A 72,089-nucleotide genomic window follows, 5' to 3' on the forward strand; every position below is an offset into this window, starting at 1 on the left:
AAGGCAAATACCCTTTAAAGTACGCAACTTTAAAATATCAAAATGTTTTTCCTCATGGATCAACAAAGACTACATCTATGGAAAATACCCTTTAGAGTACCCAACTTTAATCAGTGAGTAACTACCTTAATTTCTAACTGCTGCATGTGCAATGACCTTGCTTCCACTTGACCATCAGCCTCAACTAAAATGCTATGAAGACTAGTTCTGATGTATAGTCTTTTATTAAACTAGCTTTGAAATCCTTGCTTTCTAAACATATCCTCCATGATTTGAATTTTAGATTAACATGAGCTTTTAGCCTTTTAAAAAATAAAAAAGAAAAAAGAAAAAAGAAAAAAGAGCTTTCAAAAGAAACACAGATGGCAGCTTAGAAAACTTATTTTTAAGTCCATATGTAAGAAAATTTATTTTTGAGCCTCCATAAGTCATGCCTATCCATATCTTGGAACTAAAAAGACATGGGAAAATTAAGGGGAGAAATAGGGGAAATTTACTAACAAATATCTATTGTTCTCTGGAGTCTAGACCAGTTCAAGAAAGTGAGTGAACATATTGCCCTTTTCTAGTAAACAACATTACTGTTAGAATCTAATTTATATAGCTTCAAGTCAGAGAATATATTGGCTATAATATTTGGATGAACTAACTCCATAGGAAAACTGTATTATGTTTCCCCAACTGTCAGTGTGATAACCAAAATCCTTCTTCCGATTAAGCATATAAATCTTTCTTCTGCTCATCACTTTTCAAGGAATCATAGTTGAGCATCTCCATTCTTATGCCACAGGCCCAAGAATTTTGGTTAAGAGAGTTGAAGGTAAGTATTGAAAGTAAACATTTCTCATGAATCCATTTCTGATACTAGAAAGAATGGAAGAAAAGATTCAGATTCAATGCCAGCCAAGGCAAGGTTACAAAGTTCGACAACATCCCCAAAACTTCAGGATTAGTACAGATTTTCTAGGAATGGTACAGCCCACATGAATCCACCAGATCCAATCTTAAATATTTTTTTATTGGGTGTAGCAGCTGAGTAAAATAATGAAGCAAAGGATGCCTGGTCAACAACTAGACATTTTTAATTCTTATTATTTGGGCACACATAGTTTCTGGTCACTCTGCTCTATCTTGGGACACACCTTTTATTAAATTATAGATCAGTAAGCATCCCCATTTCACAATGTGAACCCATGTTATTGTTCTCCATCCTCCTGTCCAGACCCTCAATTTCAAGCATAACAATATTACAGGTATGAGCATTGGCCTTGCGTGTAATCAAACCATATATTTTCTCTTATCCTATCCTATCCTCAATTTGTGCTATCTCTAATTTATTATTACTTAATTGTAACCTTTCTTCTGAGCTCATTTCAACATCTTCATCTCAATTGCACTTGGACATATTTGTTAGCTGCCAATATTTCCTGGGTTTAAGCTAATGGTGCCTTACAGATGTCTTCTAAAATTTCTCCTTAACTCGAGAAGTAAGTTCTGGCAAAACAATAAAACAAATGCACTTGATCAGTGCATTCATCATGCCCTAGTTCCATGGGCAAGCATCCTCTTCAAACTTCAATCTCCTAGTCCTTATAGTTGATATAGATGAAGAAATCAAACATGGTTTACCTCCTGGCTATCAATCTTCCTTGTTCTTTTGATCCTAATCATATTTGTCCTCGCTACATATATCCATTGATTTCTTAGGATTTACAATCTCATTAAATATCTCAGTCAACCGAATTTCAGTATTTTCCTTGATTTTGTATCCAATTTGCCCATTCCATTTTTAGTCAAAGACTAGCCCACAAACGAACACTAGATGAACCAGAAAATTTCCAAGTTTAACTTTCTTTCTTTTAAGTGTTTTTCCCCTTCCTGGTGGGAAGTGAAGCAGCAAAGAAGGCTCCAATTTGATGCCTGCTTGCTGCAACACATGCAAATAAAACAGAATAGCAAAATACTGTGAAGAGAAAAAAAATCACCGGATTACTAGTTCTAGCCCTATATCAATATATTAATAAGAAATAAAATTCTCAAGATACTAATTATTGAAGCTATGTGAAAAGTAGACATAATCTTATGGGATTTGTCAAATGTCCAAATACTAGGTCTCTTGTATCAAAGTGGTGAGCAAACTTGTATCAAAACTCACCCCCTTGTCAGAAGTCATCAAAAAGTTATCTGATATCTAAGAAATTTTGGAGCACCTAAAATCGGTTCATATCATTAAAGAGTTTTGGTTTCCCAAATGAACTCAAAGTCCCAGATCATTGGTTGATAATCAAGGAGTAACCAGAGTCTTCAGAATGGCAAGCAGATTACATACAAATAAGAGCACCCTATAGATGGGAATATATTGGAATCTAACAGTTCAAGATATGCACCTTCGTGATGCTTGTCGGGTGCGATGTGCTATGCTTGTTGCATTATACACATGGTTCTGCAAGTGAAAAAAAATAACAAACAAAAGGCAATCATGAAAATGATCAATAATAATAAGTAACGCAACAAACTCTACCAAAATAAATATCATGCATTAATTATTAAAATGTAACAAACTTGAAGAAGATATAGAAAACTCATTTTTAATTATTACTCAGTAACAAAATCGGAGAAAAATACAAAATAATTAATTTCTGTAAAGATCAACATACTAAACATTCTGACATAAGAATTCATAAAAACCACTTGATGGATATACAATCAATGTTGCTTACACTGGATAAAAGGTGTGACTAAATCCTAACCCTGAAAGTAGAAATAAAATAACTAAAAATCACCAAGCATTGCTTGCATATCAAATACTCAATCAAATTTCTTATTCAGTCCAATTGCTAATAAGTGGGCAACTAGCAGGTCTCTAAGAAGAAAATGATGGAAATAAAGGTCTAAACAGGAAAAAAAAGATCCAATTATTTCTTTAGGTAAAAAAAATACCAAGCTTCAAAGTTAAAGGCATTATCTGGAAGTCTTACTAAACTGAAAAGAGTCAGAGGACAAAGTAACCCCATGTATGATCCTAATGATGATTATAATGGTTTTCATTATGCAAACTAGGCAATTAATGTGTTAATAGATAAAAGTTGCAAGGCTAGGACCATGGCATGGGCCATTTAACAGTCCTTAATCATCTGTGCTTTTTGACATGGCAGAACATATGAGGGAGATGACTGAATTCACTTAAAAAAGAAAAAAAAAAAAAAAAGGAACAAGAATACTGTTTGAGTAGTTAAAAGATACATTAAAGGAAAAAAATGAGGGGTCTGCATCATGGTATCACTGACAAAGGAATGGCCAAGACTGCTTGCCGACCTAGGGAGGCAATAAAACAACTAGCACTCACTTGAAAATGATTGAATGAAATGTATAAAATCTATAAATCATATTTTAGTTCAAGAAAAACTTTGTTTCATGAATCTATAATATTTCCAAATTCTGCAGTATTTTAGTAAATTATATGCCTATGCCAAGCATATTGTCATATTTGAGTTAGGCAGTAAACAAGGACATGTACACTATGACCAGCACATCGTTAGGATGCATTTATTTGGGCACATGAGCAGTTAATATTCTGCATCACAACCAAGAGCTTGTTAATTCTATCTGAGCTTAACTACCATAAAAATCTAGTGTGATGAGAAGGGGAAAAAAAGCAAAGACCAACAATGACGACAAATATCACAAAAACCCCTTTTTTTAAAAAAAAATGAAAAGGAAAAAAGAAAACTACTAGAAAACCAGGTTTATGGAACTCCAGACATTGGAAAAAACACTTGACAACTTTACTATTCAAAATCTCATCATGAATCACACAGCATAAGGGGTAACACAGCTGCTTGCCTCTCCATTTGTGAGCCAGCTTTTGAAGAGTTCCTCACTATCTGTACGAAAGCTCTGACTGAGATTCTTAAATCCCAACATCTCCATGGTTGGAATTGGCATTCCAATTGAGCTCTCCATCAAGGATTTCAGAAACATCTCCTCACTCGTGTTCCTATAGAAGTCCGTGTAGCCCCTTCCCTCCATCTCCATGACACTCTTTTCGCCTTCACTCCTCTGAACCGTCTGAGAATGAAATGAATTCAAATTTTGCTGACTACTTCCCGGTTTTAAAAAAGAATCATCTACTGAACTCTCTTTGTTTCCATCCTTGACCATAGTATCCAATTATCCACCCTTTCCCAAAAGCAGTAAACGAAAGACCACCCTAGCAAACAACTAAGCCACACTGCCTAGCATAACCAACTCTCAAAACCACAAGTTTTATACAAGAATTCTCTAAACTAGCTATGGAAACAATATCAATTACCACAAACTCCAGTCATAAACCGCAATTTCCGGCAAGAACTGCCTCACCAAGAAAGCGAAATTTGCAGGGTCTCACTCTCCAATCAATTAGAAAAGGACTACCAAAATAACTAGAATTTAGATGACAGCTGCACCGAAGAAAAACCCACAACTGCACCAATACAAGCAAAGGCAGAAGAGAATACTTTGCAGATGCCAACCTGAATTCAAACCTAACAAGGAAACTTCCTCTATACTGAGATCATACTTGAAAAGCTTCAAAAAATTATTTTTCTATTGGAATTTTTTACAAACAAATGGTGGGCGACAATTAAAAAATAGCAAAACGTAGGGATCTTCTCATTCGGTCTTCTTAAGATTCCTTCACACCACAAACTGTCTTCTTCTAACTTTTTCTTGTCTCATTCATTCAACTTCAACGGTTAAAAAACGCGGGAAAGTTGAAGTAAATAACAAAATTTTCATAATCCCATTTGGAGGAAAAGAAAGAAAAATCTGTGGAAATATTCAAGGCATGTATGTGTATATATATACAATTGGACAAGAAGATAAGAATTTCTATACCCATTTAAGGAAAAACAAAATTTCCTGCATGCATTCAAGTTATATACAATATGAAGATAAAAATTTACATACCCAATTGAAGGGAAAGGAAGAAAAAGGTGTGGAAGCATTCAAGGAGCGTATGTATATATTATATGTAAAATAAAATATAATATAGAGAAGTTAGGAGGCTTGACCAGAGGAGAGATGGCCTGACGGCAGCCATGAAAATGACCTTTCCTTTTCGCTATTTAAATAAGGTGGCCGCTGGGAGGGCGTTTTCAATGGGGTGGGGTCAAAATTGTGGACAAATTTTTTTTATTCATTTTTCTTCATTTTCACACTTCCCAATTCTATTGATGAAATTCTTAGTAAGTTTCTTTTGATTCTTAGGTTATGTTTGGTTCGGAAAATACTAAGGAAAGAAAAAAAATGCAAAGGAAAATGATTTTTTCATATTTGGTTGTCCTATGAAAAATATAAAAGAAAATCAAATATAATTAAAACTAATTAAAAACTTATGTATTTTAAAATTATTTAATCTTTATATTAATGAGTTAAAATAAATAAAATGAGCTTGAAGTAAAAAATAAAAATAACGTATCAACTTTTAATCAATTTTTTATTTTCCTTCACTTTTTTTTTCCTTCTATTTTTCCTTTATATTTTCTTTCCCTTACATTTTCCCTCAAATTTTCTGAGAACCAAACATAGCCTTAGAGTTTAAGGCTACGATGGATTCCAAGAAATTTGAAAGAAAATGGGAGGGTAGAAGAAAAGAAAAAATAAATAAATAAATAAATTATTTTTTATACGACACTTCAAGATTATTTTATTTTTATTTTTTTATAAAAATTAAATAATTTAAAAAATACATAAATGTTTAATTGATTTGAATTATATTTTATTTTTATTTATATTTTTCATAGTGAAAGTAATAATGATATTTTTTTAATATATTTTAAGAATCAAACATAATCTAAAAGAAAGTTAAAAAAATTAAATTAAATATACAAAAATTTATGGTTACGGTAATGTATTGTGTGTAATTCCCATCGATGTCATTATTTTGTAAATTTTTTGTTTTAAGTTTGTACATTTTGTAATCGTGTTGTTTTGTAATTTAATCCTTCTATTATTTAGTATGTTGTTCTCATTTCATTGTATCCAATATAATATTTTTATACCCTCATTCAAATATTCAAATTTCATTGTACATTTAAATTAGGGATGAGAATAGGCCAAGTTCAAGATAGGGCGGTTTCATCTAAACCCCACTGTTTATTCAAAATAATTTTTATCCTCATTCTATTAAAAAAAAAAGTAAACAGGAAAACAAGGTAGAGCGAGTATGCGAATTTTCCATATCTACCCCTGTCTTGCTCGTTTAACTTTTTTTTTTTGACAATTTTTAAATTTTTTAAAAATTATTTTTAAAATTTTTTTAAAAATATTTTTAAATATTTTAAATTTTATTAAATAAATATATTTTATAAATAATTATAATATTATATTTTATAATTTATTTTATTGAAAAGTATTTATTATTATTATTTATTAAAAATAAGAAAATAAAAATTAATTTAATTTAATTTTTAAATTTAATTATATATATAATTGAGGTGGGACAAGGTGGGATAAGGTGGGATAAGACTATACCCAAACCTGCTCATCCCATTAGGGGCGGGGTACTGAAAGAAAAATTGGTCTCATTGTGATCCCTAATTTGAATGACCAAGATTTAAAATTTGAAATAAGATCCAATTGAGATAATATATTTTTCCAAATTCATCTTTACAATTTTTTTTCTTTATTTCATGCTTTTCCGCACCACTTATTGAATTATTATGAGTTTTGGTTAAAGGAAAATAATAAATAAATTTAAATGACCAAAAATTTACTGATAGAGTAAACTAGAAGCATAAATAATTTTTAATTCTGTTTTTACTTTTTTAACTATTAAACACGTTTGGTAATTTTATTTTCTACTTTTAAAAGATATATAAAAACAAAAATATATTTCATAATTATATAACAATAAGTAGGACAAAAAACTTTTTTGATGATTTATCAAGATATTTTTGTGAATTTTGGCAATTCCTTAATTTCCTTAGCTTTATGTAAATTGCATTTTAGTTATAGATATTTGGTAAAATTTAATACTTCTTATTTAATGACTTAAGTTAATTTTAAGTTAAATTATATTTAAGTTGTTGATTTAAAATTTACTACTTAATTCTTACTTTAAATATTAATATTATTTGATAAAATTAAATTAAAATTTATTCTAAGCCATCAAATTGACATATTTATCATTGTAAATTATAATTAAGGTAAATGAGATCGAATGACAATGAAGATCATGGAGTGACAAAAGAGATCGTAAAGATGATTTACTTATTAGTTAAGATTATTTTTTACTTTAAGTCAAATCATTAAGTTATTCTATCAAATATACGTAATTTATTTAATAACTTAAATTAAGTTATTAAATCACTTTAAGTTATTAAGTTGGTTTGCCAAACATCCACTTATTCTACAAAAAAAATTGAGACAAAGAATGATGAGAACAAATGAGAAGAGAAAAATATGGGGAAGATAGAGTGAAAGAAAAAAAAAAAAGTTTAAACTTAAAAATTTGTTTTTAATATATTTCATCAAAATTAATTTTTTCTGTTGATTTTTAAAATTAATTTTCATTATATTTGATTTTTTTATTTTATCAAATATTTTAGATTCAATTATAATTTTACATGGAGAAGTTTACAAAGCAAAACAATTTACATTTTAATTTTTTTTACTCATCATATAATGAAATTTAAATTAATACTTAAACACTACTATGTAGTTAGACCTTGAACACTTACATTTCAATTTTAAAAAAATTTAATATTAATTTAAATTTATTAAGTATTCCCTTCCACTTGTCTCCACTTTTTCACCATTTTTTAAACCTCAAGATGATGTTTAGCACAAAAAACTTAAGATTGAAATTTTGAAACAAAATTTTTTTAAATGCTTAATTTTTTAAAATGCAAAAATTTATTATGTTTAGTGAAATTTAGATAACAAAATTGTCCTTATGATAATAATAATAATAATAATAATAATAATAATAATAATAATAATAATAATAATAATAATAATAATAATAATAATAATAATAATAATAATAAGACCTCATACCTTGCCTTAATTATATATAAAATTAAATTTAAACTAATTATATTTTTTTCTTTATTAATATATGTAAAAAAAATAAAAAAAAATCAAAGTAAATAAGTTATAAATTATTGGGATACAATCGAGAATAAGTTTATATAAACAATGTGAAATTGAAATAAGGGTGACCTATCTCGCCTTATTATCATTTCTAATTAACAATGTTGATAAGAAATATAATTGTGATATCCTATACGGTGACAGGGATAATGCTTTAAGGTCACATTTATATGCTATAATAAGAAAACGAGAAAGAGAAATCAATTTCATTCCTATTAATTTATTATTTCTATTAATTCATTATTGTATTTGGATTGTTTTGTAGAATGTGAATAAGAATAAAAAATATATCGCTTTCTCATAAAGTTTTTAATTCCTTTCTTCTAGACTGGGTTGTGATTTACATCTATTCTCATTTTATTTTTATTTTATTTTAACATACTAAATACACCATAATTGTGAGGGAGTACACTACTCCCGAATTATCAAAATTTCGAAGATCGACCCAAAATTATTATTGTCTTTCATGGTACTCTATAATTGATGAAAGATTTGCAAACCCATTATTGATCATGGAAGTTGTGAAAATTGATGTCTTAAGTATCTATAAGCTCTAGGACAAGAGAAGCATCCCATCCAAAGCCATACAAATTTGCATGGTAATGAGACAACAATCACACAACATTGTCTTCTTTTTCCTTTGAAAATATATTCCATAATTATGCATGGTGGGTGTAGTTGAAATGGATGCATGCCATGTACTATTTGGGCAACCTTGGCAATTTGATAGAGAATTTGAGGATATTTTCCAAATGTTTTTAGTAAAAGTGTTTTCTCTTAAATTATTTTTTGGAAAATCACTTATCAAGTATTTCTTTAAAAAAATATTACAAGTGGTTTTCCAACACTACAAATGATTTGGTAGATTTTTAAAAATGTTTCCTAAATTTTGTCAAATATCTATTTTTTTTTTCAAAAATATTTTTTAGGCTAAAAGTACTTTCTAGAATCACTACCAAATGAAATCTTAATGCACCATGAAAGAAAGACTTTTAGCCGATTCCCAAAAATTTGAGAAAAAGAAAATGGTGAGGAAAAATAAAAGGAAAAAAAGAGAAAAAAAAAATTAAAGATAGATTTCAAATCAATAAATTATTTTTATTTTCTATTTTACAGTTATTTATTTTATTTTATTTCTTCTATCTAAAAAATGAAATAATTCAAAAATATATAAGTTTTTAACTAATTTTATTTACATTTTATTTTATTTTTTTGTATTTTTCATGATGAAATTAAATATGAGAAAATATATTTTTTTTAACTTACTTCTTTCTCAAGAACCAATGATAACAATACTCTTTTTGAAAAAATAATATGAAAATACTTTGTGAAATAAGATTGGGAAGTTTAAGTTGAAGTCATTTTAAAAGTAACATATCAAACACTTACGAGTGTGTTTGTTAATAATTTCAGGAAGTATATTCTTTCTAACACTTAAAATTTTTATCTTTCAAGTATTAGAAAAACTAGAAACATTTCTTAAAATCACTATCAAACATACCCATATTTTAAGAAAATAATAAAACATTGTTTTAAAAAATAAGCAAGTAAAAAATAAATCTAACTTTTAGTGGCATCTAGGAGAGAGAGAAAATTATACTAATCTTAGTATAAAGATAGTGCATAAAAATAATTAATGAATTAATCATAGGTTTTGCCACTTGATACATATATTTACAGGAGGTGATATCACTAATGACCATGTTAATTAGTGACAAAAATAACATGACAAGCATAAGCAATGACCTAATCACATACCAATTTTTTCATTAACAAATTCAAATATCATATTTAAAATGAAGTATCTTTGACTCGCAATTTGTTAGTAAGTGACGACATGATGTCAAATACTTTATTTTAAGTTTTAGAAATCATCGATACAATGTTTTGTGAAAATTACTATAATTTCAAAAGAAAAAAAGATCGTTATTCTTAGAAAATATTAATGCAATTAAGATGTGCGATTATGAAAAAGAGACGTTACCGAAAAATATAATATTATTTATCATTCTACACTATATTAAATTTAGGATTATCTATGAACTTGAGACACTACAAATTGGGGTTTGTTTGTATAAACCATGGCTTGGGAATTAGAGGTCTCGGGTTTAACTTTATTTAAAATTTACTCGATCGAATTTATTAAACCCTATACTCATAATATAGAAAAAAGGAAACATTATTGTTAAAATACGAGCATTAAACATATATTTGAAGTCTATGTTTCGAAGGATGATGATAAGATGAGACCATACAAAAAATACAAGCAACATGGATTAACTTAATATTATCGATCTCATCAGTGTTTAAGTACTCAAAATTAAGTATCAAGTCAAACCCTAAAATGACATAATTTCGAGGAATATCTAGGGTTTGTAATTGACTAAACAAGTTTAAATGTCGATATTTGTTTAATTAAAGTTTATAATGATGGAGATGTGTGTGGAGCCGGCCCTAGCCTACTTTGGAAATGATGAGAGAATCAAGAGTGTTTATATATTCATAGTGACTTCTCTAATTAACTTAGTTTAATTATTGTTTTACCAAAGCTTGGTTTCTTCCCCTTAATCTATAGATGATAATGGCTTCATTTATGCTTTTTAATATTAAATTTTTATCTTATGGAAAAATACAAAATTCTTCAATAATTCAAGGGGTATGATGACTTCACTATCAATGAATTTGGGGAAGGGCTTGATTGACACATACCATTTGAATAATATTATTTATTCTAACTTTTGTTTAAAAAATAATAATAAAAAAATAAAAAATAAAAATATCCACGGATCATTACTCTTCACAACAACTTTGAAAATAGGATATTTTCTTAGCTGATGTAAACAGAGTTGGCAGAATAATGACCTGGGTTACTCTGCTTGAGTGCCTGGGAAATTGGCGTTGAATGGCTTGCCTTGGAGATGCTTATGGAGTGAGCCATGAAAGATAAAGTGCCCATGGAAACAGAAAGTTACCAGAAAAGGAGAGAGCAAAGTAATCAATAAAAACCCAATCCAATATCTTCAGTCCAGTATGAATGTAGTACTGAATACAAGTTCAAATGTCACATAGAATATAATGGAGCCACATAGTTCTGTTACAAAATCCCAAATGCTCCCTCAATTAACATTTACAAAACAAAGGTACAAGTCGCCTATGAGAAACAAAGAAAGTTCAAGAGCAACAGTGAAAGGCCGAACATGAAATATTCAAAGAGTTTGTTGCAACAAACAAATATGCCCTCAAAGGAAGCTTACAAATCAACTTATAGAAAACGGAGCATTAGATATGCTTTAATGTTCGGACAAAATCCAGTTTTTAGCATTTAAGCTACCATACTGTCACATCTACTACTACTGCAGCACCCATTAATATTAGGTCAGGTTTTGCCCAGCTCAGTTTGGTAATACGTGTGTATGTACTGATCTAACAGCCTCAAGTGTGGAAAAAGGACCAGGACATTTGGGTGTTGAAGGACAAGTTGTACAACATGATGAGCAGTTGCAAACAGACGCAGATACAGATACACTTAAACTGTCCACCTAAGATCTTTGAACATGGAAGAGGTTTTGCAAAGAATATTAGAGGCCCTTTTCAGTTGGATAAAGTAAAACCGCTAGTTTTGATAGTTTGCTTTTGCAAAATGATTATGATTCTTCTCAGCTCTGCTATGTCATTTCCAACTCCTAGAAGGCATTGTCAAGAAATTTGGTTCTATGAAAAATCTGGCTCCTACTATTGATAGAGAATGCGGTGTTCAGATTGGTTTTCCAGTCCCAGATTATAAAGGTAGACTGAATCAGATCACAAAGAAGATTGATATGTACCAAGCTATTGGCGAACTGTTCCACCAAAGACAAGGAAAAAGAATCACTTGAGACTGAAAAGTGAAAACTATCATTAAATATGAAGATTAATAAGCTGCTGAGCCTGCTTGAGATGGGTTCATGGCCTAGATTAATGAGCAGTGCTGCATGGAGCAATAAATCAGAGTATCATAAACTATAGAATCAAAACAGGCGTGACAAGAAGCATAGATCTTCACTTGGGGAGATTAATCTCTTCAGAGGGTTACTGGTCAAGTTGGTGGCCCCTTACCTACCAGCCATACCAGGTCACAGTTTTGGGATCCAGCAATGGAGGAGGCTTCTAGTAATTTTGATGGGTAGAAGGAAGATGACCTATCTGCAGAGGGAAGGATCACATTGATTCGGGTCTATTAAAGCATATATTAGCTTATTATTACTATTACCCTACCAGTGGGATAGATTCCAGAATGGAGAAATTCAAAAGGATTTCCTGTGGCTCATGACAGTGAGGGTCAGAAAGAACACTAGATTGGGTAGAATCAGATTTGTAGGACCAAAGCTCAGGGAATCCAGCCTTAAGTTGACTCTCTAAGAGGAATAAAGCCTTCATCTGCAAGTGGTTATGGAGGTTCACAAGAAAGCAATTCCATATGGCATCAGGTGACTATAAGAATCTATGATTCGCATGGTAACAGATGTGATATCAACTTTGTGATCAGGAATCCACATAGGTGTTCTTGGAAAACCATATTTCTTGTTATCAGGAATAACTAGTTTTGTTTCATGGCTGGTGATGGATGACATATCCAATTTTAGGGGGACCTATGGTAGGGGAACTAGCCATTCTGCAGCCCCTATCTTCATCTCCACATCATGTCTAGATCGAAAGGTTTCTTCATTGCAAGCTTTTATTCCACTTACAAGTACCATACATGGAATTTTGATGACTTATCTTTCCTTTCACTGTCTCTTCATGATTGGGATAGCCGACCCAAAGCCAAGGAACTTGGCTTGGGTGTGGGTCTTTTGTCAAAATGGAATGGGCATTATGCTATACATCTGATGAGAGACTGGGCATTATGTTAAAGAGGTCCATTTTCACTCAAATCTTTCTTCAATCCACTTTCAAGAAACGATTACTCTATTTCCTTCCCTGAAGCCAAGTTCATTCAATCAACTAAGACTCTTCCAGAAATAAGTGCCTTCATTTGGCCAACTTAGAAAGCTCTACCAAGCTATGAACCTGACTGTTGCTTTGTATGCTTGGTAAGCTGGGTGTCTTTTCCTCCTCTGCCCCTTTGTACTGGAGTATGGCAGAGACTATTCTTTAATCTGGTTGGTCCAATACCCATAGAAACTAGTTGGTCATATCATTTTAGGAGTTTAGATGAACTTTATAGGGAAAGCATTATGGGGCAGAGCCGTCACAACCACATTATGAGCTATCTGTCTCGAGAAATTACAAGATTTTTGAGGTCAGAAGGAGATCAGTTTTTGACCTGGGGAAGAACACTTGTTATTAGCAGACACTTTGGAATCTAGGGTTATCCAAGAAGCACCTATGGAAATTAAGCTTGAGGTTTCTTTTTGGTGGGCGAACCCACATAATCTGACAACCTACCCCTCCAGTGACTATGTTATAGCACTCACATTCAACAAGTTAATACTGAAGGGCACCGTGGAAAACTCCTTACTTATTGACATCCAAACTCTAGACAAATGAATACTGGTGAATGATAAGCTCTTAAAAGACGATAGAGAGAGAATGATCAGGTCATTCTCAACTCTAGTTGGGTTTAAGCTGGCCAATGAGGCTGAGATTCTAGCTTACAAAAAGGCCTAAAGAGACAAAACTGATGAGTTCCTTCAACATCAGGTGAAGAGGGATAACCAACAACTTCATCATTGGTGTCCCAGGAGAGAAGAAGGCCATGGAAATATGATCCATGAACAAAAAGGATTTAAACCTTCCTAGTAATATGGGTTGATTTTAAAAGAGGAATTCCCACTTCCATTCTTTTTGTTGGGAATGTTTTTCCCTCAAAAACCAATTGGATCCTCCATTTCCTCTATCTTTGTTTTCATACATTTTCCAAATTTGAAGGACATCTCATCCTTCCCTGTAGTTGAGCCCTTCTATAGATAATACAGTCATAATATCTGATAAAAGAAAAAGGAAAGAAAGAATACTAGAATAACCCCCTATGCATTAAATCAGGCAATTCCTGTCCAAGCAATCTTTATTCAACTGTTTTTCCTTTATATCCTTTTCACATTCTTCTTAGGCTTGTTTCATGATTTGTTTCCTGTTGTAACTATGTGTGGATTCGTATTTTTCATGTGTATCTCCACATGATGGCGAGACTTGCTTTTTTATTTGTGAAAAACTATTTTTTTTTTTAAATTTGGAGTCATCACTTATTTTTGTTTATTTTTAAAGGGAAAACAAAATAAGAAATCAAACCTTAAATGTGATTCCTTAAAAAAAAAAGTAGGTCCGTAAAAAACCGATTCTGGGTCCGAGGCTCAAGTTATGTATCAGGAAAATGGGGTGATGAATCGTAACACCCCTCTAAGCCCTAAGATTAGGTTTATACTAATCAAGCTAAGGCAAGTATGACAATTAATTAAGAAATCAATGAATACCAAGATGATCATAAGATATATCATACAGCTAAACGACATAACAATGGAGAATGAATAAACAAGATGGAGGTAGGAACGTACCTTAGCAACGAACGAAAGCGCTTTCACGAAAACAAGGTTAGTAGATGATAATAAGCATAAAACATCTCATATATCATAATGGAAAGGTAAAGTCAATTAATATCAATAAGTACAAGGCATTTAGGATCACTAATAAGAGAAGAATATCATGTATGTTGGACCCCACCACTGCTTAATTTATTTGGCATGAATTTATTCTATAAATTCCATCTTCCAAATGATCATGGAAGAAGGATCATAGGAATTTGAATGAAATTCCATTATTTTTTTGGAATTATAGAATTTATTCATGTTTATTATAAAATTGAGAAAAATCAAGAAATTATTTAAAAACCAAGAAAAAAAATGCATGCCAGAAGGAAATTTGACAGCAAACAATTTATCTTTCTTAGTACTCTATAATTGATGAAAGATTTGCAAATCCATTATTGATCATGGAAGTTATGAAAATTGATGTCTTAAGTGTCTACAAGCTCTAGAACAAGAGAAGCATCCCATCCAAAGCCATACAAATTAGCATGGTAATGAGATAACAATCACACAATATTGTCTTCTTTTTTCCTTTTGAAAATAAATTCCATAATTATGCATGGTGGGTGTAGTTGAAATGGATGCACGCCATGTACTATTTGGGCAACCTTGGCAATTTGATAGAGAATTTGATGATATTTTCAAAATGTTTTTAGTGAAAGTATTTTATTTGAAAATATGTTTTACAAAGTTACTTATCAAGTATTTCTCTAAAAAATGTTACAAAATGGTTTTTCGAACACTACAAATGATTTTGCATATTTTTAAAAATGTTTCCTAAATTTTGCCAAATAACTATTTTTTTTTCAAAAATATTTTTTAGGCTAAAAACACTTTCTAGAATCACCACCAAATGAAATCTTAATGCACCATGGAAGAAAGACTTTTAGTTGATTCCCAAAAATTTGAGAAAAAGAAAATGGTGATGAAAAATAAAAGGAAAAAAAGAGAAAACAAATTAAAGATAGATTTCAAATCAATAAATTATTTTTATTTGTTATTTTAAACTTGTTTATTTTATTTTATTTCTTCAATATAAAAAATGAAATAATTAAAAATTATATAAATTTTTAACTAATTTTATTTATGTTTTATTTTATTTGTTGTATTTTTCATGATAAAATTAAATATGATAAAATAAATTTTTTTTTAGCTTACGTCTTTCAAGAACCAATGATAACAATACTCTTTTTGAAAAAAAAAATGAAAATACTTTGTGAAATAAGATTGAGAAGTTTAAGTGGAAGTCATTTTAAAAGTAACATATCAAATACTTATGAGTGCGTTTGTTAGTAATTCTAGGAAGTATATTCTTTTTAACACTTAAAAATTTTTATCCTTTAAGCATTAGAAAAACTAGAAACGTTTCTTAAAATCACGGCCAAACATACTCTTATTTTAAGAAAATAATAAAACATTATTTTAAAAAATAAGCAAGTAAAAAATAAATCTAACTTTTAGTGGCATCTAGGAGAGAGAGAAAATTATACTAATCTTAGTATAAAGATAGTGCATAAAAATAATTAGTGAATTAATCATAGGTTTTGCCACTTGATACATATATTTATAGGAGGTGATATCACTAATGACCATGTTAATTAGTGACAAAAATAACATGACAAACTTAAGCAATGACCTAATCACATACCAATTTTTTCATTAACAAATTCAAATATCATATTTAAAATGAGGTGTCTTTGACTCGCAATTTGTTAGTAAGTGAGGACATGATGTCAAATACTTGATTTTAAATTTTAGAATTCATCGATACAACGGTTTGTGAAAATTACTATAATTTCAAAAGAAAAAAAGAAGATTGTTATTCTTAGAAAATATTAATGCAATTAAGATGTGCGATTATGAAAAAGAGACAATCCCAAGAAATATAATATTATTTATCATTCTACACTATACTAAATTTAGGGTTATCTATGAACTTGAGACACTACAAATTGGGGTTTGTTTGTACAAACCATGGCTTGGGAATTAGAGGTCTCGAGTTTAACTTTATTTACAATTTACTCGACCGAATTTATTAAACCCTATACTCATTATATAGAAAAATGGAAACATTATTGTTAAAATACAAGCATTAAACATATATTTGAAGTCTATGTTTCGAAGGATGATGATAAGATGAGACAATGCAAAAAATACAAGCAACATAGATTAACTTAATATTATCGATCTCATCAATGTTAAGTACTCAAAATTATCAAGTCAAACCCTAAAACGGCATAATTTCGAGGAATATCTAGGGTTTGTAATTGACTAAACAAGTTTAAATGTCGATATTTGTTTAATTAAAGTTTATAATGATGGAGATGTGTGTGGAGCCGGCCCTAGCCTACTTTGGAAATGATGAGAGAATCAAGAGTGTTTATATATTCATAGTGACATCTCTAATTAACTTAGTTTAATTATTGTTTTACCAAAGCTTGGTTTCTTCCCCTTAATCTATAGATGCTAATGGCTTCATTTGTGCTTTTTAATATTAAATTTTTATCTTTTGGAAAAATTCAAAATTCTTCAATAATTCAAAGGGTATGATGACTTCACTATCAATGAATTTGGGGGAGGTCTTGATTGACACATACCATTTGAATAATATTCTTTATTCTAACTTTTGTAAAAAATAATAATAATAAAAAATAAAAAATAAAAATAAAAATGTTCACAACCCTTTTTTTGTTTTGGTTTTTAAATTAAGAATTTGGTAAAGAAATTTTAAAAATAATTTTTTAAAAAAATCTAATTACTAAACCTCTATTTGGAGCACAAAAATATTGTATCTAAAAGAAAGTATATTTATATCTTATTTGATAATTATTTTTTAAAATAATTTTCTATTATACAAAACAAAAACATAAGATGATACGAGTGATAATTAGAAAATAGAAACGGTTTTATATTCTTATCAACAAAAAATAAATTACTAACAAAAAATATTTTTTTAAGTTGTTTTCAGTCCTTTTTCATGGACTTTAAAAAAATAATTATATAATATATATATATATATATATATATAATTAAAATTAGTTAAAAATTTCTACATTCTTAAATGATTTAATCTTTATATAAAAGAGGAAAAATAAGAAAAATAGGCTTGAAATAACATATAAAATAATATATTAATTTTAAATTCATTTTTTAGTTTTTTTCACTTTTCTTTTTTCACTTTTTCTCTCTATTTTCCTTTCCTTACACTTTCCTTCACATTTTCCGGAAACCAAATATGACCTAAAAATTAGTTGAAAACTTAAACATTTTTAGATTTGTATTATTTATATGGAAAGAAGAGATTAATAAATTTGAAGAACCATTTCATAAAAATTTATTGAGTTTAATTTTTTTTTTTTTAAATTTCGATTTTTATTTTTTCTTTTTGATTTGAAAATTTAAAAATATAATACAAACTCAGAATCATCTTACACTACAGGCTACGGCAAAAAAAACCCAGAGCCTTTTCACCCACACTGCTACTCCACAAAAAAGATGATGAAATCCTGACATCTAGTTTAATATTTCCAACCTCAGCAGGGTAAGATTAACAACAAAATTCATGTCCAAGACACGTATTCCTCCTGAGAATCACCCATCTACAAGGTCCAGAAGGCACCTCCAGCCTGGAAAACTAAAAAGCTCCAACTCCTCAGCTTCCAAGTACTAGAGATTTTCCCAGAAAATTGGCTGGACCTTCTCAAGAGACGATGGGTAACCATAAAAACCTGTTTGTTTGTTTTCAGATCATTACTCTTCACAACAACTTTGAAAATAGGATATTTTCTTAGCTGATGTAAACAGAGTTGGCAGAATAATGACCTGGGTTACTCTGCTTGAGGGCCTGGGAAATTGGCATTGAACGGCTTGCCTTGGAGATGCTTGTGGAGTGAGCCATGGAATATTTGTCTAGCCCATCAAGCCTGAAAGCTAAAGTGTCCATGGAAACAGAAAGTTACCAGAAAAGGAGAGAGCAAAGTAATCAATAAAAACCCAATCCAATATCTTCAGTCCAGTATGAATGTAGTACTGAATACAAGTTCAAATGTTACATGAAATATAATGGAGCCACATAGTTCTGTTACAAAATCCCAAATGCTCCCTCAATTAACATTTACAAAACAAGCAACAAAACAAAGGTACAAGTCGCCTATGAGAAACAAAGAAAGTTCAAGAGCAACAGTGAAAGGCCGAACATGAAATATTCAAAGAGTTTGTTGCAACAAACAAATATGCCCTCAAAGGAAGCTTATAAATCAACTTATAGAAAACGGAGCATTAGATATGCTTTAATGTTCGGACAAAATCCAGTTTTTAGCATTTAAGCTACCATACTGTCACATCTACTACTGCTGCACCCATTGATATTAAGTCAGGTTTTGCCCAGCTCAGTTTGGTAATACGTGTGTATGTACTGATCTAACAGCATCAAGTGTGGAAAAAGGGCCAGGACATTTGGGTGTTGAAGGACAAGTTGTACAACATGATGAGCAGTTGCAAGCAGATGCAGATACAGATACACTTAAGCAGTCCACCTAAGATCTTTGAACATGGAAGAGGTTATGCAAAAAATATTAGAGGCCCTTTTCAGTTGGATAAAGAAGTAAAACCGCTAGTTTTCATAGTTTGTTTTTGCAAAATGATTATGATTCTTCTCAGCTCTGCTATGTCATTTCCAACTCCTAGAAGGCATTGTCAAGAAATTTGGTTCTATGAAAAATCTGGCTCCTACTATTGAGGGAAGAGAATGCAGTGTTCAGATTGGTTTTCCAGTCCCAGATTATAAAGGTAGACTGAATCAGATCACAAAGAAGATTGATATGTACCAAGCTATTGGCGAACTGGTCCACCAAAGACAAGGAAAAAGAATCACTTGAGACTGAAAAGTGAAAACTATCATTAAATATGAAGATTAATAAGCTGCTGAGCCTGCTTGAGATGGGCTCATGGCCTAGATTAACGAGCAGTGCTGCATGGAGCAATAAATCAGAGTATCATAAACTATAGAATCAAAACAGGCGTGACAAGAAGCATAGATCTTCACTTGGGGAGATTAATCTCTTCAGAGGGTTACTGGTCAAGTTGGTGGCCCCTTACCTACCAGCCATACCAGGTCACAGTTTTGGGATCCAGCAATGGAGGAGGCTTCTAGTAATTTTGATGGGTGGAAGGAAGATGACCTATCTGCAGAGGGAAGGATCACATTGATTCGGGTCTATTAGAGCATATATTAGCTTATTATTACTATTACCCTACCAGTGGGATAGATTCCAGAATGGAGAAATTCAAAAGGATTTCCTGTGGCTCATGACAGTGAGGGTCAGAAAGAACACTAGATTGGGTAGAATCAGATTTGTAGGACCAAAGCTCAGGGAATCCAGCCTTAAGTTGACTCTCTAAGAGGAATAAAGCCTTCATCTGCAAGTGGTTATGGAGGTTCACAAGAAAGCAATTCCATATGGCATCAGGTGACTATGAGCATCTATGATTCGCATGGTAACAGATGTGATATCAACTTTGTGATCAGGAATCCACATAGGTGTTCTTGGAAAACCACATTTCTTGTTATCAGGAATAACTAGTTTTGTTTCATGGCTGGTGATGGATGACATATCCAATTTTAGGGGGACCTATGGTAGGGGAACTAGCCATTCTGCAGCCCCTATCTTCATCTCCACATCATGTCTAGATCGAAAGGTTTCTTCATTGCAAGCTTTTATTCCACTTACAAGTACCATACATGGAATTTTGATGACTTATCTTTCCTTTCACTGTCTCTTCATGATTGGGATAGCCGACCCAAAGCCAAGGAACTTGGCTTGGGTGTGGGTCTTTTGTCAAAATGGAAGGGCATTATGCTATACATCTGATGAGAGACTGGGCATTATGTTAAAGAGGTCCATTTTCACTCAAATCTTTCTTCAATCCACTTTCAAGAAACGATTACTCTATTTCCTTCCCTGAAGCCAAGTTCATTCAATCAACTAAGACTCTTCCAGAAATAATTGCCTTCATTTGGCCAACTTAGAAAGCTCTACCAAGCTATGAACCTGACTGTTGCTTTGTGTGCTTGGTAAGCTGGGTGTCTTTTCCTTCCTCTGCCCCTTTGTACTGGAGTATGGCAGAGACTATTCTTTAATCAGGTTGCTCCAACACCTATAGAAACTAGTTGGTGATATCATTTCAGGAGTTCAGCTGAACTTTATAGGGAAAGCATTATGGGGCAGAGCCGTCACAACCATATTATGAGCTATCTGTCTCGAGAAATTACAAGATTTTGAGGTCAGAAGGAGATCAGTTTTTGACCTGGGGAAGAACAAGTGTTATTACCAGACACTTTGGAATCTAGGGTTATCCAAGAAGCACCTATGGAAGTTAAGCTTGAGGTTTTTTTTGGCAGGCGAACCCACATAATCTGACAACCTACCCCCTCCAGTGACTGTTATAGCACTCACATTCAACAAGTTAATACTGACAGGCACCCTGGAAAACTCCTTACTTATTGAGATCCAAATTCTAGACAAATGAATACTGGTGAATGATAAGCTCTTAAAAGACGATAGAGAGAGAATCATCAGGTCATTCTCAACTCTAGTTGGGTTCAAGCTGGCCAGTGAGGCTGAGATTCTAGCTTACAAAAAAGCCTAAAGAGACAAAGCTGATGAGTTCCTTCAACATCAGGTGAAGAGGGATAACCAACAACTCATCATTGGTGTCCCAGGAGAGAAGAAGGCCATGGAAATATGATCCATGAACAAAAAGGATTTTAAATCTTCCTAGTAATATGGGTTGATTTTAAAAGAGGAATTCCCACTTCCATTCTTTTTATTTGGGAATGTCTTTCCCTTGAAATCCAATTGGATCCTCCATTTCGTCTATCTTTGTTCTCATACATTCTCCAAATTTGAAGGACATCTCATCCTTCCCCGTAGTTGAGTCCTTCTATAGATAATACAATCATAATATCTGATAAAAGAAAAATGAAAAAAAGAATACTAGAATAATCCCCTATGCATTAAATCAGGCATTCCTGTCCAAGCAATCTTTATTAAACTGTTTTTCCTTTATATCCTTTTCACATTTTTCTAGGGCTTGTTTCATGTTTTGTTTCCCATTGTAACTATGTGTGGATCCACATTTTTCACGTGTGTCCTCACTCGATGGCAGGATTTGCTTTTTTATTTGTGTAAAATTGATTTTTGAAAATTTGGAGTTGCCACTTATTTTTGTTTATTTTTAAAGGGAAAACAAAATAAGAAATAAAACCCTAAGTGTGACTCCTTAAAAGGAAAAGTAGGTCAATGAAAAACCAATTATGGGTCCAAGGGTCAAGTTACCTATCGGGAAGATAGAGTGATGAACCGTAACACCCCTCTAAGCCCTAAAATTAGGTCTCTACTAATCAAGATAAGACAAGTATGACAATTAATTAAGAAATCAATGGATACCAAGGTGATCATAAGATATATCATATAGCTAAACAACATAATAATGGAGAATGAATAAACAAGATGGAGGTAGGAATGTACCTTAGCAACGAACAAAAGCGCTTTCATGGAAACAAGGTTAGTGGATGATAATAAGCATAAAACATTTCATATATCATAATGGAAAGGCAAAGTCAATTAATATCAATAAGTACAAGGCATTTAGGATCAACAATAAGAGGAGAATATCATGTATGTTGGGGCCCACCACTGCCCAATTTTTTTGGCATGAATTTATTCTATAAATTCCATCTTCCAAATGATCATGGAAGAAGGATCATAGGAATCTGAATGAAATTCCATTATTTTTTGGAATTATAGAATTTATTCATGTTTATTATAAAATCGAGAAAAATCAAGAAAAAAAAATGCATGCCAGAAGGAAATTTGGTGGCAAACAATTTATCAAAACTGGATTTTGGAGATCTAAAAAATTCTGAGGAATTAAAAGGGTAAGGAAATAAGTTGATTGAAAACAGGATTTAAAATCAAATTTAAAGCATGCAAAAAGGGGCATTATAAAACCAAGAAACTGCATGATTGGCAAAGGGACACATGTGCTTGAAAATGGCACACCAGGGTGGCCTTGCAAAGGTGGGGAAGCGAGGTTCTGGAATAAGATCTGAGAAGAACAAATTTGTCTGTTGAACACGCAGGGATTACATACACCACCTGATTATTTTCTCTTCCCTCCAAACCTTGGCCACTTCAAGACAATCCATCAATTGAATCAACTTTGACACCACTTGCTTCCAATAGTGACTGCAACCTACCCCAAAGTTGTACTTGTATGCAGACTCCAATAAAAAGGTGTACCCTCTCAAAGCAGTTTTCTCAAGATATACAGTCACCAACTTTGGCAGATACAGGAGAATTTTGAAGACATTCTTGAGGATGAGTTTGTTTAGGTTCCACAGCTACTCTGTATGTCGGAGGCAAATTGATGCCTTGGAGAGCCATCCAATCAATTTCCTTGTCCCATCTTTTCCAGTCCCACCGAGCAAAAGTATAGCTAGATGTAACATGCATTCTGGTAATGGTTCCAAGGAATAGGTCTCTGAATCAAGATATCATGAATATGGGGGAAAAAGCCTGAGTCAGGCACTGAAAGTAGTTGTGCATCACCACTTTTATCCCAAGATAAATGTGAACCACACCTAAAGAAAGGGGAGCATGTGCATGAGAGATAGCATTGGAGGGTTGCCATGCATTCCCAAAGTCCTGCTCTTCTTCCTTCTCTCACGCCCCCCAAATCACCATATTTCTGAGTCCCAAATCCACTGGTTCAATCAAACTGGGAAACATGACAAGAACCAGACCAGCAATGGGAAAATTCTGCTTAAGGTTCAAGATGTTCCATATGACTTTTCCAAAATTTCAATGCCATTTTGCCCCTCCTGACACCTGAACCAATCCAATTTAACCAAACCTTTGCAGCCAAAAAAGTCAATCCATCTCCATCCAAATTAGCGTTCAAACTGTCAGTTGCAGTTTCCTTGTCAGGAACATTGATTGCATTAGATTCTGACTCATTTCATGACCACAGGCCAGCACTAGTTATCTTAATTTGCATGAGCTGGGCTTCTGTTGTTTCAACTCTAGAGAACTCACTGGAACAATCAGGCCGTTGGACGTAACTGGTGTGCATAACAACGAGAATACAAAAAGAGTGATGGCCACAAAGGGGTAAATGTACTTGAGAGAAGCTCTGACTATGGGAGTCAGTATTTGGGAGAAGCGCTCTTGAATCCTAATGAAGGTCTGTTCTGGATCCATCCCTGCCTCTCTCTGTCAAATGAAGATAATCTGTCCAGGATTTGGATGCAAGGCCATGTTTAAGAGACTTATGCAGAATATTTATCCATAGCTCCCCACCCGAAACTTCTGCATAAGGCATCTTCCCGGTGTGAACTATCGTCTTGGGTCCATGAAATGATTCCAAACATGTGTGACTTCTCCAAAGCAAAGAGAACTTCTGCCACATGAAACCTGGCAGCATTCTCTGAGAAATATTTCCTTGGTTGTCTCTGTCTAGTGTGTGCAAATCACCTCCATGGGGCTGAACTCCATCACCAAGCAAGAGAATTCTCTGTCTCAAAATATGTATACCAGGTAGGTGGAAATGAATGATGCAAGGATTGCAATATCTCTCTCTCAGCCCATATTTTCATCATTGCAAAACTAACATCTTTCTGCCATCTCCTGTGTACCTTCAAGAACTAATAACCAATCTTTTAATTCTCTGGACACATCTGCATCATCAGGCTTTTCCCAAATTCAAGAAACCATTGGTTTCCCCATCTTCGGAACTTCCATCCTCTTCCAGATCATCCTCAAGAAGAGGTGACCATTACCACGACCTTCTTCTTCAGTTCCATTGAATCCAGATAAACCCGTCTTCAACTTTGCTTTTCTGCAACAATTTCCATGCCCCTTTTCCTTGCAAGAGAGAGTGCAGTTTCCATGGGTTTGTATGGAGTTCTGCAGAGCATCATTTAGTGGGTTCACTGTGGTTCCAAACACACCATCATAATCAAACCCATTGCAGAGCTCCTCATGCATTTTGGTCTTGTCCATCCTCACACCATAGACTACTCCTTGATTCAGATCGATGACTCTTACCTCCCAAGCCTTGCAAGTAAAGGCTGTGTTGTTCAAATCATGGACCCTGCTCTGATGATAGAAATAACTGGCTTGTTTGGGATAAGGCTAAGTATCTGTTCTCCCATTGTGCAAGCTTCACTAGATGACACTGCTCTCTGAACTCTTTGATAGCAAAAGATCATTGAGCGTTCCAATCACAGTATTGTGCTGAGTAAACACAGCTCTTGACCAATCAATCATGGAGTATGGGGCAGACCTCTAGCACTTCCACTTGGCCTACTGCTGATGGAACAACTTTCTGTTGGTTTTCATTTTTCTTTGAATTCAGGAACTGACCCCACATCTTCTAGATCCTCTCAATGCATGCAAACATCAAGATTCATGCAAGTATGGCTTCCAAGGAAGAGTGCTTCAGAGTAAAAGGATCCAGTAGAGTGATACGGTTACTAACTTTCATGCAAATCACAAGAGGATGGAGACTTCCAGCCGCAAATTCTCTAAGGAGAAAGACCAGATCCTCACGAGGCCTACTGTTCGTTTTATGCTTCTCAATAGACCAACCTGCTGCAATAAGCATATGATTGATATGGTCATGAAGAAGAGGACGAGGATCCTTCAGAGATTCTACACTTATTGCAGCAGGAGACTTGGAGATGCATTGGGAAGAGAAGTCGGTTAAACCTTAAGCTTCAACAGGAGACTTTCCTGAACAAGCATTGCAAGCTGAGAACCATCCACCTTGTTAAGAGACACAGTCACACTGTCCATGTTCATGTTTAAATAGAAGATGACACAGCCTTTACCGTAACCCAGCATCACTTTAACAAAGACAAATTCATTTTCTTCTGTCTTGACTTTTTTAAGCGGAGACTCATCATCTGAAGACTTTGTAGCATTTGTACTACTTCCACCAGAATTTCCCGAGCTTAGATCCAACCCAAAACCAATTAAGGCAGCAATAGTTGGTCTGTTGCAAAAGATCTCCAATTTGGACATGCGAATGCTCATCTGTACCTAAGGTTGAACACAGCTGATGCATGGGATTTGGATTCAGCATGCATGTCTCTTCATAGCTGAGAACACAGTCACTCTACTTCCTTCAACAACACAGCATGCATCCCAGCCTTAGTTGATAAATAAGATGTACCCAGGTGAGTAACCAAGGTCCTCTTGAATGCATTCACTCTCTGCATATATGTCTATCAATGCATTCCCCAAGAACAAGCCCAAAGCCATACCTCTCCATCTGATAAATCCATCAATCCACTTCCCCAGATCGAGTTCATCAGAAAACTAGAGCGAAAGAACAGAGACCAGAATAGAGGGGAACTAGAGAAAAACAAAAAAAGAAGCAAACAAACAATATATGAATAAAGAGAAGCCACATTTCCTGTGCCTTCAATGGGCTTCGACTGGTGGGAAAGATACTAGAAGATTCAAACAAGAGAAAGGCAGCCAACATCTTCAGATAACACACATGAAACAGAGCTTCACTGAGTTCAAATAATGTTAAAAAAAAGCAAATGAAACAAAAAACAAGAAGCTTATGAACAAATCAGAAATCAGCATAACTCACATGTGGTCTCTATCATCCATAACCAAACAAACAAACAAAGCCCCAAGCAGCAAAAGGAGAAGATGAAGAACATAGGAAGTGAAGATGAACAAGAAAATACCCAGAAAAAGTACCTCAGAAGTCCTCTAAGCAGCAAAGATTGCTGAACTTCTCAATGCTCTCCCTCTGGAAGACTTTCTTCCTTGCTCTCTTTTCTTTTTCGGTTTTCCTCCCTCGCCTTCTCCTTCCTCTCTGCTTGCTCTTGTTTCCTTTCCTCTTGGTCCTTCCCTAGTTTCTTTTTTTCTGATTGCTACTCAAGACACGCCCTCTTTCTAAAACAGCCCAAGAATGTCCCTGCTACGTGTCCCTCTCTCCCCAAAAACCAGCAAAGAAATCACGAGCTCCTCCCTCTGTTCTTCTCCTCTCTCACTAACTTTTTCTTGCTACTTAAGCCTCCCTCTCTCTCTCAAACAAAACCAGAGAAATCCTCCTCTCTCTCTACGTGTCCCTCTCTCTGTGCCACACTCTCTCTGTAACAAACCAGCAGCAGGTGAAATCCCATACTCCAAGGTGTCTCTTTCTGCCAGCACAAAAAGGTGTCTAGAAGCTTCCTAGGGTGGCCAAAATATGTCTGCCTAAGGACCCAAATTGAGGGGTCTGCGCTATGATACATCAACCCAAGGAGTAATCCCACAAACAAACCAAAGGGCATCAGGAGGCTAACTAGATGTTTCAGTTGGCTGCCTAGGTCCATATGCACTCTATTCCAGATATCAACTTCTACCTCTGTAAATGCTCACCGACTACTTTCTTGTCCTTTCCAAAGAAACCATCTAGGCCGTGAATCAACTTATTGAATAGGAGTGCTTTTTAGGGTATTGATTTCACAACTTGTCAAGCACCATAATTACACAGTTCAAACCATCTGTATAGATAAAAAGGTAAAAAAGTTTAAGAATTTTCTCATCCCAACCTTCCTCCATCTTAGATTTCAGACACTTCATATTCTACAGCTTCCAACAATTAATCAGTACAAGCATTGATTGTATTAGACGATAGATGGTGCGAATGATACAATGTAGGGGAAACAAGTGCTTCAGTAATGTGACTTGTCAGTAAACTACTACTTGTAAGTTGAATTAAGCATCTCTGGAGATGTAAATAGAATTAGAACTATTAGAACTATAAATCAAGCAGTAGAGGGCATTGAAATGTATACCTTTTTCTCTGGAAGCATTTTCTGAATTCCTCCCATTTCCAACTTGCATCCTGGAGCTCTTGCAAATGCCTAGAGTTGACCTGAATTGCTGGGACCATAACACACTGACTGGCTGAGATTAATGATACAGCAGCAGAATATTTGCTTTGTGAAGGTTATTGGGAAACTGTGATCAATTGTGAAGGTTATTGAGAAACTGTGCTCAATTGGATTGGATTCATTGGAGTAGCAAAACCCTCTAAGTTAAGATCCACAGATCCCACATTTATTTGCAAATACCCATGATCCTTGACTTGAACAGGAGATACTTCTTGAAAGGTTCCTGATGAATCATGAATATTATTCCCTTGTCCTTCACCCAAAATATTAAACAGTACAACTTCTGAAGCACCATAGTACCCAATAGAGTTATCTTCAGCAGCTTCTTTCTCAATCTGGTTCCCATATTCCTTGCACCTAGCATTCCCTTTAGCATGCTAACAACAGAAGAAATTTAATCCACATTACCCATATGTGGGGTGTTGAAAGTAGATGAAGATATGAGAAGGAGACATCAATTTTATGAATTGATTCGGAATATCACACTGAAACTATTTGGTTTTGTGAAACATCACTGAGACTATTTGGTTTTGTGAATTCTTGTTTCATTTTGTTCACACCGTGTCCAGATGCATCATTCATGGCTTCCATGCCTAGCTATGTTTGAGTGATTTGCATGGCAGTCTATCACCCCCTACAAAGCAAATAGATGATACAAAAGGTAATAATTGAAATATGAAGTATTCACACAGAAAAGAAAAGCTAAGGAGGAATAACCCATCCAACACTCTCATTCATGAATATCTGCATGCAGAGTCTTTAATTGGTTTAATATTTACAAATCTATTCTCTTTTTGCAACGGCTCTTCATGATGTGTAAGATAAGATTGTAAACAGCAGAATTACAAAGTATTGTTAATTGAAATCCCATGGATATAAGTTTTATGAACATGACAGTACATGAAATCAATTATACCTCAATTCAGAGGATCAGCTTCTTCTCATGGACTGAGAGCTATGAAACCAATGCCTACAGTTCAGATATTATATTGTCTTGAAGATGTCAGTGTACTAATGTTTCTGCAAAGAGCTCACTATACACAAACCAATGCCTACAGCTCAGATATCAGATTGTCTTGAAGATGTCATTGAATAAACGTTTTTGCAAAGAGCTCAATATACAGAAACCTTAGCTAAATATAAATAACTAGCCTGGAATCCTCTGTTGGCAGCATTGCTATTGAAAATAAACCAACACATATCATCAGTCTTTACTCTTTTGACTAAATCCATCGCTTAGTTTTATGTCAGGAAAGGAAATGATCAGTGAAAGAAATAATGGATGGATTATTACAACATTTAGTGGAAAGGTTCAATAGCCAACTGACTGAATGTTGATTGACATCACTTGAGAGATCATCTGCCACCAAAATGTTTGGTGGGAATAAGTCATCATTGCTCCTCTTATTTTGAAGTATATCCCCCATGCTGCTGACTGGACAAACTAGCAAGTTCAGGGGAGATTCTGGAAATACCGTAGAATAAATTGATGCCTAAACAAGAAAATGGGATACTTAATCTAAAAATTTATGAAATAATTTGCTTTTCAAAAGGTCAAGTCAATGCACAGCAAACAGTAAGTGAACTGCACTTATTGGAACTGCAAATCACTTGTAGTTATTCATGCATACAAAAGGTAATATTAATACAAATTCTCTCTAATCCAAGAGTATGTTTCTTTTCTTCATGTAAAACATAATCCCAGGCTATATTATTCACTATTGATTACAATGAAGAATGCATGTGCACAAAGAAATACAAGTACAGATTAGAATATTACACTAATGTCCATTGTAGCAGTAAATTTTTAGGAAGTATGAGCAGGAACTTATTCACCACATTTGCAATTTCCATTCAGACAACCATCAGCAGACTGTAATAGGAAAGATCCTGACTTCCCATCTTTCAGTTGAGTACACAATTTTTTGCCTGACTATCTTGAAAACCATACTCTGCAAGTGCTTTTTGCAAAAGATCATCTGGCATGATGCCATTTACCAACATATGATCATACAACATCATGGCTTCAGCTAATCTTCCAACCTTGCAGTAACCACGTATCAGAATCCCATAGGCTATTACATCAGGCAACAAATGCCTGCCTATAGCACATTGAAAGGCAAGTGATGCTTCCTCCATTAGCCCCTTTTTGCAAAGACCATCAATGAGGATGCTATAACTCACAATGTTTGGAGAGACTCTGTCACCAAGCATCTTTTCATAAAGCTCAAAGGCACTCTCTGTATTTTCAGTTTTAAAATAGCCATCAATTAAACAACTATATGTTAATATGTTAGGTTCAGGACCCCTTTCCAGCATAGAGGAGAATATCAACATTGCATCGTCCATTCTACCATCCTTACAGTAAGCATCAATCAAAATGGTAAAAGTAATAGCATTTGGCTGGGTCCGTCCACATTTCAGAACTTCAAAAAGTTTAATGGCCTTGGAAAATATTTTCAAAGAGCAGTAACCACATATCATTGTGTTGTATGTCACAATATCGGGTTCTAACCCATACTTAATGATTTCCCTCAATAATTCCAGCACATTCTCCACACAGCCTTCCCTGAAAAACATATTAATGAGAACATTATAAATGCAAATATCTGGAAATATTCCATTGCTTTGCATCAGCTTGAAAATCTGTAATCCAGTTGCTGGATCCCTTTTCTTGCAGAATCCATCAATGAGAGTGCAATAGATTATATGATCTGGTGAAAACCCCTTCTTCAGCAATTGGAAGAACAATGCCAATGCCTCATCCAATCTCCCTTGCTCAGCAAGCCCTTTAACAAGCACAGTGTAAGTAACTACATCTGGGATTACTTTATACATGCCCATGAGGATGTACATCTTCAGACCATCCCTTGTTCGTTTCAATCTAAAACAACCATCAATTAAGGCATTAAACAAATAGTTATTGAGTGTTAAACCCCTTTTCACAGCTTGGAAGAAAAACCTGAGAGCCTCATCCATCATCCCTTGTCGGCTAAGACCATTTATAAGCATACTACAGACAACAACATCAGGAACGTGGCCCTTCCTTAGCATAATCCCATACAGACCAAACCCATCTCTCAAATTTTCAGATTTGCAAAAGCCATCAATGAGACTACTATAAGTCAACACTGACGGTTCTAAACCCTGTTTCAAAATCTGACCAAAGACCCCACAAGCCTCTAGGACACGACCATTTCGACATAACCCATTTATAAGAATGCTGTAAGTAACCACATTTGGAGAGATCCCTTCCTTCAACATTCTTGTATATACCTCAATTGCCTTTCCCAAATCTCCAACCCTCACATATGCATCCATAATTGAACTGAAAATCACCACATCCATCTTAACACCTCTAGCTAAAGCCATGGAGAAAAGAGAATTTCCCTCCTCCAACTTTCCTGCCCTGAAAAGACCATTAATTAAAATGCTATAAATAACCAAATCTGGAACTATGCCCTTCTCAATCATAAGATTATAAAGACTAAATGCCTCATCCAATCTCAACTCCTTACAATACACATTAATCAACGTGCTAAATGTCACCAAATTTGGGCTTGGACCACTCCTTACCATCATATCAAAGAAATCCGAAGCAACGCCTATCTGATTTCCCATGCAAAGGCCTTTCAAGATCTTATTACAATCAACTATCTTGGGAACTAAGCCTCTTTCGACCAATGCCCGATGAAAATTCAACCCCTTTTCAACCTCACCCCTCTTGAGAAAACTGTTGAAAACAAACTCATAGACACCTAAGCCTTTACACATCTCTTCATAATTTTCAAGAATAACATCTATGCGATCTGAATCAATCAATAAATCCAACATTTCTGATGCCGCATAATGCGAAATTGAAACTCCCATCTTAGACATCCAAGCAAAAGTATCAACAGCCCTATCAACCATGCCATTCCTACAATAACAATGCAACAAAAAGCTATAAACTGTACTCGGGTTCGAACCATAATTCCGAAAACTGCCATGAAACTCACCCAAAACCTCCAAATTCCCGAATTGCCCGACCATTCGGTCAAAAACCCGCGTTGCCGGATCAAACATTCGGTGCCGGAGCAGCACATGGGCAATGCCACAGAAGGACTGAACCGGGTGGCACAGACCCAGAAAATTCTCAGCCCATTCAAAGAACCGGAGGGCGGAGGTGGGGTTGGAGCGGAGTTGGAAGACGACTGGTTCAAGGTGGGCGGGCTGTAGATTTGGAAGTGAACCAGAGTTGAAGAAACTGAAGTTGTTGTGGTGAAACGCCTTTGCGATTTGGTGAACCACAGTCACAGAGAAAGAAGAGTACGAGCAACGGAAATTGTGGATGGAAAAGACGTGTTTGAGGAGCTTGGGCAGTGAAGAATTCATCCTTCGGATGGTCCATTTCAGTGGTGGAGAAGTGGGTGGTTCATGGTGGCGTAGTGACCACGATGACTACAGTTGAAGAGACCTCGATGAAGGTGGAGAAGCAGGGTCACGGAGGGCAGGGACAACAGAGGAAGGCGATGGTCCAGTGACAAAAATGGCGAAGGATTGGCACTGCTGCTGGACGGGAGGACGTTTTCAGAGCTCGCAGGAGCAAAATTCCCACAAGGTCTTCAATAGTTTGGGGGCTTTGGCTCTTGTACGTTAGATTTTGGATTAGGGTTTTATAATTTGAATGAGCTTTTCGGCTAGGGTTTAAGGTTTAATAGCTTACAGGTAGCTTGGGGGCCATGGGCTTACCGTCTCTAATGGTAGGGCGTTTCTGTCTGCAGGAAGAGACCGGAAGAGGAATAACCAAAATGGTTTTATTAAAATAAAGGAAATTATGATATTTTTAACATTTTTAATAATTAAATAAAACTTACTTGCCACGTGGCAGCATTTGAAGAAGGATTATTTGGTTTAAAAAGTTTCAAAAATACCATTATCCATGAAAATAACCTTAAGTATTTTGAAAAAAACTATAATAACATTTAAAATATGACACTTTAAAAACTATTTCTAAATCTACAACACTTAAATTGTAAAGAGCTAATTACTTTCCATTGTTAGCTATAAATTATGAGTTGAAAAAGGTAAACAAATAACCCAAAAGGAGTTGAGAAACAAATTGTTAGTAGGGAAAGGTTAAATGATGATTAGTAAAGACTCTCATGTTTCAAAAAATATGATGGTTTTGATATTGTTGGTATATTTAGGTTTTGTGTAGAAGTAAATAGTTGCTTTGGTAGGATATTTGACTTATAAGAAGTGGTAGACTCGCATTATTTTTACGTGCGTTACCACTCATTGTCTTTAAAAGATTAAGTAGGGTTAAGTTAGCTGTCAAGAAGATATTAAATGAATTTGGATCTCTATTTTTGGTAATCTAATGGGTGACTAAGGTCAAATTGGGTGGATCTATCAAAATTCTCTTGTAGGCTTAACCTCCTTTTTTCTTAATCACCTCTGGGACTGTTATTGCTCAAGCTATATTTGTTTCTTCCTTCATATAAGTGGTATTTGCTACTTTCACTGAAATTCAGAGTAGCTCACTAGGTTCTATAAAAGCAACCAAAACATTTCCTTTACAATAAAGTTGTTTTTCCCCCTTTTCCATTCATGGGTTCATTGTTCAAAAATATCATTTACAAACACATTAGAAAAAATATGTTCTTGTTAGCTATGACGTATGTATATATTAGTAACAGAAAAAATGGCCTTTTGGTATGTATAAATTAATGGAATGTCTGAACATAACAAGAATATGACAAAGCGTCTTATAAAAATGGGCCTTTGGTTTTTATTGTTTTTACTTTATGGAATAACCAATTTATTGCACAAAGAAAAAAGGAATATGATAAAATCAATAAACATGCACAGCATACAAAAACCAAAGAAACAAAAAGACAACAGGTTTCTCAACAAGAGAAGAGAAAATGAAAAACTACAACTTAGTGAATTGAGAAAGCCTAGAATAATCAACAGCGTCCTAGATTAAGAGTGTCATATCATATAAAATGATGTCTAGAAAGAAAGATTTCAATATCACCAATGCGAAAAACAATTTCATCTTCACCAATGAATAAGCTTTTGGCTTACCACAAGTGGTATCAACCCATAAACTAAAGACTTAGTATAGTAGGCATATCTAATACACACACATGGATCTGTATATATGAGAATTCTAATAAATTGATAAACAAATAATCTCTTAGTGAAATAGAGAATATTAATTACTAACCGAGAAGTCAAGTAAATTACTAGAAAAATTCAAGAAATAAGAGGTTATTTGTCTAGAAAATATAAATGTTTAGGAGCTTATTCTGAATAATTTGCTAAAAGTCTGTTTACTTCATTTTTCTAGTCCTTATAATAGCAATATTGTTTCACTGTATTCAAACGACTGCTAGAGTGGTACCCAACTAAAAGAAGAGCCATAAAACAATATAACATAACTAGTTTTGAGCACACTCCATCAGTCAGTGCTTAGAAACTCTTACCAGTGAAAACAAAATCTTAGGGAGTAGCAATATCTCTCTGCAGTTGGCCCTTAAAATTATACCACAGCTTCCAAATGAAAAATAGCTTGAGGTGCCCTACTTCTAGAGATGAAAAACCTTGAAAGGATGAAGTTCAAAGGATGAACTTACCGAAATCACCATAGGGGCAAATGGCTGACTCTTTTGGTGGCTCAACTGGAACTGGAGAATAACTTACACTCTGAACTTGGAACCTTATCTGTAGCAGAACACCAAAAGTTAAGGCAAACCACAACTGGAAGTTTTAACATAATTATAGAACTGTAAAAAGAATTATGCAACATAAACCTTGTCTATCCCATCTATAGGAAATTTTTGTTCTTGATTATCCGGTATCCATATGACTTGACTCCTGGAATTCCATAAAAGGAAAAAAGTAGAACACTATACATACAGATGTAAGGAGTAGCCGTGAAATGAGTGAAAAAAAACAAAAGCAAAAAAGAAAGCAAATGGTGAAATTAATACTGAACAATCTAATTTTAATTCCATTAAAAAGTTAAATGCAGGTGAGATTTTTTTATGGGTTAGGCTCACAGTGGGATGGATTTGGCATAAGATGGACCAGTCTGTAGACGTCTTCAAAGAATCCAAGAGATACTGTCCATTATAGATTCAATATCAATAGTATGCAGATATTAAACAGGTGTTATTCATGATGATGACACAAAATAGAATTCACCATATCTTACTTAAAAATTCTAGCTTCACCTCTCATATAGTAGAATTAGCTTGGCCAAATAGTAGGCAGAATAGAAAGCAATTTCTTCAACCTAGCTAATAGTTTCTCATATTGCATGGCTCTCTTAGAACTACGCACCTGCAAAGAGGTCATGGATAACCTCTTTAGCTCAACCAAACTTTCATATACCAATGTATTTTTTATAGTCAGTGGTAAATTAATCTAAAAGCACCTAACAGAAGGGGGGGTGACAACCCAAATATATTGGAAGTATGCAATGGGTGCCCAAAGTAAAAATGGTAAACCAAAAAACTAATTATGATGTATCTATATAGTTTTTAGAGGGCTCCGGTATTGGGCATGCCTAAATTTACAAACAAAAATCAAAATAGGAACAGTTATATTATAAAGTCTGAGTCATGATGAGAATGTCTTATGATCACATCCCTTTCTCCAGCAGCCACGATTTCGAATTGTAACATTGCTCATGTCTTTATGGTTGTCAACCATCTTGTTTTCCAATTGTCGCCTGCAATTAAGAAAATAATAATAATAATAATAATACCAATAATGATGAGAATAAAAAATAAAAAATAAAGGAAAAGAAGGTGACATGAAGCTAAGAAGTAGTTTTATCTAAAACACAGAAAATATAGTAGATAATAATAGTGCAACCTAAAACTGATTTGAGCATCACAATAGCATAGAGGGCTCCACGTTCTGATTATGGACTACCGACACCACCAGCCCCACTCTCATGCAAGTAAGGTCCCATCAGTGACCTTCCATGTTGCAGGTGGCCTCTATTAATGACATTTGACATGCCTTCATGACCTTCTCTCTAGCATTGTTTGCGGCACTAGTAACTAAGGTAATGACCAACCTCAATCGATATAGATGCATCTTGTCCTACACAACACACCAAAAGCATGGCCCAGTTTGGTCAAACATGTAGTACTCCGGATGATTTCCAAAATATGTATGAAAATTTTCTACTTTCCTATATAAATTCATGCTCGACCAAATCAATCATAAAGGAGACTTGACCTCTACTATCTGAACCCCAAAATGATTTTCAATTTTTGAGATCAAGATGTTGTCCTTCTCACTGCACAGCCAATTAAAAACAGCTCGTGTAGAATCATCTAAAACAAATCCGTTAGAATCCTCTACTTTTTTCTCTTTTTTTTTTTTGGGGGGGGGGGGGGGGGAATACAACAATTTAGAATCTGAGCTTCAAATGATTGGCAACAGGAGAATCAAACTACATTAGTGATTTCCCATATTTGAAACAACAACGAATCATGGGATCAACAACAAACAAAGAGGCATAATAATTAAATTTCAATGGAGGAAGTATTACGTCAAGCATAAAGTAACAACAACATAAGCATGACATGAAGAACATACCCTTTGCGACCACAACATCATGCCCTCCCATTTCTATGCAAGTACACTTCATAGTCAGGCTCTGCCTATGTCCCATATTTAAGCGGCAAATCATAGTTGACGTCCAAATTCACCTTCACAGACAAATTCAAAGCAGTTACCATCATGGAAATTCATTATCAGTATAGGGAATAAAAAATTACTCAAAAATCCACAAGTGCTTTGTGTAACATTCCTACACTATTCTTCGTACTGATAGAAATAATTGTTTGCCCCAGCTTATGTCCTAACTCAAAAATTTTGTCTTTAATCACAACCATCTTGGAGAGTTCATCAGGACATTTCACCTTACACTGCTTCACAACCTGCAAGGATAGTTCGTCTTTCTTTACAAACATTTGATGGTAGGAAGCTTTTCTTGTAATGCAATTTTTATCTGTATCGTTGAAAGTAGCAGAAAACAGAAGCACCTAATGAAATTCACAACACAACAAAAAAAGGAAGTCAATAGTATGATGGTAGCTCTTTCACATGATACTAACAACTTTAACATAAAGATCCAAACCATCCAAGAAATGAGAACTTACAACTGGCATGTGCAAGTGAGATCGCATTAATGAGGAGAACCTTGGTATTTTCTTGTTCTTCTTTTCTCAGTGCTTTCCCAGGTTACGAACCACCTCTAGATTCTACACCATTAAATTTCCACTGATAAAGCCTACATGCTCAAATATTCAAACAATAAGCCTCTATATGTTTCAGCAGATATAATTCTGGTATAAAGTTTTCAGTAATAAACTATCAAAATCACTTGACAAGGTACTTATCACAGAAAAAAAATAATAAATAAAATACTTCACAGGGTATTCATTCTAGTGTGTGTCTTCTCTTATCAAAACTCGCAAGGACACTAATTTATTGGCTTAGTTCATATGTATTTAATTTTGATTCTAGGAAAAAGTTTACTTTTATGCCTAAGTATTTTTTTTATTGAAAAGGTAATTCCCTCAAATATAAGTTTTCCAGAGAAACAAACAACAGAGAAAAAAATAGAGGGTGTCACCTTCTGATTATGCACTACCAGCACCACCAGCCCCACTCTCATGCAAGTACGGTTCCATCATTGACCTTGCCTGTCCAATGTGGTCTCTATTAATCAAATTCGACATGCCTTCAAGACCTTATCTCTAGCATTGTTTGCCACATTAGTAACCAAAGTAACGACCAACCTCAATCGATATAGATGCATCTTGTCCTGCACAACACACACCAAAATCATAGGTTGGTTTCGTAAAAATTCAAATAAACCAATTTCTAAAGTCTTGGTTGCACTTACCTCCGTGATTGAATGTGCTAGTGTCGCCCCGTTCCAATGTTCCATGTACTTGATTGCGAACATGCCACAATCATATCTACACCACCAATTGCATTACCCCAATCATATGCATACATCAAGCATAAAAGGCAATCAGTACCGTATATTTAATGATACGTAAAATAATAACGGTTAAAGTAATCTACCCATTTAGTTGTTGCACAATTTGGGGTTGCACATATTGGAATTTTGAGACCTCCAATCGCCTAAGCATGCCATGAGCATGGAATGCTTTATCAATTGCATCAGACTAGTGTCTCGATACGACACTTATCCCGTTACCCCTTCTTAAAGGCAACGAAGATAAGATTTCAACCCTTGAAGCTGGAATATTGACCACGTGCACGTGCCAATGGTTGTTGTCGCAGACGGGAAAAAGTAGCTACACACATATTGATGACATTGCCATTAATAGGTTAGTAGGGCACTATAATATGATAATTAAATGAAACAAAAGCTTTGACCATGATGTCATTGTACTAGGTTTGACGTACCATATCACAACTTGAGAAATCATGGCCCATAAATTCAACATGAAGGAACATCCGACACCGCTCTCTGATTTTATGTTTTTTGGCCTTTGCTGTAAGGCTGGCTAGCACCACCTATCCTTTGTTCTTACAACTCACCACATGGTCTCCAATTTAAAATAATAGAGAAACGTATTAAAGAATTATGATTGAGGCCTCACGGAGAATGATGGGTCGAAATAGTGTGCGTGCGGTGGTATAGCTTGTTCTACATTTATCATTCAGCAGACCACTCCGATAATCTAAAAATGTACACATGTAAATGACCATAAAACATAATAATGTGCATCTTATATAACGACCAAGGCAGAATAGAAATCTTTGACACATACCGCACTATTTACCCAACGGCCTCCATTGAGCGAAGAAAGCTCATCCCGTGTTATATATATGCCATGCATATCGCACAAGATCTCGCTGCAATGTCAAAAATGTGTTAAGTCAATAGCCATAAACATTAACAATAATGTTAACTTTAACAATAAATGGTGAATTCATGTCAAGTACCTTGGCTCACCGTCTTTTGACAACGCATAATCCGCAATCAACCTTTCTTGTTGATTGATTTTAGGAAATAGTTGAACACATTGAGAGACGAAAGGGGATTTGCAAATAGCGGCTGGCTTGACAAGCCTTTTCGTTGTGTGTTTAAATCTCCGCCTAGGGGTAGGAGAAGGCTATTTGCTGCCACAGCCTTCTTGAACACCCATTTGCACCCCTTTAAGTGATTGCAATTCAGCACTCTTTTGTGAAGGTGGGCATGTGTCGTGGTCAATACATGGGCCATCATCTACTGTTGCACCGGTGACTCTTTGTTGGCCGGAATGAATGCTTGCGGCATCGGTTCCTTTTCTTATCATTTCATCACTACAAGGATGCACACCGATGCTTTCCTCGTCTTTCTTTTTTTCTACATTCACATCTTCTTCTGGTAGGGTGAGTGCACAGCCACTTTGTCCTCCAATGGACCTTGCACGTAGTGTGGCAATGTCTTGTGCCACAGATGAAGCGAGGCTCATAAGATGTTCAAAATTCCGACTCAGCCGTGTTTCAATGGTCTAGTGTTAGGGAGAATGAATATCAATTAGCACGGTCAACTAGAATGAGGATGGTGCTCAAGTTTGTTTGTGAAGTAATAAAGTCGTAGTGCCATGGCGTACCTCAGTTGGGTCATCAGAGTGTGAGCAACCCGCCTCGTATGGATGTCCATCATTATGTGCAGAAGGTTTGCTTCCCTGTATAACCTGCCCATACATCAAACAAACATTGATGATTACGTTTGAAACATAAATTAATGATAACACCAAACTATGTTTATGGAGTTGCTGAATTTTAGCATACCTGGACATAGCCATAATTGCCATAGGTGTGTATTTCGGCAGCCAAGCGCCTCTTGACTTGCTCATTTGTCCATGCAGCCGAAAGTGGACTGCGGGCTTCAACTTGGAAAGTCGTCATATAGAACTTGGTGATATAGATAAGCTATGAAGTGGGAATCAAATATAAGTTGGTTAGAGAAGCTATTACAATATCAACAAAAGAAGAAATTATTTTGGTAGACGCATATGACATTAATGTGGAGAGTTTGAGAAATGAATACCTGAAGAAACAAGACACAACCTCTAATGTATGTCGGGTGACTTGTACGATAGTCCTTTATCCCATCTCGACATATTGGAGAACAACCTTGGCCCAATTTTTGCGCACTCCCACTTCACTATCCCAAACCGTGTCCCACAAGTCATGCATACCTTCTTGTTTTGAGTTGGGGGCAAGGATAGTGGCACAGGCAAAAATGAGGAAGGATTTCATGAATTCTTTGCCAACTGGTAGATCACACAAATTAGCTTCCAATGTTTTAATGTCGTATGTGCGGTTGGGTGTGCCACGCCTATTGTAGATGAGAATGTCAACGCCATTGTCCGGGATGCCCAACACCTCTCTAACATCTTTGGGCGTGACTGGGACAACAACTTTTGTTTCCATGCATAAGCGGTGGTAACCAATATCGTAATTGGCAACTATCCACGTTATTAGCTCATAACGCAATTCTTTACAACCAAGCTGTAGCAAGCCCCCGAATCCCATATCGTTGATGGCATTTTTCTTATCCATTGAGAGGGTATCCATGATTGATAGGAATTTCTTTCCCGAGCAATGGGATTTTGGTAACTTAACCTACAACATGAAAGAAGGAAAATATATTACAAATATGTCGCAATTCCAAAGTTAAGTCTCAAGGGCAATAGTTTTAAAAGTAGGTTAAAGGGCTGTCGAATATTTTACCGCTTCAGATCTTGATGGAACATGGCTTCTCCACTTCCTTTGTCTGCTATCCATGTGTTTAATAAATGAAGTCCTTATTTTCCTTGAGTATTTTCAGTAACGACGTAGACTAGTAGTTAGGGAAAATTATGAACCAAGAGATTGTGAATAGAGCGTCGTCGCCGTGACAATTGCAATATAAGGGGTAGATTCTGCATCTGCACAATGAAATGAGCAGTTTTATATATGTATTCCTCATTAACAGCATAACAATCTTATAAGGCCACATGTATAGTGTTGTAGTTGTATCAATTGATCAGAATTGATCTCAAATATAATAAAAATGAGTTTAGAGGTCAAAGAAAATTCATAAAGTTTACATAAAACAGTTGTCCCTATGTCTGTGAATGATGGATTTTTATTTACAACCTGTATAAGCTTGTTTAGTACAACAATAACATTTGTTCAAGTATTGTACAACACAGTTCTTAATAAATGAGAGCTTGATATTTACAATATACCTTAAATTGGAATAAAAAAAGTACACTACTATATGGTTTTCAACAAGATTAGCCTACTAAGAAATGAAGCAAAAGGAATTATGATAACAATCTTGATGTAATATTACCCATTACAACACACCAATGATAAGTGTTACATATGTGTTCTTGATTGGTAACAACCTTTAGAAGAATGTTCAAAACATGTAATGGATATACAAAAAACACATAGTTTCATTCATGGAAGAATGTGACAACATTGCACTTAAGACAAAGGGTTCTTGCACGTTTTCTTGTTGTGCCCGGAAGTATGACATCTTGAGCAAGAGACAGTCCGTTTATCTTGAAATTAGGACTCAATGCGCTTCTTTCTTGGTCTGCCGGGAGGCCGCTTGGTATGGGGAGGATTAAGAGAGAGGAAAACTTCACCGGTGATAGATCGAACCAAACCATCATTAGCGACCATTGGCATGTCATGGGTCTCTATACCAGAGAAGGAGCCCGAGTAAATCAGCTCTTGCATTGGGAATTTGTACCAATCTTGAACAAAATCAACAACATTCTGACTGATGGAAAGAATAACGGCTGCCGCATGTTCACAAGGGATGCCCAACATTTCCCAACCCCTACATGTGCAAGTACGCTTCATAATGTCCACATTCAAGAAGGTGGTTCCGATAGAAACCCCAAATATTCCTTTCATGAAAGGAGTGATCGGATACACCTCACCCTTGGCAATTTCTACTGCACTTTTTCTTCAATTTTTGGCCCTATGCATCCCTTCCAATTGTTTGATTCCTCTTTATGTTTGACAAGCATAGAACCTAACTTAGCCATATGCTCCATTAGAAATGTACAAATGGAGTGATGTCTTTCATTCCTTAGCTAAGCATTAAACGACTCGGCAAGGTTTGTGGTCATTTTATCCCATCTTTGTTTTGGGAATTTGGACATAGCCCAATGTTCGGGTTCATTTTCTTCAACCCATTTGGCCAAAGTGTCATTGTATTTCTATAGTTCAAACATGAAAACATTGTAATTGTGCTCTAACTTTGCAAATGCAATACTATCAAGGAATTGGAGTGCATTTTTTTTTACCTTTGTTCCCTCTTGTGTTATGTTTGCTCAAGAAAGAGTTGAAAATTTCCTTCAAGTGACGGTAATATTAGGCGTGGTTTTCAAGCCCAAACACTTCAGGAGCACTACGAAGGAGAGCGGGATGTCTATCCGAGATAATAACGACTTTCTTATCTCTAACAACCTTCTTCAAATTTTGCAAAAACCAAGACCAATCGTCATAATTTTATGAGCTCATCACGCCAAAGGGTAAGGGGAACATGGCGTCATTAGCATCGTATGCGGTTGCCGAAAATAACGCACCCCTATATGGCCGACTCATATGGGCGAAGTCAATAGTTATGATTGGCCGACACCCCATTGCAAACCCATAGATAGATATCGAATGAGCAACAAAGAGTTGCTCAAAATGTCCATCACTTGAATGCCCCAACTCAACAATGCTTCCCGGATTTGTTGCAACCATTTTCTCACACATCCAAGGCAACAATTTGTAATAATATTTGGGTTCTCCATAAATGCGCTCATTTACCTTCTTCTTGATATTCCATGCTTGAAGATACGTCAATTGCATCCCATGTTGCGTTTGAAAGTCCTTACAAATTTGGCAGGGTTGGTAACCGAGAGTGGATCGGATGACATCATCAATAAGCAATGAAGCCCGATTAGATCTCACTAAAGGTTGGCATGTGGCAACATCTTCCAAACTATGATTATGGTGGTTATGAAAAGTGTGAACCTGGATGATGTTCGAATCCCCAATTGCACGAGCTGTGACTTTCCAAGGACATTTAGTAACTGTGCAAACAACTGTCATGTGTTTCGTACTATTCCTCTTGAAGCGATAACGGAATCTACCAACAATTGACATCAAATAAATGGCATCACGGAACTCAGCAACATTGGGGAAGCTATGTCCACTACCCATAAATGGAATTTTCAAACCGCCTTGAGTCACGTTCGAGTATATCTGCTTCCGCACATCTATGGGAAAACCCATACGACTCAATTGTAAGAGAGTCATTACAGATATTAATTGGCAGATTGCCACCGAATGGAAGTAGGTGTGCAGAATTCGAACCAACAATAGGAGAAGGGGCACTACAAAGGAAAAAAAAAAAATTCATCCATCTACATATATTTGAAGAAAAGTTAATAAACATAGTGGATGTGATGTTAGGAAGGCTATCCGTACCTATTCGGTGCTATATAGCCTTCAACAACTTCACTTGATGATGAGACATAGACGTGACAAAACATTTCGTTGAATCGAAACATCTTAAGTAGGGTTGCATCATCATGCAACGGTAGTAGACATGATGGCTCAAACTTGACCTTGAATTCCAATTTGATAGAATTTTGGTCAAAGTGCAGTGCATCACATAGTTTTGAAACGAAATCACTATGTGACATATGTCGGCGAACAACCATCGATTTGCTACGACCACCCTGATATGGAACAAACCCTCCAACACATTTAACTAGTTGACCGCCTTCATGAATGTAGCAGAACATGTCCTCTTCCATCACCTTAATTAAATAGAAACTTGTTACAAAAAAAATGACAACAAAAGTAAATAGGGATTATGTATGAATATAATGATGAAGGAAATAGGAGAAAAGATGGTGGAGAGAAAGGCCATAAAGGGGTCATCCTCGGGCCATGTGATGGTAATCGAACGTCTAAGATTTTTTTCTTAGTGACACATAAGACATAGAGGAAACGAGGGAGCATGGATTGAAGGGCCCCTTTCTATATTCAAATCCTTAATATATACATGTATCCATAATCTAATGCCATGAAGTTGCTTGAGGAATATGAATGGTGGCTTCCTTCCTACCCACCTTTCCCATGTCCTCATCTCCAACCGATTTTCTATGTTTCTTTCCACTTCCATTCCTCATCATCCTAAAAACATAATTACATCTTATAACAGTTATCGAAAAGAACCTTTTACCAGGGACAAGACATTAATAGTTAAATGATTGCACATATCGAAGAGGGACATTCTTTTGATGCAATTAGTTTATGACTCTCACTCTCACTCTCATGTACATAACTTTCTATCTTAACTTTGTAGGTGTATACTTAGGCCTAATGTTTTTATACATGGACCTTGATTCGAAAGTGAAAAGTCCATCGTATCTTCACAAAGATTTCAATAAATCCATATTATAGTTTTTTTCAAAATCAATTTGTATAATGCATCAAATTCGTTCATAGAGTTAATATTCAATCACCTCATCCTTTCAAGGTAAGAAATTGAAAGCAATTTTGGTGGACAAAGACAAAGCAAAAATATGTGGTAAATAGTGAGTGATTAATGGGGCTGACTATAAACAAATAAGTTACTATCTTAGTGAACATAATAGAAGATAATAGTTGCACAGTTAGGAAGAAAAGTTGATTGCAGAAACATCACAATAATTATGGGTTTTCCCTACATTTGCATGATGTTCTCGCAAGAAAATGAGAGAGAGACAAAGATAGACCCATAAAGAAGAAAGAAGAAGGAGCATAGGAAAAAGGGAATACCTCAAAAACAGTTCCCAAGTAATCTATGAATGCTAGAAAGTTGGTTTCTTCAAAAAGTCCGTATATATCTGTAGTCCAACAAGGAGAAGCTGAGAATGGGAAGAGAAAAAGGGACAGGAGAGGAATGTAAAAGCTTAGATATAGTACATAATGAATAAGCTAAGAAGGATTAATGTTTATTGTAAATAACATAGGGCTCTTCTGGTATGTTTGAACAAGAAGAAGTTAAAGTCACTTATGTTTGGAAATAAATATGACAACAAAACAAACATTTTATATAGGTAACATTTTTGCCCTCTCCTGAAAATTAAAATGGAAACCTACAAGGATCCCACCCCCAACACTTTGGTACGCCAACCAAGTTTCAAGGGCTATGAAAAGGGAGACCAAAATAAGCATTGAAGACAACTTTTAAGAAGCAAGAACCAGCAAGAGAGAATCTGGAAGCTAATATAAACAAATCTCAATCAAATTACAGCATATACACTGACTATGCAGATTTTATCACTCAAAATATTATGTTCAACTATTGACCATTAAGCATGCGAGTAGAGGTGGCTAGAAACAACATGACAGTGAAAGGTTGAACCAAACATGAAGTTGGCTGGCAACGAAGGATTCATATAGCAGTACCAGTGAAGTAGCTGGATCAAAGACTAGTTGAATTAATTTGTTAGGTATATGCAGATATAATATAGTCTCTACAACATATTGTGGTAAGTATCCAATATGAACTTGAAGCTGTATTTACTAATAGATAGTGCAGGCATGTGATATTCTATATAGGATTGGTGAACAGTAGAAAATGCTACAAAAAACAATTGAAAACACCTCAATTATTCTAAAAATCAATATGTTTGTAGAATAATTTATGGAAACACCATTTTCAGTCAAAAGTTTGCCAAAAGTGTTTTTTAATTTAGAAAACAATTTTATTTTCGAGAACGGTTACAAAATGGACCCTTGGTGTTTGTCATATTTCATTCTCCCATGTATTGGATTCACTCTTTTCTAGTACGTTAAATATAATTTTCTTACCTATGAAAGCAGAATTAACCTTTTATATCTCATTGTAATTTTTTTTTTCTGATCCTAGGACAACTTCAGTTAATAAAAATATTCCATAACTTTAATAATCATCAAAGACAGAAGTTTGTGTCCATCTTTTACATCTTGGAACAACATTAAAATATCACTCTTTGAGTAGCAAAATTAGGTGTAAAAAATATTGGGAGTCAAATGCCAGGACTCATAGAAGTACAAAGTTTTCTTGTACCTTTTAGTCTCTTTTTACAGATCTATTTCAGAGGATACACTAAAAGAAAATGAATAAAATAGATAAAATCCTATGTTTTCTGTTCATTGGAAAGGAAAACTCACACTACCTACTGTCAATAACTAAAAAACATGATATTTATCAGATGTAACCCATCAAAAAAAAAAATCAGATGTACTGTGAGGAACAAGAAATATAAAATAGAGAACTCCACAAAATGGACAACCTCCACACTCCCAAAAGGCCAGAATGCACCCCCTACCCACAGGAAGATTTCCTTAAACTATCCATACAAAAATATTATAAACTTATATATATAAGAAACCATACTAGCAGGAACTTTTATACTCAATTCATTTATAAACCATACTGACAGGAAACTTTACATTCATTCATTTACAAACCATACTGATAGGCACATTTATACTCGTTAATTAATAAATGTAAGAATCCATACTAATTGGCACCCTTACACTCATTCAAATATACATTTACAGGATCCTTTGAGCCAAGGAAATTAAGACAGTCAATGCTCCATTGTTCTCGTATAGAAAAGTTCAACAATTTTTTTCCATATCAAATTCCATTAATGAATTACTACAATTTATAACCACACATGCCCACTTTAGAACCATTGAATTGAATTAGTTCACACGGTTACAACATTTTTGTGAATCATGAATAAAATTAGTAGATACTGGTATAGTATAAAATTCCTCAGCAACTTTAAGAATGAAACAAAATTGGATCTAATATTGGTGTGCATCATGGAGGAGAAAAATCATTTAAACAACACCTAAATATATGTAAGAAACTGAAGAAAAGGAAAGAAAATAGCAAGGCATTACAAAACATTTATTAAAGAATTAAAATATAATGTATTTAATGAAAATTTTTATTAAAGAATTAAAATATAATGTTTTTAATGAAAATTAACTCTTAACTGTGAAAAACGCTTCACACAGAAAAGTCTAAAGTTTCTGCTTGATATGAAACTTATGACATGCCATGGAAAATGAATACATGAAGCATGAAAACTTTATCGTATAATCACTAAAAATAAAGAAATTCTAAATTAGAAATTTACTTTCCTGTCCATTCAATATCTTCCATTGAACTTCCTGAGGAGCCTTCTTAAATTTCTCAATTCCTTGAAGATTTTTTTATTTTTTATTGATAGGTAAATGCAAATTGTATTAAAATTTAAAAGTATACACGAAGTATACAAGGCAAACAAAAAGAAAGAAGGTGGGAGTATGACCGAAATTTCTCTATTGTGCCAAAATACTTAGCCTTTTTACGTAGTAACTCAGGTCAAGAAAAACTAGAGAAAGAGTCACTACGGCTTTTGTAGTATTCCGGGTATCGTTCTCAAGGACTGACTTATGAAAATTGTCAATACTAGAATAAATGAATTGTTTTTGTTTAAATCCTTAAGTGAAAAGCAATATGTGAATAATGTGAAACTAAGTAAAAGAAATTAAATTAATAAGAGAAAATGAATATTGATTTTAAATCCAATTGATTCAAGTTTGGGGTTTTCCACAATCCAACCTAGGGTATAGAAATTATAGAAAACAAGGGTATTTTAAGTAATATGATCTTAAGGTTTTGGGATCCTTGGCCACTCGCAATCAAGTTGAGTTCTATAACTCAAAATTGCATCCGAAACCTAATTTTTCCTTTTTAAAACAGATTCCTAAAACCATCAAATGAATGAAATTGATTATCAATTTAAGATTTGGCTTTTTAACCATTTCTACTCCTTATAGCTTTGTTTAGGGGCAAATAACGGTAGGTAAGATGAGGATAACTAATGATCAAGAATTACCAAGAATCACTAGTATCAAGTAATAACCTACCGTATCATTCCCTAAACGAACTCACAAGGATAGGATAAAAAAAATTGATAAATTGTCACTCAACCAATAATTAATCTCATTGTTATAATAATTTACCCATTGTCCCTATAGGTTTCCTAGCCCTTAGGTTTTCATGCTTCAAGCCCCAAGTTGGCTCTTAGCCTCTCATGGGGGTGATGTCACATTCACAATCCATAATAAGGTAAAAATCCATAATTTGAATAAAAAGAAACTAAAAACAATATATTTAATAAAGAAGAAAAAGAAAACAAACCAAAGTACTCGTCTTCTTCCACCTTCAATGTCAAACTCTCCAGAAAAAAATCCAAGATTCAAGATTCCTAAAACCTAGAATTGAGAGAGTTTATATAATATCCTCAATTACCTAACATGTGGCACACTCTCATTGGCCACTTATTACAAAATAATTTCTTAAAAATGATTAAAAAAATAATAAAATGGTGATTTCTAGTCGTGTGGGGTCCACCTAGGGCGGATGGAGTGCTTTAGATGCAATTCCCGAGGTAGAGGAGGCGGAACATCAAAGTGGCAGTGGGTGAATTCGAAATTGGTGTCATTTCGAAGTGGATTTCGAATTCATAAGTTGAATTTCGAAATCATTTCGAAATGACCCTCCAGCTTGGTGCAGTTGTCTTCAAATGGCCATAACTTCTCCATTTCAGCTCCGATTTGCAAACCGTTTGAAGCGTTGGACTTCTGACTTCCCAAGCTTCGAAACGATATATAGTATGTATATAATGGACTCTAGAAAGTGCTCCAAATTTGTCCTCAAAGTCAGAGTATATAATGCCATCAGATTTTTGAGTTCTAAATTTCCATGCAGCTAAATCTTGCTTCATGCCTCATTTCCCATGCTTCCTTGCCTTCTTTCTTACTCCATAATGGTCATTTATCATCCTCCAACCTCATGATATCCTTGTTTTTCCTTTCCTTATGTTCAATGAGTCTTGATTCACTTATTTCCTCATTTAGCCCTTTCTTGATCTTTCAAAATCTAAAGTCATTCAATTTGCACAATTTTCTTCCCTTGAACCTGAGATAAATCTCCAAAGTATAGATTAAACTCATGGCTAGGGCCTTAGCATTGATTTAGGTCAAGTTGGGTGATTTGAATGTCCTTTGGTGCACAAATCAATCGCAACAAATTTAAACAAAATATAAGCAAAGTAAAGAGATAGAGTTTAGAGAATTCAAACTCGGGTTTATAGTGGTTCGACACTTCCTTGCCTACGTCCACTCTCCTCAATCTTCTAACCGAGTGAGGGTTCCACTAACTTGAAACTTCAACCGAGCTTCCAATCTTCTTACACTTGGATTTCGGCTCCAATGGGCTCTTACACAACCTCTTCAAGATTCAACCCTCTTGAAGGCTTTAACACTCAGATTGTTACACGATATAATCATTCAACCTAGCTTAAGGATGGCTCAAATACAAGACAAAGCTAGGATGACACACAACATTGCACTAAAGGATATGCAAGTGGTGATTTAATGCACTATGAAGGAAATGAGAGCTTTTTGATCAAGAACAGGTAGGTAGGCTATTGAATGCAAGTGTTCTCTTGTCAATAAATGAAGTGGAGCTCTCAATTTATAGGTTTCTAAGCTCGGGAGTCAAAAACAACAAAAGGTAACCTCGTCCGGTCGAGCTAGGGGTCGACCGGGTCACTAGCCGTTGGAGCATTTAATGCATGACAGGTTACCGTTGCCTCAACCGGATCTCGACCGGTCCTCAACCGGACCTTGACCGGTCCTCAACCGGACCTTGACCGGGAAGAGAAGGCTACTGGGAGAGAGAGAAGGTTTTTGACCTTCCTCGACCGGACGACCACAACCGATTGACCGGTTCCTCAACCGGTTGAGCCGATTGGGCATAGCCTCGACCGGTTGAGCCGATTAGGCATAGCCTCGACCGGTTGAGCCTTTTTGGCCCTAAAAACCTTTTTTTTTTATTCCTTTCTTTTCTAACACTTAGGCAAGGTCTTTAGGTAAATTATTAAGCCAATTATAAAACATTTTGCCTAAGGTAGAGACATTTGTTTTATATTATTAACCTACTTAAGATATGTTTTGAAAATAACATTTATTTGCAGTGCTTTATTTTCAATAAGTCTCCATATTTGTATAATTATTTTTTAAATAAATTTTAAAAAATAATTAAAAGATATTCTCTAAATTTCTATTTTCAAAAAACTATTTTTGAAAACGGTTATAAAAGAAAGACCTGTTTGGAAACCATTTCTTGGAATAATTTTTTATTCTTTAATACAAAAAAACACAGAAATATGTTTGACAATAAAAAATTATTTTCTATTATTAAGAACAAAAAATACAGTGTTTTTGGAGAACATATTTTTATTGTTTTTTTTTCACTTGTTTTATGGTTGTCTTAAAAAATAATTATACAAAGTAGAATGATAACAAATAAAATGTTAGACATAAAAATTGTTTTGAAATCATATTTAAAAATATTAAAAATAAGTTAAAAACATTTTAGGCTTTTAAATAGACTTTTATTTTATAAAACACTATAAAACAAATTTCAAAAACTATTTTTAAAAATTATTTTTCAGAACTGTTTTCGAAAATAGTTGTCAAACATGTTCAAAATGCATAGTTTTAAAAACTAAATCAGATCGGATGATTAGACTAGTCTAACCTCTAGTCGATCACAATTCCGATTTGGTCCAATGAATTGGGCCAAAAAGTGGCCAAACCAGTGGTTTGACCAGCGAACCGACCAATTCCTTCCGAATAGTCCAATTCAACCAGGTATTTTTTTTTGCATCAAAACGAAGTTGTTTTGATGAGTAGAAAAACTCTTTTTCCCTTTCCTACCAACCCCTTGCGGTTGCCCTAGCTGCTACGTCGACATATTTTCAGTGTTTTTTTTTTTTTTTGTTTTAAAGAATAAAAAATTGTTCTAAGAAATGGTTTCCAAACGGGTCTTTCTTTTATAACTGTTTTCAAAAAACAGTATTTTGAAAATAGAAATTTAGAGAATATCTTTTAATTATTTTTACTTATTTTTTAAAAGTTATTTAAAAAAATAATTATACAAATATGGAGACTTATTGAAAATAAAGCATTGCAAATAAATGTTATTTTCAAAACATATCTCATTATTATTTATTTTCTTTTATATTTAATATTTTTTTATTTTATGATTTTTAAAACTTATGATTTTAATTTAAATTAAAAAAAACATTATAATTTTAAATAAATTTCTGATTTTAAAATAAGTTTTTAATTTAAAAATAAAATTTCAAAATTTAAATTTAAATTATGATTTTAATTGAAAATTTTAATTTGAAATTAATTTTTTTTAAAAATTTTAAATAATATATAAATTATTATTTTTATTTTTATAATTATTTTTAATTTTAATAATTTATAAATTATATATTTAGTAAGACTGCCGGTCCGAGTATTGAACGGATAATTTTTTCGGGTACGTTCCGAAAACGTTTCTAATTAAAAATCTCTACCATCAGAGAAGTTTCTCCGTTCATCTCCTCGGATTTCTTCAATCCAAACCCTAAAATACCCCACAAGAGCAAGGGGGAGAACAGAGGGAGAGACAGGTTCGAAGTCGTTTCCTTCACAACATCTGAAGTTTTGTTTCATTTCATTTTGGTAGATAGGCAATGCAGTTGTGGCGATTTATCAAACTTTCTTCATATTTATGTGCTTCTTCTACCATACCTTCACGCTTCCAAATTGGTAATACTGTGACTCCACTTCTACATCTGCAACTGCAATCAATAGACCGTTATCGAGCTTTCCACATTGGTCCTAGAAATGGGTTTGAGGAAAGTTCAAATTCAAGTTCAGGTTCAAGCCCCAATTTGGTGAAAGGAGCTTTTGATCTTATTGGTAGAAATGGGTTTGAAGGAATTTCAAATTCGAGGCCAGATTCAAGCTCCAATTTAGTGAAAGGATCTTTTGATATTGTTAGTAGCAATGGGGAGGAAAGTTCAAAATCAACTTCAACTTTGGGGAATAGGGCTTTTGATCTCATTAGTGGAAATGGGGTTGAGGGAAGTTCGAATTCCATTTCAAATTCTGCCAACCCAGCATTTGATTTTGTTGGCAGAAAAGGGGTTGAGGAAAGTTTAGAAGATGGTGTTGAGGAAAGTTCAGAAAAGGGTGTGGGTGAAAGTCCGAGTTTGGCAGACCGAGCTTATTTTGATGGTATTAGTACAAATGGGGTTGAGGAAAGTTTAAATCCTGAACACAGGGCTCTTGATGTTGTTACTAGAAATGGGGTTGAAGAGAGTTTGATTTCGGTAAACCAAACCTTTGATCTTGTTGGTGGAAATGATGTTGAGGAAAGAGTTTTAGTCAGTGATGCTGATAAATTATACAAAGCTATTGCCAATAATGCAAATCCTGAGAGTGACATGGAAAAAGCACTTGACCTGGTTGGCGTAGAGCTTACAACTGACTTGGTGATTGAGATACTAGGTAAGATTCATTTTGAGGAGAAAATGGCTTTTAGGTTCTTTATGTGGGCAGGTCATCAAGACTGTTATTCGCATGAGCCCCGAGCATACAATGAAATGATTGACATATTATCCAGCACAAAGTACAAGGTGAAGCAGTTTCGGATTGTTTGTGATATGCTTGATTATATGAAGAGAAATGACAAGAAGTCAGTTCCAGTTGAGGTTTTGTTGATGATTTTGAGGAAATACACAGAAAAGCATTTGGCCCATCTTCATAAATTTGCAAAGAAGAAGAAAATAAGGGTGAAGACCCAACCAGAAATTAATGCCTTGAACTTGCTGCTTGATGCTTTGTGCAAGTGCAGTCTTGTGGAGGATGCCCAAGCCATGTTCAGGAGGGTGAAGAACAAGGTTAAGCCCGATGCTAATACTTACAATATTTTGTTTTTTGGGTGGTGTCGGGTTAGAAACCCTAGTAGAGGAATGAGGGTTTTGGAAGAAATGATTGAAATGGGTCATACACCAGATAGTTTTACTTACAATACTGCAATTGATTCCTTTTGCAAAGCAGGGATGGTGACAGAGGCAACTGAACTCTTTGAGTTCATGAGAACAAAGGGTTCAACCATGTCTTCTCCTACTGCAAAAACATATGCAATCATGATTTTGGCTCTTGTACAGAGTGATAGAACTGAGGAGTGCTTTAAACTTATTAAAGATATGATAAACAGTGGTGTCCTTCCGGATGTTTCGACGTACAAGCAAGTGATTGAAGGGATGTGTTTGGCTGGAAAGGTTGAGGAAGCTTACAAGTTCTTGGAAGAGATGGGAAATAAAGGGTATCGTCCTGATATTGTTACTTATAATTGTTTTCTTGATGTACTATGTGAAAATAAAAAGAGCGAGGAAGCACTTGGGCTTTATGGCAGGATGATTGAGGCTGGGTGTGTGCCTAGTGTGCATACTTTCAATATGCTGATTTCAATGTTTTTTGAGATTGGTGAACCTGATGGGGCATTTGAGACGTGGCATGAGATGGATAAGAGGGGATGTGCACGGGATACTGACACTTACTGTGTGATGATTGAAGGGCTTTTTAATTGCAATAAAATGGAAGATGCATGTTTTCTCTTAGATGAGGTTGTAAACAAGGGAATAAAATTGCCATATCGGAAATTTGACTGCTTTTTGATGCAGCTTTCAATGATTGGTGATCTCCAAGCCATCCATAAGCTTTCAGAGCATATGAGAAAATTCTATAACCCTGCTATGGCAAGACGTTTTGCACTGAATCAGAAGCGGAGGAGCATGAGTTTAAGAGGAAAGTAAGAATATTTGGAAGTAATCGTCCAACACTCTCATTTTGGGTAGCTCAATGAAACTCTTCTCATTGAGCTCAGTTTCACAATGCTCAGTCTCTTCTCTACTCAATAATCCCGCAGTCTCTACTCAATAATCCCGCAGTGACAGCTTTTCTTGAGGTCTGCATATCCTTGGTTCCTTCCTGAAATCTCATATTTTTCCCCTTTATTCTTAGCTTTGTCATAAACCAATTTTGTATTTCAAAACTTATATTATATATTTGTGACATCATCTACTTACAAGATTTGAAGATTATGACATAATATCACACAGAATTCAAATTGTTTTAAGTTAGTTGGCTTATGCATTGTGTAAAAACATGGTTTGGTGTTGAGGATAATGGTTTGTTAGGATTAAATGGTTCTACTCAACAAATGATTTGTATGATTTGAATCATCTAATTTCTAAAGTCTCTTGGATGCTTTCTGCTTGATACTTATTCTATTGACACTGTAGACCTTATTTCATCTTACAATGAGAAAATGTCAGGAGGGAGCCCTCTGTTGAAATATGTTGCAATTCTACGCCAAAGAGAACTACAATGGAATGATGCATTGATGGAATCCAGGTTTATACTTGTTTATTAAACTCCCATCATATTCATTTACTACATTTATGGTTAGCTTTCTATTATAATGCGTGTACATTAGAATGGAGGATAGCCCCTTTCATTTGGTATCGTTCCTTGGGGAGGACTGGAGCCACTGAATCTTTGAGGGATTCAGACTCTGGAAAAGCCCCCTTAATGAAAAATATCCAAAGATCCCTGACAAATTCTTGGATGTCACTGATAGGATGGGGTATTGAGGGCTCAAGACAATATTTTATTTTATTTTATTTATTTATTTTTAGTTCTTTGTTTTTGGCATGTTTTCTTGAGGATGCTTTGTGAATATTTTGTGTACTTGGATTTGCCTCCTTTAGCATGTCTTTCCTGTGTGATTATCTATACCTATCAAAAAAATGGACAGAAAAATAATAGGCATTAGAAAAGAAGTTATATCTATGCTTGCAAAACCATGAAGCAGAATAAAATATGTATCTTATTGCCTACAAATATAGAACTAGAGGGGAAAGGGGAAGATCCATTAGAGACAAAAGAGTCATGATAAACCTAGGAAAAGCAAGCACAGTGAAACATGATATGGTTTACAAAAGTTTGATAGAAAGAACAGTTTTCTTTAGTTTTCTCTGCTGAATTCAAATTAGAAATTTTCTTTTTCTTTTTTTTTTTTTTCCAAAAAGACCAAAAAAAAAAACACCCTTTTTAGAAGATTTGTTAAAGCTACAAGTTCTCTCCCAAATTTCTCTGTCCTCAGATTGGCTGAACTGAAGTATCAAGCTTGGTAGTTGTTGTTGAGCATTCCTAAAATGGCTCCACTGGACTGGAATGGTACTTGATGAATTGCTGAATAAATTTCATATATCTCAAGGGTATTTATACAGAGTACAAAAGGCTATTTTAGGATAGCCAACTATAGATAATAACGGACAAGTGTATAAAACAATTGCAGTTCTATAATTAATAATTACAACAATATAACTACAACTATATACACAATTGTATAGAATATACACAACTGTAAATCACTGTCCAGAATCTGTCTAGAATATATGCTGACTCTCCCCCTCAAGTTGGTGCATAGATATTGCACATACCCAATTTGGATAATGATGCATAAATTGACCACTAGTAACAACATGAGACATCATATGGGCCAATTGATTGGCACTTTTGATGTAGGGAACCTTCATCACGTCAGAGTCTAGGTTATCCTTGATGTAGTTCCTGTCAAGTTCAATGTGCTTGGTTCAGTCGTGTTGTACCGGATTATTTGCAATTTCAATAGCTGTCATGTTATCATAAAAGAGCACCATAGGTTTTTTGGGACCAAATCTAAACTTTCTTAAGAGAATTCTTAGCCAATTAAGTTCCGTAGTTACATGATGGGGTGCACGACATTCAACTTTGCACTAGACAATGAGACAACATTTTGTTTCTTACTCCTCCAGGTTACCAAATTTCCTCGTATAAATGCAACATACCTTGAAATAGACTTTTTATCCAATTTGGATTTGACAAAGTCAGAGTTTGTGTAACCTTCAATATCTAGATGTTCGTGTTTGGAGAACATAATACCTTTTCTTGGAGAGGACTTCAGGACATGATACGATTATTGTATTCATGTGTTGGCTACTTGGATTATGCATGAATTAACTTACAATGCTAACTACATATGACAAGTTAGGTCTAGCATGTCAAATGGATTAATTTCTTGACTAGTTTTTGATATCTTTCTTTGTTTGTTGGAATCTGATTAGGATAGATGGACAAACCATGATTTATCTCAATGGGAGGATTTACAGGTTCACAAACGGAGTTACTTGTTCAACCAAGAGATCTATTGTATACTTCCATTGTGAGAGGAAAAGTTCTTGCTTGGATCAAGACACCTCAATGCCCAATAAGTATTTTAGAGCATCTAAGTCCTTCATTTCAAATTCCTTGGCTAGATAGCTTTGAAGCTTCTCTAATTTTGTGGAGTTACTATCTATAACAATCACGTACAAAACCTTTTTTAGTTTGCATACCTTGCCTTCTTTTGGTGTAAACCTTGCAAGGGGATACATGTGCACCTTCTTTAACAGATCACCATGGAGAAGGACATTTTTTACGTTAAACTGTCTTAATGGCCAATCTAGATTAACCGTAAGAAAGAGTATGACTCTAACAGTGTTCATCTTGGTCATAGGGGCAAAAGTGTCTTGATAGTTAATTCCATAAGTTTGGGTGTATCCCTTGGCAATTAGTCTAGCTTCGTACCTATTAGTTGTCTCATCTAACTTGTACTTTATTGAAGACACACACTTACATTCCACTATCTACTTTTCTTGAGAAAGCTCGACCATCTCCCAAGTGGAGTTCTTCTAGATAACCTTTATTTCTTCTACCATAGCAAACTCTAGTTAGGATCTTCAAGGATTGTTTGAAAATGACTCGGAATAGACATATAGGATAACTGAAGAGCAAAAGTAAGGTGAGTCTTAGATAGACAATTATAAGAGACAAAATTAGAAATGAGATAGAAAACATTAGAGGATGATTTTGAGAAAGCCCAACCTATCAGGTTTTTTATGATCACGAAGAGGATATCTCTTACTTTGATCACCAACTTGTAGATTCAAGGTAGCAATTTCAGAAGTTATAGGTGAAGGAGCATGTACCTCAAGATTAGTCTCGGAAGAGTCATCTGATGGCATAGTAGTACCATTAAGAGAAGTATTGGAGCCTGGAGGGGGTATGACGATAACATCTTTGTTCTTCCTTGTATAACCCTGTTGGAATAATTTGACTAGTCTTTCATCCCTTATTTCCTTAGATTCAAACTCAACCGACATAGGGTTAGGAGTATCTAAAGACTCCCCCTTACCCAAATCACTTGTATCCTCCCCCTAACCTGAAATCCATAACTTTTTCTTTTATAACCATAATCTTTCCTCTTCCTTACTACTAATCTTCCTCTTTATTACTACTAATCTTCCCCTGAAGAGGAACTAGAGACACATTTCTAGAAAAATAAGACTCCACTTTGCAGAATTGAATGTCTATAGAGATATGGTATTTGCTTGTAGGAGGATGAAAGCATTTATTCCCCTTTTGGGAATTAGAGTAACCAAGAAAGACACATTTAAGAGCACGAGGATTAATCTTATCCCTTTGATGAGAGTGTATATGAACAAAACATGCACAACCAAAAACTTTAGGACAAAGATTCAAAGTAGAAGGAATAGAGCGAAATCGTGATAACATTCGCAAAGGAGTTTGATAATCAATGACACAAGAAGACATTCGGTTGATGAGAAAGACAACAACCATGACAGCCTTAGCTTAGAAACATTTTGGAACACGCATAGTAAAGCATAAAGCTTGTGCCACCTTTAGAATGTGGTGGTTTTTATGCTCTGCTATGCTGTTGTGTTATGGCGTATATGTACATTTTGTTTGGTGGAGGGTTCCGTTTTCTTTGAATAAATTAGTAAGGAACTAATTCACAAACTCACGGCCATTGTTAGAGTGAAAGACCTTAACCTGGGTATTAAATTGTGTGACATATAGAACATCATTCTTAGACTTAAGCAAGTACACCTAGTTCACCATAGTACGGTCATCAATAAAAGACACAGAATATTTATTACTTAAAGTAGAAGTAGAAAAAAAATCCCAAACATCTATAAAAACATGGGTAAAAGGGATTAAACTTTTATTTAGACTTATTTTGAAAGGTACACAATGATTTTTAGCATAAATGCATTGCCCAGCTTGAGGGGGAGTGTGGATAAGGATAGAGTTTGGTTTCCTATTTGATTTATTTTTGTCCAATAAATCAGGGTATTTTGTGATAAGTCCTGAAACTTAGGGAGATTTTAATTTTTTTTTTTTTAAAAAAAAAAAATTAATTTTGAAGTTAGTTTGTTACTTAGATTTTAGGAGGATATTGGGTCCTAGTTTTTAGAAGATCTCCCTGCTGTCATATTGAGGATTGTTGGTTTTTATCTTAATTGTGCATCTTCAGGGAAGGGAGCCTTCTTGACCCCCCTCAAGCTTTATGGGGTTAAAGTTTTTCACAACAAGGGAGAATTTAGCATAATGAGAAACTATAAATCACAGTTCAAGATATGAGGCTCTAGGTTTCAATGGAGGAGAAAGGGAAAGCAAGAAAATGAATGTGCAAAGAAAATTTGTGGTAAATAATTACAATCAAACGATGTGAAGAAGATGCCAGTCTTTTCTATCTCTTAGTGTCTCTGTTAAAGAGATTCAGGATAAGAATTGGGCCCAGGTATCAAACTGTACAAAGACTAAAGGAGATATGCTTCTGTTGCCACTAAAGGAGTTATGTCCAGCGCACAAGTTTCATCAGGAGTTATGAATAAAAGTAAATCAATTCAACTTAGAAAATGACTGATCTAGCAACTGAAACTGCCAAGTGTTATGTTAATTGATCACTCTCTATCAAGCTGCTTACACTACAAAATGGTTTGAAGGTGAGCCCTTGAAGCACTTGAAATTGGCTTCTCAAGTGGGTAACAACCACCTTCCTAGTTGTCCCTCCCTGTCCGAAATTTTTTGATATTCCTCCCATGCAAAGATGAGCCAGGGTGTCTATAAATTACCTTATCTGCTTGTACAGCTGTTGATGCCATTATTCATATGGGAAGTTCCACTGGAGTAGCATCTTGTAGGCTTTGAGCACTGCTTCTGAGGTAAACTTCCTGGCTTCTGATGCCAAGTTGTGGTCTAGGGGAAAAGTTCTAATATTTAGAGAAGGAGCCTAAGTAGATTGCATTTATTGTCTATCTCTCGCATTACATACAATTATCAATGAGGCACAATGTCCCTATACAACAGATATTACTCCAACTGCTTATAGTTCCTTACATTCTTCCTCTAGACAATCATGCTCATGCTGCATATCCAGACACACGCACGTGTATTCACACAAAAGTGGGACATTTTGGCTAATATCAGATGTTCTTCTCTACCCAATTTGGTTGATCCATCTCTTTTGTTTTGCCTTGCAGTCAAATTTTCTGGTTACAGAAAAAAAGGCAATGAGAGATTGTGGATCCACAACGTGAAGGGGTCCAGTCAGAAAGCCTTGATGCGCTGCTCTCAGTCGCCATCCAGTGTGTGTCTCCAGGACCTGAGGATCGACCAACCATGCATAGGGTGGTCCGGATACTTGAATCTGAAGTCATGGCCCATGTCCTAGTGACTTCTATGATTCCAACTCGGACTGAGAGCCCTCTGGGAGACAAAGAAGACATGTTTGTGTTCATATTGCATGTCATCACAGCTTCTCCCAACAAACTAAGAAGGTTATGCATGCAGTGAGGGGCTCAAAATCTGCAGGGTTTCATCTTCCACTTCATTTATTCATTCCTTTTGCAGACGTATGACAACTAGAAGATGCCTTGTTCCATCAATCCATTCATTTATCATCAAAATCTGAGCATTTGGTCCACCGGCCACCTATGGGATTCAGGGTAAAGCTGGGTACTCTTGTTATCCTCATTTTGCATGGGTGCAGGCGGACTTTCCTTTCTCAACCAGAATGACTTTTCCACTAGTGGTATGCTTTATCCATTTCTTCTTATATTTGTTTTCCCCTCTTTGGTAATCTTCTCTAGCATTTGTTCTCTCAAATTATAAGTACAAATACATCTACAAATTGAAACCCATCCTTATTTATGCCATTTTTGTAAAATGTGTTTCCTTTGCTATACTCAACTCCTTGGGGTTGTAATTATTACATTTGCCTTCAATTCTGTCTAGTTTTCGACAGGGATTTTGCAAGATGTTGTTCTATTTGGTCTATCTACATCCATGTCTCTTCTGTTTTATCAACTGTGTAAATCGTTGTAGGTATGTTGCAGGCAGGGCAGGGCAGGGCAGAGCAAATCAATGTACTGTTTTCCATTCCTGAGAACTGAAAATATGCCCAAAAAAAGTGTCTGGTACCACATTTGTTCATGCCTTTAGTTTGAGTCTTTTAAGAAAATGTAAGTGCTGGAATCCGTGTAATGTTTTGAGAAGTTTTTTCTTGATTGGGAGTCGGGATGCTATCTATTTTTGTAGTTGTTGTAGCAGACTAGCAGGTAGGGCTTTTTCTTGGAGGTTGAAACAAAATTTGATGACTGCAAAGTGTGAGTATTGTAACTTTATACTTGGTGATACATGTAAATCCTAAGTTCTTTCTGCATGCGAGGGTGAAGTGGATTTGATTGTATATTAAGAGTCTTTTTGGCTTGTTGGAAGTGTTTTTAACCCTTCTAATACATGAAAGATGAAAATTTGTAAGTGTTAAAAATGCTAGAAACGTTTCTTATAATCATTATTAAACGCATTTTAAGAATGTTTTTTATTGTACTTTTATTGGAAGTGTTTTTTTCAAAAGCAATTTTAGGAGAATCATCTCTCGAATACTTTTTAGGAAGCATTATAAGTAAATTTTCAATTTTTTAAAAGTATTTTAATTTTACTAAATGCTAAAATATATGTGTGTATATATATATTCTTTTTAATTAGAATTGTTTGCTAAGAACTTTGTCCAATGAAAGCTTTATGGAAATTTGTCTATTATTACCAGCTATTTGGTTATTTGACTAAAGCCTACAAGCAATGGTCCTCACAATCTAATTCACTCTTTTAATACTTATTATTTAATAATTTAAATTTATTTAATGATTTAAAATAATTTTAAGTTAAATTATTTTTAAATTATTAATTTAAACTTATTACTTATTTTTTACTTTTAAGTATTAAATTATATCGTAAAATGAATTTAAGTTTTATTTTAAATCGTTAAATTGACATATTTACTTTCATTAATTTTATCTAAAATTTATATTTACTAATTTTAAGTAAATCATTAAGTTGATTTATCAAACACTGTCTTCATCTCAATGGAACAATTAACTAGACAATTATTAAAATTAGAAACATACTCAAACTCCTGAAAATTATCATCCATCTTTATCTTAAGGAAATTTCAAACTTGCAATCAAGGGTTGAGATTCGACATGCATGAATGATAGTAAGCATGAATGGGAATATTAATTTTAATGAATATATCGATAACTCAATTTTATGGATATATTAAGAAATATTGATGGATGTTTTGATACAAAAATTAATCAAAATCCATTGAAATGTTGAGAAAAAACTAAAAAAATGATAGAAAAAGTAATAATAATCATTTCGAAAATTTTCTCCTGAAGAAATTGATATATATATATATATATATATATATTTAATAATAATATCACATTCTTCGATAAAATATATATGAATTTTATAAATGTATATTTATTATTAAATTACATTAAATATTATTCAACAACAATATTATAATATTGATAATAATATGACTAATTGGAAAATATATTTAATATTAAAACGTATTCAATGATGTAAAATAAATTATGGCACATGTACAATTTTTTTTAATGTTTATATTCTTTATATTTAATTATCATATAAATAATATAAAAAAAAAAGTTAAAAAAATTAGAACGATGGTTTTATATTTTTGGTAATCAAATAAAATAATTAAAATTAAATTATTTATAAAAATATTATTTTAATATTAAAACTATACTCTATTTAATAAATTAATGTTTTGTCCATATATATAACTAAGAATAGATTTGCCCACTTGAAGAAGGAACAACATTTAATTTTAACAGTCCCAAAGACTTAAGCATATGGAACGAAGTGCAAATTTCAATAACTAAAGGCTGACCATGGCTGGAAGAAGGCACCAGTAACCAGAGGTAGATCAAGGCCCCATGCATCACGGTTGTTGAAACTCTTGGTCAATAGGGTATTAGACAAGAAGGATGAGTCATCATCATCATCACCGTCGCAGTCATCACTATCTTGACCATGCCATGGCTTGGGAGCAGGGTCTGTCTTGGCTCGCTTAGGAGGAGGGACTGAGGATTCCTCCAGTTTCTCCACGCCAAACGTGATTATAAAAACAGCAAAGAAGGTACCAGAGATAGGTGGGCCTTAGGTGGTTATGATGGCGCACATCTCGCTCTCACCCAATGGAGCAATCAGCTCATTCATAAGTAGCATGCCAAGCTCCGGACAGCCATCAGTGACGTCGTCTACGAACTGATAACGAGAGGGACTACCATCACAAGAAACGAGACCTGCATACTGGCATCCGCCATGCAAGCTGATGAAGACATCCGGGTAACCGGGAACAAACTTGGCAACAAAAGGAGGCAGCAAACAAATCTCTACACCTAAATTCTCCGATGCTATCGGCTAAAAACTCCCACAAACGCTGCAACAGTTACTTTGAGTTTCATCATTTGGACGGTAGTAGGGGGATCAGGGCCCACTGATGGTTCATACACCTCAAAAGCAGGCGTGGGCAGATCAAGGTTGTAGTGGAAGGGAAAGCCGGAGGGCACATTTTATATATTATTTTAATTAATTTTTAACAATAATTTATTGTCAAATTACCTTTTTTTTTAATAATATATAATATAAAAACTTCTCAATTTAATTTAAATTATCTCATCAAATATGGTAAAAAATAATTTACAAAAGTTTCATATATTTAAAATTAATTAAAATAATGAATTTAAATCTTCATGATCACTATTATTTATTAAAAATTTAAAATTAAAATTAATTTTAAAACATTAAAATTTGATCTTGCCAGCCATGTTCCCAGTGAAAAGTGTCTATAACAATTCAAGTGATAGATTTTCCCTTTGTGATATTTCAGTGTCCTTCACAACCCTTCTATGGAGCCTAAATGGGCCCAATGAGTCAGGATTTATAGCTTGTGTTCCTGATGTTCAACCATTGCTGTAGTAGACAGTTGTTAATCCCCTAGCAGTATGATTGTGGACTACGACCCAATCAGAGGCTGTTAGCAGCTGCCGATTGAAGAGTCCATGCCAGTGAATCACAATACCAAAACTTACTTGGTTCTGAGCTTTGATTCATTTGAGCACTTAGCTTTGAAAAACAAGCTTAAGCTAGACATATCTGGGTCTCTTTTTTATGAGCTTGTCGGTTTTTTCACCAATTCTTCTACCTCCATGCTTCTGGCATCAGGGGACCATCTCAGTTGCCTAGCAATCATACAGTGGATGAGTAGGATTGTCAACCTACCCAATTAAGTTGCTCTTTATGGGGCCTTTTGCTGCTGATCCTATGGTGACTAACACGAGTTCTGTGGAGCTTTTCCCATCTAAAAGAAGGTTGCAAAATGTTTATCTGAAAGCTAGAACAAGCTGAGTATGGTGTTGGATGTTTCTCTAATGATTTTGTGGTGCAGGTGGTATTGTCTGGATGAAAGAACACGCCAATGGCTTCTTCCTCTTTGCTCAGAGTAGATTCTGCAGTAGCCTGCTCTTGTTTTTATTGGCTATAGAGACGAAGATACTCTGCTTCAACACTCTAGAAACCATACATAGGGTTGGGTTGGGTTGTGGTAAAGGGTCTATTTACTCTTGCCTAGATGAATCATAGCTTGATTCTGCAAAGAAATTACGATTTTTTTACTGCTTTAAGACCGTTGCAAATAAAATAAGCAGACTGCTACCTGTAGAAACAACCTATATTTCTTCCATTGAGACTCTTTTGTTCTTATGATTCATCATGCATGCAAGCTAATTTAAGAAATCATGAACTGGATGCATCCATATCACATAAAATTTTTCCAAAGACAACTATAATAGAAACATTTCCATACATTCTACCATGCCTTAATACTCAATCTACTAGGTATTATAGCTATTCCAAGGGGAGTTTGTATATTTTCTGGTGCAGTCAAGCCAAAAATTTGTTAAAATCAGAAGGAAAGGGCACAAAAGTTACAAGATTTATGAGCTACCGTATGAAGATTTCCCTGCCCTGTAAACTCCTATTACATGTTTTCTTCATTCTCTTGAGTGTAATCAGCGCTTAGAAGATGATTAAGAGCAACTCTGGCCTTTTTCGGTACCTTCGAGGCTTCTTCCTTGGTGCCATCTTCATCAGCTTTCCTCTTGACATCCGTGTCCTCTTGTACTTCACCATCTTCATCAGCTTTCCTCTTGACGTCTGTGTCCTCGTGTTCTTCACTATCTTCATCAGCTTTCCTCTTGACGTCTGTGTCCTCGTGTTCTTCACCATCTCCATCTGCAGCAGCTTTGCCATCAGAATTCTCTGCTTTTTCCAAGATTGATGGCTTTGGCTCTTCCGATTCTTCAACTTTGTCTTTAACATTCTTATCTCCTTTCCTAGATAACCTCTCACATTCTACCAAAACAGTGCGGAATTCTTCACTGCCTGCAAGATCAAGAGGGGTTTTTCCTGCTTTTGACTTGGCACTGAGACTACCGCCTTTCCTTACCAAGTACTTGGCAAGATCGAGATGGGATCCTTGAGCTGCGTAGTGAAGTGGGGTCATGCCCTTGCGGGTGATAGCTTTGACTGAGGCCCCAGATGAAAGCAGAGTGCGGACGACTTCTAGATGTCCTTTCTGGGCAGCAAAGTGAATTGCACCCATGTCGTCCATCGCTGCAGCACCAACATCAGCCTTGTGCTTGCAGAGATAGGTTACCACCTGTGTCTGCCCAGCCCATGCGGCTAAATGTAGTCTATGATCCATTATCGGTTAAGGAATGAAACCCCAACAAACACATGATTTCTAGATATCAACAAGAGTGATGAAAATAAAAATTATCCTCACTAATACAGGTGTAAGCTCATTTTACAAGCATGAATATCATGGAATGGTTTTACAGAGTGTAAAGATGATAAAACAATCAGAAATGAGTGAATTTTGAATGCAACATACAACATCATTGTTCCTCGTCAAAATTGTGCAATCTATGTGATTTGATAGTCAGGTATCATACACCAAAATCTGAAGAATGGGATCAATGTATTTGTGTCATGAAATTCAGTTATACTAAGCAAATCTTGAGAAAAATGAATTAATTCACTGGATGATTAAGTTAAAACAATGAAGTCATTCAAGGATAATGTGCTCCATGCCCTGTAGATAAAAATGCTTCCTAAAAGCACTGCCAAACACATTCTAACATTGAGTTATGACAGTTGTTACAATCTGAACATTCAAGGATATCGAATTATTTACCTTTCCCATCTTCCCATTCTCACTTTCTCCTTCCTTTCTACCAATTTTCTTCCTCACATCTAAAACCCTAAAACTCGCTTCACTTTCCCATTTCCCTTCCCGTTCAAAGTTTCTTTCCACTTCTCTATGTTCCTTTTCACATTGCAAGATTTGCATATCATTTTAGAAAATAGATAATTATTATAAGTGATAATCTACATGTGAAACCAAACAATGATTCAATAATTATTTTTATGTATGGAGTTGTTAAAATTTTATTTTTTTTAATTTTTCTTATTTCACCTTTTTTACACTAAAGTTTATTATACCCTTTCTTTATACCACAAAATTTAAAAGAAGCTCCCTCTAGTTCAATAAAATTTCATTATCAATGAAACTCTAATTTTCATTATTAGTAATAAGTTGTCTTTAAAATTATTATTTAGAAAAAAAAAATACTATTTTATTTTTATTGAAACTAACTTTGAGAAAAAAAAATGTTTTAAGATATTTTTAATGATCATTTTCATATACAATTAAAAGTGATAAAGTGGTTAGTATGAATTATACATAAAATTGTTTAGCATCCAATAACTAGGTCAATGAGATGGGAAAAAAGAGTAATAAAAATGATGATGTAATTAACATGTGATTTTAATCGAAATAGTTTCAATATTGTGAAGATAAATTTGATTTTAATTAAACGACTTTATCCTCCCCCTCCTTTCCTTCCTCTCCCTCCTTTTTTTTCCCCTAAATAATGGTATAGAAGACACTTTTCCCTTTCTTATTAGAAGTTGAGTCTTTTGTTACGTACATTGGGAAAATGTTCTTTGTATCACCATTTCTACTATCAATCATCAATTTTTTTTTCTTTCATTTAATCTTTGTTCAATAACAGTCTCTTGTTTTTGTTTATGAGATATTAGTTATGACCGTTTCTATAGTGAAGTGCTTTATCACTTAATGAAATCATTTTGAGTTTGAGTGAACAACAAATAGTGGTGTTGAAAAATATGACACTGCTATAAAGGGTGTGAAAACAATGAACTGTAAAGGCTAGGTTTAGGGTTCAAAATATAAGAGCGGGGCAGAGAAAATTGGAGAAAATGCTAGGGTTAATGTTTGAGAAGCGAAGAGGAACACAAAGAAAGGGGAAGAAACCGTGAGCAGAAAGGGAAACAGGGAAGTGTAAGGTTAGGGTTTTAGATGTGAGGAAGAAAATGGGAAGAAAGGAAGGCGAAAGTGAGATCAGGAAAACAAATGTGAAAATAAAACTCTCATGAAGCTGCATTTTGAAAATGTGGTTTCACTTGAGAGAGAGAGAGAGAGACTAGTATGGCACCTACATGGCCATATGAGGGTTACACGGGTTATAATCACAAAAGTTTCAAACATTGCCCACATGTAACCTTATTTGGCTAAAAAAGGCCATTTTTACCCACATGAATCTTTCATTTGTCTCACATTTTCATTTTAGGTTATAGCTTTGTTGTTTCATCAACCTTGGTTAGCTAGAAAAATCCCCCCCTCCCAATTCCTTTTATTTTTTATTTTTGATGAGTAAACACAGAAGAAAATATATTAATTAGAAAAAGGAAGCCCGAAAGGCAACCCAAGGCATACAAGAAGTATATAGCAGGTGACGAAAGGCCAAAAAGAGCAAAATAGGAGGGAAAACAAAGACCTCACCCGCCCTCACCTAGAGCCCAACCAATAAAAAAAGTTGATTAAAGATAAAGGGTCAGCATCCATATACAACTTTGTCCAAGACCATAAACTACACACAAAGGAATACTTCAACCTATGTACTGAAAACTCTTCATTGTCGAATGCTATCCTATTTCTTTCTTTCCACACCACCCAAAAAAAGGCCTAAAGGACCCAAACCAACCAAGGAGAGTCTCCCTTATTGAGCAAGGGAGAACCCAAGTCACCCCAAAGAGAGCGAATAGTAACTTCCACAACACTCTAGTCTTCGTGCAGTGGATTAAGATGTGATTAGTAGACTCCTCTTCGGCTAGACAAAAGAAACATCTATTAGCAAGGGTCCAACCTCTCCTTTTGAGTTGATCCAAAGTTAAAACTTTTCTCCACGAGGCTTCCCAAACAAAAAAACCCACTCTGGGAGGAACATAAGGACTCTAAATTATTTTTCTTGGAAACTGTACTATACTTCCCGACTCCCCAACACTGTAAAGAGACTTCATTGTGAAAAACCCACTTTTGTCTTTTTCCAAATCTCCCTATCTTCCACTTCTGCACTAACTCTCTTTCCTTGGATTGTCAAGAGCAACCACTCCACCAAGACTACCTCCCAATCATTGAAAGCCCTAGAAAAAACTAGGACTCCAACTTCCCCCCTTCAACCGAAGGGTCCCAAACCTCCACCACCCACTCCTCTTTCGAAACCACCAAAGCAAACAAAGAGAGAAAAGAGTTGCACAAAGCCTCATCTCCACACCAAGAGTCCAACCAAAATCTGATTCTTCTTCCATTACCCACAGAAAACACAATGTAGTTGCTCACTCTCCCTATTCCTTTTATCATTGAGCCCCTAATTGAATAGGCCTCCACCATTAGGTTTAGGTGAGTTCCCCAACGGTGAAGCAGAGCTGGAAACTCTGCCCTTGAAAAGACTCTGCACCCCACTAGAGGCAGTCCCTAATCACTATAAGGTTATTGATAATTCTCTTTAGACATGGGACAAGACTGTCAAATGGAATCCCCATCTTGGACTCATGGCAACATTCCTATAGATTTTAACCTCTCCCTCCATGTCCGAAGATTTAACATCTCTCACTAGCTCATATTGAAAGCAACCAATAATTCAATTCTTAAACCACAAAATCACAGGAGAAAGACAACAATTAGGAAAGGTTAGGAGAAGCTAAAACACAATATAGCAGTTGAAGAATCACATACAAGCTCAAAACCAGACCTCCAAGAAACTATAACAAGTATTTGCAACAGAAAAACAGACTGTACAATGAGGCTATGTTTCAAACAAGGGAAAGGGAAAGCAAAATGCAGAAAATAGGCAAAGAAAGAAACCCATTTTTTTTTCTTAAGTAATTTTCAGTATTCTCCTTTCCTTTTCTTTCCAGGGATCCAAACAGAGCCTTTAAAAACAGCAAGGAGCTAGAACAACTAATAATAAACTAGTTCAATTCTTTTAATTGCCTTTGTTTTTTTTTTTGCTGTGGTTTCTCATCAGCCAAACAGGTCATGAAAATAAAGTTGATAAAGAATGAAGGAAGATGTCAACCTGTGACAAATCATACACTGATTCCTGTTTGGAACAAGGGAAAGGTTGGGACAATGCAGAACTTGGGCAGAAGCCCCACAATTTTTAAGCACTCACCTTTCCAGGAATCCCAACGGAGCCCTCAAAAACAGTGAAGGAATTAGAAAAATTAACAACAGACTTGCTCAAAATTTTAATTTCCTATATTTTCCCAGAGCCCAACAGGCCACGAGAAAGAAAATTGGACAAAAATGGAGGATACAGAGTTGCAGGGGGCTAAGAACAAGCATTTGCACCAAACAAGCATACAAATCGTACATTAAAGCTCTGTTTGGAACAAGGGAAAGAGAAGGAAAATGCAGAAAATAGCAAGAGAAAGAAACCCATTTGTTAGAAACTAACTTCGAGTATTTTCCTTTCAGGGAAACCAAGCAAAGCCCTCAATAATTCTCTCCAAACCATAAACAACTAATAAACTTGTTCAACCCGTCCTTTTTAAGTTCCTTTTATTTCCTGTACTTTCCCAGCACCCAAACAGAACAAAAAAAAAGGGGGATACGGGGTTCTGGAGTGCTTATCTCTGGAATTGACTGCTAAAGGATTGGAACTGCAAATGGATTGAAGTTTTAGAAGGTCACCGGATCTGGCTGCGTTGTGAATATCTTCAATTTCTGAGTTTCTTTCCTTCCCCATTCTCTGCTTGCGAATCACCTATTCACCTCCCCCTTTCTTATTTCTTTTTCCCTTGTTTTAAAATGGGTTGGCCCGGAGCTCTCGTTCCCACCCCTAGACGTCTCCATTGGGTCGGGCCGCCCATTTTGGCTCATGGCCCGGCACAGCTCAACACTGTAACAGATTGGGCCAGCACGACCCAAAGGAGCGGGCCATGTTGGGCCTAAAGAAATAGCCCACCGGCCCACTGTGTCGGCCCACCATGTTGGGCCACCGTGCTGACACACTCGACCATTTTAAATTTCGCTTTTTACTTTTTACTTTTTATTATGTGTCAAATGTATATAATACCTCTCTCAACAACAATATAACGACTAGTTTAAGGGGTAAAAAAGTAAATTAATAACTATTTTTATTTTTTTCATGTTATATGTCAATATTACCCTTCCCAACAACTATATAACGACTATTTTAAATGATAAATAAGTAAATCACTTATTATTAATATTTTTATGTCAAATATTTATAATACCACTCTCAACAACTATATAATGGTTAGTTTTAAGAGTAAATAGATAAATGACTCACCAATACTTCTATACAAATACCCTTCATTTTAATTCTTTCTCACACAATTTTCTATACTATCTCTTTATATTGTTTACAATTCTCTCTATTTTCTTTTTTCACAATTCTTTAAATTGAAATACTCTCAAGTGGTAAAGATATCTACTAACTCTAAGATATCTACCAATTCTACAAGTGGTCATCATTCATAAAGAGGTATTTATATTGTTATTTCATTTATTTATTTTAATTCTATATATTTAATTTAATTGTTTTATTTCTTTTATCTTATTTTTTTCCTCTAAAATTAAAAATGCTTCATCACTTAGATGTAGAAAACCTTAACTTTGGTATTGATGCATGTAATGAATTTAATCCTTTTGAAGATGACGAGACTCCCACCTCCCTAGTGTCATTCCCTCTAACCTTTCCCAACCCAATCCCATAGGCAAAAGACCTAGGGTTAGTAGACGCACATTTACAGTATGAAATCACTTCATTATAATAAATAGACAAAATACAAGAGGAGAGGTAGAAAATCTAGCAGAATGTAAGTATTGTAAAAAACATATAGTTGCAAAGCTAGTGGTAGCACAAGTCACCTTAAAAGACATGTCGAACAATGTACAAAAAAAACATGGTGCATTAGACCCTAGACAATTCCAAATAAGCCAAAATGAAATAGGATCTAGTACATCTTCAATGACCCCCTTTATTACAATCAACAATTCCTAAAAGAAGGGTTAGCTAGAATGATAGCCAGTATGGGGCTTCCATTGATATTTGGAAAAGATCCTAGATTTGTACATTTTATACAAAAGTATGCCCAACCAACCTATCATAGAATTCCTAGGACTATTTCTCATAATGATGTAATTAAATGTTACTTAAATGAAAAACAATTAGTAATTGAAGAATTTAAAAATCATAATGGTATTGGATCTATGGACTAATCAAAGTAATGAACCTTTTACATGTGTGACATCACATTATATAGATTCAAATATGAAATTACAAAAGAAAATATTAGGTTTTCGTAAAATATTACATCCTCATGATGGGCCTTCCATATATTTTGACAAGTATTGTTTTTAGAGAATATGGGATACAAAGCAACATTTTTAATATTACCTTTAATAATGCTTCAAATAATAAAAGTGACATAAATTTATTTGTAAGAACAATTAGAGAAGGTTCACTAAGTGAAATATTTCATGTGAGATGTATTTGTCATATAATTAATTTAATAGTACAAGATGGTTTAAAATTAATATCACCCTCATAGGCTATCCGATCTACTATACTATTTCTTGATTCATTTAACAAATTACAAGAATTTTATACTTTATGTCAATAAGTAGGTTTGAAGAAGAGAAAATGTCATCATGATATTGGTTATCGTTGGAATTCTACCTACCTAATGTTAAAATCTTGTGTAGGGTATCATAACATACTATTAGATTATGTCAATAGTAAGACATATGAAATTATAGTAACTTCTGATGATTGGGAGAAAGATTTTGCTTTTTTAAAATTCTTGAAGGTTTTTTATGATACTACTAATATGTGTTTTGTTGTATATACTCCTACATCTTGTATAACACTTAAATGTATTTGCAATGTAAGCGATGTGTTTCGACAATATAGGGAACATCCTCTTTTTAGTGAAATATGTGTACAAATGGATTTTTTTTTAAAAAAAAAATATTGGAAGACTATTCCATCACTTTATTGTTTAGTTGCTTGTATCTAAGGGTTAAGGTTGAAGGTGTAAAAAATATTTTAAATTTCATAGTTATTTGTATAAAAAAACCATCCAAACTAGAGGGTAAGATATATGAATAATTAAACAACTTATATAAATATTATGAGAATAAATATGATAATGTCTCTTCAAGTACTATAACTCCATCTACATTTGGAAATGATCCATTCTTTATATAATTAGCTAAGGGAAAATGACAAGTTGGTTCTTCAAGTAGGTGTGATCTTTTAAAATATTTAGATACCGATTATTGTTCATACCTATCCCCTTATGAAGTACAAAATTTTGATATTATGAAGTGGTGGAAATCTCATGAATCCACTTTTCCTGTATTATCTAAAATGACATGTGATCAACCAACCCCACCAGTGTCTACTGTAGCATCAATTTTTTTTTTTCTATAGCTGCAAATATAATAGGAGATAGGAGGACAACTCTTACAACAAAGATGCTAGAAGTTTTGACATGTTTGAAGGATTGGGAAGATGGATGCATGAGACTTCAAACTTTAGAGGATGAACTTAAAGAAGCCTTCAAGAAATTGTATCTCAATGCAGACAATGATGTTCAAGAGATTGATGATGATTGAAGATGAAAAAAGAAGAATAAAGATTGAATAAGAAGACATAACCCGATATTGACCAGGCCATTATGGGCCAACGTTAGTTAGCACGACCCACTTAAAA

The 72,089-nt window shown here is 34.7% G+C and overlaps 6 protein-coding genes and 1 long non-coding RNA gene across 23 annotated transcripts in view; 1 reads left to right on the forward strand and 6 right to left on the reverse strand.

Moving 5' to 3' along the window:
• LOC100256168 (protein CYCLOPS) overlaps nucleotides 1-5,063 on the reverse strand; it is a 12,360-nt gene extending 7,297 nt beyond the window's left edge. Inside the window, exons 1-3 of one of the 4 annotated variants that reach the window (XM_059734890.1) lie at nucleotides 4,948-5,063; nucleotides 3,844-4,068; nucleotides 2,388-2,443 (exon numbers count right to left, since the gene is read on the reverse strand). In XM_059734890.1, coding sequence (XP_059590873.1) covers nucleotides 2,388-2,443; nucleotides 3,844-4,035 — 248 coding nt within the window. In that variant the 5' untranslated portion in view covers nucleotides 4,036-4,068; nucleotides 4,948-5,063. Of the gene's footprint in view, nucleotides 1-2,387; nucleotides 2,444-3,843 lie in introns of all 4 variants that reach the window. The other 3 variants (XM_059734891.1, XM_010667033.3, XM_059734888.1) reach the window with 3 other exon arrangements.
• A 13,038-nt stretch (nucleotides 5,064-18,101) lies between these two features.
• Nucleotides 18,102-38,064, reverse strand: LOC104882747 (putative pentatricopeptide repeat-containing protein At1g31840). Of its 12 annotated transcripts, none has more exons than XR_009465077.1 (11): nucleotides 37,768-38,064; nucleotides 37,583-37,658; nucleotides 37,310-37,433; nucleotides 36,834-36,935; nucleotides 34,887-35,386; nucleotides 34,713-34,775; nucleotides 34,464-34,527; nucleotides 29,444-34,374; nucleotides 27,565-28,040; nucleotides 18,522-18,629; nucleotides 18,102-18,427 (listed from the first exon to the last, which is right to left on the reverse strand). XR_009465077.1 is itself a non-coding variant. In XM_059734915.1 (9 exons), exon 9 carries the CDS (start codon nucleotides 31,573-31,575, stop codon nucleotides 29,569-29,571), a length of 2,007 nt encoding a protein of 668 aa, XP_059590898.1. In that variant the 5' UTR covers nucleotides 31,576-31,582; nucleotides 31,662-34,374; nucleotides 34,464-34,527; nucleotides 34,713-34,775; nucleotides 34,887-35,386; nucleotides 36,834-36,935; nucleotides 37,310-37,433; nucleotides 37,583-37,658; nucleotides 37,768-38,062; the 3' UTR covers nucleotides 29,336-29,568. The 12 variants fall into 12 exon arrangements, 2 of the variants coding, with proteins under 2 accessions (XP_059590878.1, XP_059590898.1); XR_009465076.1 differs by lacking the exons at nucleotides 18,102-18,427; nucleotides 18,522-18,629 and adding an exon at nucleotides 26,780-27,270 and having other exon boundaries at nucleotides 29,444-32,420; nucleotides 34,287-34,374; XR_009465078.1 differs by lacking the exons at nucleotides 18,102-18,427; nucleotides 18,522-18,629 and adding an exon at nucleotides 26,780-27,270 and having other exon boundaries at nucleotides 37,310-37,379.
• Nucleotides 38,065-41,265: 3,201 nt separating this feature from the next.
• Nucleotides 41,266-41,619, reverse strand: LOC104877535 (uncharacterized). Its single transcript, XM_010646007.1, has one exon. The coding sequence runs from the start codon at nucleotides 41,617-41,619 to the stop codon at nucleotides 41,266-41,268; it is 354 nt and encodes a 117-aa protein (XP_010644309.1).
• A 600-nt stretch (nucleotides 41,620-42,219) lies between these two features.
• On the reverse strand, nucleotides 42,220-42,921 carry LOC132254774 (uncharacterized). Its single transcript, XM_059741267.1, has one exon. It carries the CDS (start codon nucleotides 42,919-42,921, stop codon nucleotides 42,220-42,222), a length of 702 nt encoding a protein of 233 aa, XP_059597250.1.
• Nucleotides 42,922-42,954: 33 nt separating this feature from the next.
• Nucleotides 42,955-44,798, reverse strand: LOC109124165 (uncharacterized). The gene is made up of 3 exons (XR_009465092.1): nucleotides 44,530-44,798; nucleotides 43,189-43,523; nucleotides 42,955-43,094 (listed from the first exon to the last, which is right to left on the reverse strand). It is a non-coding gene; the product is annotated as an uncharacterized LOC109124165 (long non-coding RNA).
• Nucleotides 44,799-51,135: 6,337 nt separating this feature from the next.
• LOC100259722 (pentatricopeptide repeat-containing protein At1g73400, mitochondrial) lies at nucleotides 51,136-60,262 on the forward strand. Of its 3 annotated transcripts, none has more exons than XM_002263588.4 (4): nucleotides 51,136-53,617; nucleotides 53,988-54,066; nucleotides 59,082-59,632; nucleotides 59,926-60,262. In XM_002263588.4, the coding sequence occupies exon 1, from the start codon at nucleotides 51,336-51,338 to the stop codon at nucleotides 53,463-53,465; it is 2,130 nt and encodes a 709-aa protein (XP_002263624.1). In that variant the 5' UTR covers nucleotides 51,136-51,335; the 3' UTR covers nucleotides 53,466-53,617; nucleotides 53,988-54,066; nucleotides 59,082-59,632; nucleotides 59,926-60,262. The 3 variants fall into 3 exon arrangements, with proteins under 3 accessions (XP_002263624.1, XP_010665373.1, XP_019080932.1); XM_010667071.3 differs by having other exon boundaries at nucleotides 59,937-60,262; XM_019225387.2 differs by lacking the exon at nucleotides 53,988-54,066.
• A 3,440-nt stretch (nucleotides 60,263-63,702) lies between these two features.
• Nucleotides 63,703-69,161, reverse strand: LOC100244354 (uncharacterized). Its single transcript, XM_002263825.5, has 2 exons — nucleotides 68,959-69,161; nucleotides 63,703-64,670 (listed from the first exon to the last, which is right to left on the reverse strand). Exons 1-2 carry the CDS (start codon nucleotides 69,090-69,092, stop codon nucleotides 63,956-63,958), a joined length of 849 nt encoding a protein of 282 aa, XP_002263861.1. The 5' UTR covers nucleotides 69,093-69,161; the 3' UTR covers nucleotides 63,703-63,955.
• Between the last annotated feature and the right edge of the window lie 2,928 nt (nucleotides 69,162-72,089).

The sequence above is a fragment of the Vitis vinifera genome, chromosome 2 (genome assembly GCF_030704535.1).
Source record: "Vitis vinifera cultivar Pinot Noir 40024 chromosome 2, ASM3070453v1".
Taxonomy (NCBI): Eukaryota; Viridiplantae; Streptophyta; class Magnoliopsida; order Vitales; family Vitaceae; genus Vitis; species Vitis vinifera.

Excerpts from the sequence above, each read along its gene's own strand:
- LOC104882747 (XM_059734895.1), bottom strand. The coding sequence starts at position 32,037 with ATGAATTCTTCACTGCCCAAGCTCCTCAAACACGTCTTTTCCATCCAC.
- LOC104877535 (XM_010646007.1), bottom strand. The coding sequence starts at position 41,619 with ATGAAAGGAATATTTGGGGTTTCTATCGGAACCACCTTCTTGAATGTG.
- LOC132254774 (XM_059741267.1), bottom strand. The coding sequence starts at position 42,921 with ATGGGTAGTGGACATAGCTTCCCCAATGTTGCTGAGTTCCGTGATGCC.
- LOC100259722 (XM_002263588.4), top strand. The coding sequence starts at position 51,336 with ATGCAGTTGTGGCGATTTATCAAACTTTCTTCATATTTATGTGCTTCT.
- LOC100244354 (XM_002263825.5), bottom strand. The coding sequence starts at position 69,092 with ATGGGGAAGGAAAGAAACTCAGAAATTGAAGATATTCACAACGCAGCC. Across the intron at positions 64,671-68,958 it reads GATAAGCACTCCAGAACCCC|ACTACATTTAGCCGCATGGG; the intron begins GTATCCCCCTTT and ends AATGGATCATAG.